Genomic DNA, 72,089 nt, shown 5'->3' on the forward strand with positions numbered 1-72,089 from the left:
AGTACTATTTGTTGGTTTAAACAGTGGTATAATCAACAAAAGGAAGTTGATCGAGTGACAGAGTGTCGGAAAAACTCAAAGGCTCAAGTTCACAAAGTTGCACAGTGCCCGAAATAAAAAAGAAATCACATATCAAAGTCTCCATGAAAAGGCGAGTCGTAGCCCACCGTCTGAGTGTCATATGAAGGCTTATTAGGGTACAGACAAAAAAAATAGGCACACAGTGGGAAAAAAGCACGAACTGTCAACTTTAATCTCGAAATTTCCACTTTAATCACGTAGTTTATTTTGCCATTAAAGTAGAACATCATAAACTTCATCTTAAAATCGTTTACTAGTTTCTCAAATCCCATTGTAACTAAAGTGGCACATTAAATGCTTTGATCTTCTATGTGCTCTACATGTGTGAATCACTACCTGCTTCTTAAACGTGCTTTCTCTTTCTCCGACAGGACACATAATCCATTACATTCGTGATATTACAGCTCTCAGAATAATTAAAATACTGAGATGTATACGTGATATCTTTTTCATGATGATAGGAATGACAGCATGTTATTAAACATGGGAACACGATGGCGCAGTGCTTGTTCATGTCTCCCACAAGAGGCTTGCAGTGCCATGCGCGACCTTCGATGAAATAATTTATTATAGAAGTACTGTCTCTTTCAAACGTACTAACCTCCAATTCCTGTCCTTACTTTTCTTTCTCCAAAAACCCAATCGCCACACAATCAGCTATATAGACATGAAACAATCTGTAAGCTTAAAACGCCGATTCTTCAAAACTTTTAAGGAACATTGAAATATCTTCGTAGTACATGTTTAATTATTATATCTGTCTATCCTTCCAGCGTCGTGTCAGCACCAGCAAGAATACAACGCAATGCAGGAACAATCCCTGAACTAGCTAGCGCTGCGGCACCGTGTCCTCACAGGTTTAATTATTAACAATAAAGATTATTTAAATGAACTTAAGGTTTTATCTGTATAATATAATCAACATATTTTGCTGCATTTCATCTTAAAAATGATATCGTCATCATATGTAAATACGCGCTTCATAAAGTGGCTCAGGTTGTGCAATATTATAACTGTAGTGCAAGTTTACAGTGAGGTAATTGTACTTATAAGTACAAACAGTTCTACAAGGAGCACTTGATGGACTGATTTAGTGCGTTTATAGTTCTTGGGATGAAACTTTTTCTAAACCTCGAAGTCCGTACAGGGAAGTCTCTGAAGCGTTTTGCCTTGGCTCAGGCAGCGTCTGCTTCATGCTGTGTACCGATAATTCTCTTTCCGATCAGCTGCTGCTGTGAGTCCCCACTCAGATACAGTGATATAAATACTCCGAGTGGTGCAGTGAGAGTAATATGAAAAAAGATGATCTGCTGTGGCAACACCTAAAGGGAGCAGCTGAAAGAAGAAGAAGATACAGTGAGAGTTACAACGCTAAAGCAGTTATGGTATTTGGAATACTATGGCTATTTCCTGGACCATTATATTGCTGCAGGTTAATTACAATCAGATGCATTACACTAATAAACAATATGCAGTTAGTTTCAGTGTATTTATAAAGCCGCGTCAGGAATGTGGAGCAAAGAAAGAAAGGGTAACCACACAGGAACAGTAGCACAGCTTTGACGCTGGGTGCCGCCAGTCTGCAAAACCGAGCAGAGAAATTGCGTACACCAAGGTATGAGTTACCGTGGAAATGTGCGTGGCTTTACGCCAAGTTTAGGTTTTATACATCGCGATTTGAGCGTGGAAACGTTCGTACGCAACATTTCTGTGCGTACGCACCATTTATACATGAGGCCCCTGGATACCAGATCATCAGGCCTTGACCTGTGGCACCCTTTAGCTGACCAAAGAAATGTTTACTCTGGTGATAGCAAACTGTAATTATGGTACAGTTTGTATTCTCTTACCCTTTTTTCTGTCATTGGCAGCAGCAATTACTGTCAACATTACAGGTTTACAACACACATTTTGAATAATGTTTAAGCCAGAATGTCTTGTCAATGCATATACTGTATATACTATTTATAGGTCAAGTTCCATTAGAACACTTTCATTTTAACTATTTTCTTTTTATAGAAATAGTCAAATTCTAATACAATTAAGGTTAAAAAAAAACTCTTTATAGCAAAGTCCATTTTATCTGCAAAATTTAATTACAGTGAAGTTTTTTCATATAAAAGCAGTAAAACACATGCATTTCTTCTGGAGTTCCCTGTGTTTATATAGACACCAGGACAGATACAACATTGGAAAACTATATATTGTTCTTCTCTCTTGCTTAATGAATCTTAGCCTGAAGAGGTCTATTAATTTTTCACATTTAAGATGTCTCACTTAAAGGTTTTCCATGTTGTATCTGTCCTAGTGTGTATATAAACACAGGGAACTCCATTTTCTGTATTACATCTTGCCTGAAGAAGGGGCCTGAGTTGCCTCGAAAGCTTGCATATTGTAATGTTTTTAGTTAGCCAATAAAAGGTGTCATTTTGCTTGACTTCTCACCACATTCATAATGGCTAACATGGTACAACACCCTAGTACTACAACATGTTTTATAAATTCACAGAGATTTTAACCTATGTACAAGCACACCATAATCTTTTATTAAAAAAAAAAAAAAAAATCTATTTTTTTTTATTTAGTGCTTCTAGTTCATTTGAAGTTAGTGCTTACAAATTTATATATGCAATGATTCCTAATTGCAAATCTGAACTTCATCTTCTCAACTTTTCATCGTGATATTTTTTGTAAAACTTTTCAAGGTTAAAAAAAGAGTGACTCACAAAATAACAGATGTCTTGGCAACATCGCACAAGAGGTGCCATTTTTGAAAGTTAAGGGGTGCATTATGGACTTTGGAACTTCTCACTGCTATTGATACTAGCAATAAGAAAATAGACATTGCCATTGAGTTTAACATTCCATGGTCAGTTTTGTCAACTGTATGTGCAGAAAGACAACACAATGTTCCAATTCAATTATAATAATATCCTTATTATAACTAATTATGCTTTCAGTTTGAGCACTTTGTTCTTACTGAATTTGACCTGTATATAGTTGGTCTATCTTTATGAGATTCCACCAGATGTATGAAGTATAAAAACTTGGTTTAGTACATTGAGGGAGTGGAAATCTCACTAATTTTAAATTTTATTAGTTAATTGTTGGGTTGTTAAGATTTATAGTTTTCATAATAATTATTTATGAATGTTTTGAAATCACTTCAGGTTTTTTTTGTAAGGTACCTCCTTACTCACTGGTATGCGAAACCCCTCACATATGATCTAACATTTGACTCGTTTTGATATGAAGTTATTCAGGATGTCAAGCATTTTGGGGCCCAAACCTATTTTAGGCCCTCTAGACCCAAAACACACCAATTTTAGGCAATTTGTGGACCATTTTTTTGTGCAAGAAATTACACCCTTATGATAAAGAGCAAACCATAGATGTCTTCAGCAAAAATGCTAAGAAAGACCTGAATTTGCACGTTACATATCAACTGACCCTTGTGGTTCACACCCTGATGGGATACAAGAGGTCAAAGTTACTCCTTTTCACAAAACATAATAAAAAGTGAGATCAGTAATACAGGAGTAGTAGTTTAATATACAAGAGTGTTGTTTTATGCTATTTTGAGGTTGCTGATCTCAAATATGATATTTGATTCTTTACTGGTTGTCCTTGCTCTTTAGGAGCCACACCCAGAGGTTTAAAATGACAAATTTCAAACATAAGCATGGGGGTATCATTTTAAACTGTTTCAAGATCAGTGATTATGAATATGATGTTATTTTTGATTATTTACTAGGGATCTAGGCCACTATGGACTCTCTAGGGTGAAAAATGACAAATTTCAGTTGCATTTGAAAATATTCAATACAATATAATATAATTTAATATTAAAGCACACATTTTCATATTTCAAACATCTGGTGCAACTATTCTTGTTTATTATGTATTTCTATCTCATGAAGTAAATCATTACATTTCTTATGAAAACCTAATTTGGGCAGCTTTTGCTAATTCAGATTTTTTTTTTCATGTTAAATTTTTATCACTGTTAATTATTTCAAAAGTGCCTTTTTCCACATGAATGGTAGCTCATCTAAAATCAAAGTTAATCAGTGAGAGTCACTGTCCATTAATGTTGCAACTACATGTACCCATACAATTTTCCTGGTTTAATAAGTGGGATTGCTAAATACAAAACAGATATAAAAGTGTTTTATCTAATGTTTGAACAGGGGATTTGTATCAATTTTGCATGTTTTAATAATGAAAAATGATAACCAGATTTTAGGAAACAGGAAAACTGCAGTAATAAAATAATTTACAGTTTATGCACTGCAAAAAATGAAATATAAGCAAGTGAAAAGTATTTATATCATAATATTAAATCTTGCTTTCCTTATTGTAAGAATTTTTGACTTATCAAAATCTTGTATATATGATATTTTAGCTTACTTTAAGAAATCTTGTCAAGTAAATTTTGCTTACCCCATTGGCAGATACTTTTCTATATAAAAGTAAAACAACTCAGGATTTAAAGTTTGTTTTTATTTTTGTCTAATTTTTGTATCAGTATTTTCTGCACTGTGTTATGTGAATGGGGTTCTGACACCGTTACCTTGTAGTCACAGTTGCAGAATCCTCTTTTCTCCAGTGCCCTACCAAACCTTCTCCAAGGAAATGGCCTGGATAGTCAAAGGATATTTGTGTCACTATCCTAAATGTTACAATTCATTACTCTACCATCAGAAAAAAGTTGAAGAAGTATGGTTTTCATGGCAAATGCCCCTCTCTGCAAAAAGGTGAAGTTAAACATTTTACATGTTGCTTGACGACTAATTTAGAAGTGTCTAACTTGAGGACTTGGTGAGGACAGGATAATTGTTCTGATATTTAAAACCATAGAACTGAAAGAGCTCAAAGAATTTTTTTTTCTGGAAATTGTTTGGGCATCTCTTAATAAGCTAAATTTGAAGCTGTAACTCAGCTGCATTAAAACATTAGACTAGACAAGAACAGCCCATTCAGCCCAACAAAGCTCACCAGTCCTATCCACATAGTTGTTTTAAAATAACATCTATGTCTATGTGTAAATGTCCCTACTGTCTACCACAGTACTTGGTAGCTTATTTCATGTGTCTGTGGTTCTCTGTGTAAAGAAAAAATTCCTAACATTTGTGTGAAATTTACCCTTAACAAGTTTCCAACTGTGTCCCCATGTTTCTTGATGAACTCATTTTAAAATTACCTTCACAATCCACTGTACTAATTCCCTTCATAATTTTTAATCATGTTTCCTTTTAATGTTCTTTTGCTTAAACTGAAAAGGCTCCGCTCTTTTAATCTCTCCTCATAATTCATCCCCTGTATCCCTGAAATCAGACTAGTCTCTCTTCTTTGGATTTTATCCAGCGCTGTTTTGTCCTTTTTTTGTAGCCTGGACACCAAAACTGTACACAGTACTCTAGATGAGGCTTCACCAGTGCAATATAAAGTTTGAGCATAGCCTCCTTGGAGTTGTACTCTACATATTTTGCTATATAACCTAACATTCTGTTTTCTTAATGGCTTCTGAACACTGTCTGGATGTTGATAGTGTCAAGTCCACTACAACTCCTAAATCCTTCTCATAAGGGGTCCTTTCAATTTTCAGATTGCCGATTGTGTATTCAAACCCCACATTTTTACTTCTGACATGTAATACTTTACATTTACTGTCATTAAATTTCCTCAGCCAAGCCTATATGCTGCCCAGGTCTCTTTGTAATGATTCAACAGATTCAACATTATCTGCCAATCTACCTAGCTTAATATCATCTGCAAACTTAACTATCTTGTTACTTATATTCCTATCCAAATCATTTATATACTGTAAATTAAAAATAGAAGTTGCCCAAGCACAGATGCCTGTGGAACACAACGCTTAATGTCAGCCAATTGAGACAGGGATCCTCACACTATAACCCTCTGCTTGATGAGTATGAGCCAATTGTACATCCATCTACTAGCAACACCCTGAACTCCCACATCTTTTAGTTTGATATCCAACCTCTCATGTGGCACCTTATCAAATGCTTTCTGAAAGATAAGTAATATCATATGCTCCACTTTAATAATATCCTTTTGTTGCTTCCTAATAGAATTCTAGCATGTTGGTAAAATCCATGCTGACTGTTCAGTAAAACTCCTATTCTTGCCATGTGTTGCTCAATCTTATCCCCAATAATTCCTTCCATTAATTTTCCAATGATGCATATTAAGCTTATTGGCCTAAAGTTACGTGGATCTTCCCAGTCACCCTTTTTATAAAATGGAATAATATTTGCCATTTTCCTGTCTTTCAGAATTTCCCCAGTGCACAGTGACTTCCTAAAAATATGCATCAAAGTTTTATATATGTACTGTCTAACCTCCTTAAGAATTTGGGGTTATCTGGTCCTAGATTTGTTTCATTCTAGCCTATTTAATCTAAGCAGTATTTCTCCCTCAACAATTTCTATATCACTTAGTACCTCCTTAGTTGCCCCTGTTACTGCTGGGTGGTTATATGCTTCCTCACTTGTGAAGACCTCAGCAAAATATTAGTTTAGAGCATTTGCTATTTCACTGTCTGTACTTTTTTATTCCACCTTACTATTCCTGATGCACTTCACCTCCTCCTTGTCTGTTCTTTTACTACTAAAATGCTGAAAGAATTTCATTGATGCCCCTCCAGTTCAGATGTAACTTATCACGATAGAACAGGTCCCATCTGTTCCAAAATGAGTCCCAGTGCCCTATAAACCTTTACCCTTCTACCCTACACCAAAATTTGAGCCACATGTTAAGCCTTCTGATCTCCTCAATCTTACCTGGACTGGCGTGTGGCCTAAGCAGAACTTCGGAGAAGACTACCTTATCAGTTCTGCTTCTCAGCCTTGCACCTAACTCTTCAAATTTGGATTGCAGAACTGACAGACTACCCTTACGTATATTATTTATTCCACCATGGACAATGATCACTTGATCCACCCCCGCTCTGGCCAAAAGCCAATCAGCCCGTCCAGGTCCCATCTGTGCCCAGGAAGGCAACACACTGTGCAAGACTCTCTGTCCCTGAAGCAAACCTGTACTTCAATCCCTAAGATGACTGAGTCTCAAACTACCACTATCTCTCTCTTTCTGGTAGTTGATTTTGAGGTGGCATATTGGGGCTGCTTATGCCTGCCTCTCACCTCAGAATCTTCAGAGACACCGTCCAGCTCTGGAAGGACCTGAAAATGGTTTGAGACTTCCAGTTGTGGGGATGATGGACAGTGTGCACCCTTTACCTTGCTCCTTGAGACCGTGACCCACCTCTCTTTGCCTGTCTGATCTGAAATCTCCTCCCACAACACCTTAGAGGTGCGAACTATCTCTCTAACAGACACCTGGGCCAAGTCCGCCAATTCTCTAATACAATGCAGGCCAGCCAAAAACTCCTCCTCCAGTTCAGTGCTGGATCAGATATAGCCCTCATAGGCTCCTCCAAGCCATCCTCTAAAATGTCCAACATTCAACAGGATTTGCATTGCAGTGGCCTCATTATTAAAATTTGACTTTGGATTACTAAAACTGCTTGTTTTGTTTTATTAAAATTAAATAGTTTAACTTAAATGGTAAAAGTGTAAAAAAGTTTAAGCCAAAAAATTAAATGAAAGAACTGGTACAGTAAGTTTACACATTCTGACCCCTTAAACTATTGTAATATTATCCCCTTCAACTGCCTGCTCTTTGTCCTTATATGAGGTTAACTTTACTTTTCTTTGTCCGGTCTCCTAACTTTGCACTCTTCTCATTCCTTACTTAAAAGCTCTACACTCTCACTGTATATAATCCTTCATATTAATGAACACTTACACTGTCGCCCTATTAACACCTCTTCTTTCCTTCCCTATAAGAACTGTTCAGTCTAGAAAAATTTGTTTACTGAATATTTGCTGCTAGGTAATTTCTTACTATCTTGTCTGCTCCTAGAGCTGCTTGTGCCTAATTGGCACCTTAACGCTGTCCACCTGCCTTTGTACTGCGGAGAACTCCTCTTTACCACTTTGAAGTCTTCCGCTGCCCTTTTTTGCCCCCTAAGGAATTGTTGTTTCTCTTGCTTATAACTATTCATCGCTACGATGCCAGTTATTTACTTACGGAGAAGACAGTGTCTTCTACTGCTGCTTACTGCCCTGCTTCATCGATGCTAGTTTGAATACAAATAACAAGTACAATTAGCAAATAACTTTTGCAAACGCTTCCCTAAACACCCAACTGCTTTTGCTGTTATTCGAGTTAAAAAAAAAAATAAGCAAAAAACCTTTCTAAACAGGAAAAAATACTTTAACAATTCCCACACGGTTCCTTAGTGGTAACCAAAACACAAAGTTTTTAAGGGCAAAATGTATTTTTTATTTAACTTTCACACCACAGAACACAAAAACTCTTGGCTACTTCTCCTTGGATTGCAAAGATGATGTCAGCACATCAGTACTTCTCAATCTCCAATGAGCACCTCATCCAATTAGCAAGCATGACAATGATCTGAAATGCATAAGCAAGTTCACAACCAAATAGTTTAATACAACCAAAGTCCAGACCTAAACCCAGTTGAGAAGCTGTTTTTGGACCCATAAGGACAGGTTTATGTCTAGAACCTACAAATTTTACTTAGACCAAAAATACATTTTAAAAGAATGAAACATAGAGAAGCTTTGGGTCTCTGTACGAAATGGTGATTCCTTTGAGAGTTTATAAAAATATCTCAGATTGCTCAGTTGCTAAATATATCAAGCTGATCCAGATCTGTACCACCTCATTTGGTCCAAATCAAATACTATTAGTAATATTTAATGTGGATCCTATTTGGTACTGTAAACAGGTTTATTATCAGAGACAGAAAAAACAAGTAGTAGAGCATCATCAACAAGACTGGCTACTGTTTGCATGATTACTCCAGCCACTGCAAAAACCTCACACTGTTCAGTATTGTGCTGAGGTGTCACCCATTGCACAGCTGCACTCGGATCTCAATCTGTGTGGTGGGTGCGGCAACGCACTGCAATCGGCACATCCTCCCAACAAGGTATAGTTTAAGTATAAAACTGTCCAGTTTTATATCAAACATATGGTATTTGGTGAGTTTTGTTGGGCTGAATGGCTATTTTTCCTGAAAATTGTTGAAATGTTCAACACAGGGCACACATGTGTTTGGGTATGTGGAAGAACATAAAGAAAACCCATGCAGATATGGAGAGAACATGCATACAGATAAAAAGCAGGTGAGGGATTTGAATCCAGAATACTGGATTGCAGTAGAAGTTAGTACCCACTGCCTGACATTTTCCAATCTGCTTAACCCAATTTATGCTCACAGTGTCCTCAGCCTATCCTGGCAGCATCAGGAACCAACCCTGGACAGGGCAGAGTGGTCCTTCAGAGTGATGCCATGGATTAACAATTTTTTGTTCTCGAAAGACCATTCCACATGAAGATTCCACAGAGAACATTTATTAATTTGGATCAATAACAGATTCCATACAGTAAATAACCATGAACAGATGACAGCAGATTTGTGAAATACCAATGGGTCATGATTTTAAAAGGTCTGTTGTTGCATACAATAGTCAAGTTTTCCATAATCTGTTAGTGCCTAGCTACATATCCTACCATACATTAAACATTTAATTTTTTTCTACATATTAGAAAGTTTTTCAGAGTAGAAAGAACCAACTTCATATACAATGAGCTTTTACATAAATGAAATGGTGCTTTGCCAAGCAATGGTTGTACAAAGAACAATAAAGTACCATTAAAGAATCATTATTTTGTGTGATATGGGAGAAAACGTGGTATACCTGGAGAAAAACTAATGTAGACATGGAGAGAGCATGTAGTCTTTACATAGATGGTAACCTGTAGTGAAATGTGAACCTGGAATTCTGGTAGTCCTAATCATTGTGCTACCATACCAACCTATCAAAAAAAAAAAAGACTATAAAACAAAATCGAAATATTCAGAAGTCTTATTGATGTAGCACAACAGTATTATTAATTACTCCATCAAAAAAATTTACCACTAACATTTTCTTCTACAGTATAATAAGAAATGAGGAGAAATCAGCAGATACAAAGCAGTTTTAGCTGTTTGTTGGTTAGCCACATTTAATGTTTGTTGAAATGTCTTTATGAAAATGTCAGTGTACCTGTGGGATTTGTGAAAACTGGTACAATTTTAAAGCTTTCTGCAATTTAGGTCTTGTTACATTTTATAAAAATTTGAAATATTTTTTACAACACATGCTTTTTAGTTGTCACCAAGTGTAGAACAGCAGATTCTAGTGAGTGTGTGTCTAATTCTTACTCGAGTTAATACAGTTGTTATTGGAATGTTCTTTCCTTTTCCATTTGAAAATGACACGTTATTCCTATTAATGGCATCACATCTGGCAATGAGGGGGTTACATTCCCTGAAATTATGTATCTTTGTATTTTGGTCACTCATCATTTTAATATCTTGCCAAATTCTTCAGAGCTGGCTTCCACATGTTATCTGCCGCAGTTTTGCCCTGGTTAAAAGTTGATGTTTTCTTAATACTTGGCTTACTTTGTTTTTAAATGCTTTTCAAGTGTTGTTTAGTTTCTGATGTCATGCAGGACTCATTATTTTCACATATTTTTCAGGCTTTGCAGTGTAAAAATCTCATCACAGAAATTAACATTGCTGGAAATACATCAACATAATCTTTAGTGCCTTTGAATTTTTTAAGTCATCAACCTTAATAGACCCAAGTTCTGGTAAAAGTCCTGACACAGTCTCTACTGTCAGATTCATCCTACTGGAGATACTATATTCAGAATGCTGTTTAAAAAAATAAATATAATTTTCTGCAAATGTCTATGCTTTTTTATTTAGGTTTCACCTTAAGGTGGGTGACACAGAGCACAGTCTTCAGGCCTCACACAGTTTAATGGCCTCTTACAAACTTACAGTATCACATATGCATTTAACATAATAAATACATCTTTTAGGGGTGTTAAACACTAGTTTTTATTTTAGAACTGCAGTTAAACTGTATGAAAATGGAGTATTATTTCTAACCAAGGAAGACGACATTTGCAAAAAACATTTTTAAAATTCCAAAACACATTTCCTCTTGTTGTTATTTCTAGTCTCTTTATCCCAGCTTCTCTGTAAAATAAAAAAAAAAATCACTTGGCATGAAATGGATCCTTAAAGCACTGAAGTATGTTTTCCATAACGAGTCAGTTTTTTAGCCCTAAGCCTCTTTTCCTGTTACGAGACCAAGTTTCCAAAACTGCAAAGCTGTTAGTTGCCGCCTCTGAGCAACAGATTGGTAAAATCCTGTTAGCTGGCTTTTGACCTAGATTGTCATTATTTTTTGGTTTGTTTAATGTTTTATTAAGATATTTAAGTATTTATGTCTGTCCCTGAAAACTGAGCTTTGTTGGATCTGATTTACAAAATAGAGTTGAGGTATACAAATATTAAGCAAGCAGCCAAAAGAAATATATCTTTCTTTCTCTGCTGAGTCTTTTTTTTCTTTCTCACTGAATGATGCATTTCAAATTGATGGGCTGTTCTGAGATCATGTTACATGATTGAATCTGTAGTATTAGAGACCACGGGGCAGTTAAAATGATGGGATTTAAAAGTGTGTGTAGAAATCTTTTTGATTTATTTATGCAATTATTTAATGAAAAGAAAATATAAAATTAATAAATAATATTTTTCAGCTGTAAATACTCAATGGAATATTGACAAAGAAGTGATGAAATGTCAGCTTATTTCCGGCAAGAGGATAAAATAATTAAATGTTCCCAATGAAGGAACATAAATATAAAGTGGTCTGAAAAATAAATGCAGTAATTCATCAGTTGACCAGCTTACCTCATTTGTTCTTAAGAGTTTGTGTTGAAGGTTTAACCCCTTTGGATTTTCCAGTTTAGCTGCTGGTTTCCTGTTTAAGTTAGTGCTATATCACTTCACTATCTTTAATGGGTATTGACCAGGAAGTCTTTTAACTTTCCCAGTCTGAAATGTCTTTATTCCTCATTTCATGCAGGAGACTACACATTATCCCAATTGTTTTTCCATTTGAAACAGTACATGTGGTTCAGCATCTTTGGTTCTTTTTTATTAATATACCGTTTGCACAACTTTAACCTAATGAACAGTCAGCCTGGGTTCAGAAGAGGGAGGTCATGTTTTACTATCTTGCTGGAATTCTATGAGGAAGTAATAAAAGGATACAATTAAAGTGGTGCATATAATATTATTTATCTTGACTTTCAGAAAGCATTTGATAAGGTTATAAGATTTTGTACTTTACACTATTGTATTATAGTACTTCATATAACATATGTCTGTGTTCCAAACCTGCATTCAGCAGACAGAGTGCTATACAAGAATACGGTGTAAAAGAATTGAATATCAACTTGCAGTTCCCCTACTGTCATTACTAATATTAGGTGCTCCTCTGCCTCTGTGGCACTCATTTTGCTTAATCACTTGATCTTAAGTTGTGTTTTAGATTGCTGTTTTGTTACAAGAAAAATAAACATTTTTATTTTTTAGGTCACAGAGTTAGGGATGTAGAAATGGCACCACAGTCTTTTATATACATGGCCAGAAGTCTGTATGACCATCAGCATCAAGTGACTCTGTGAGAACCCTAACTACAAAGAGGACTATTTCATTTATGTTAGGTAGAATGCCCAGAGGGGACTGGGCAGTCTCGTGGCCTGGAACCCCTACAGATTTTATTTTTTTTCTCCAGCCTTCTGGAGTTTTTTTTTTTTTTTCTGTCCACCCTGGCCATCGGACCTTACTCCTTTTCTATGTTAACTAATGTTGTCTTATTTTAATTTTGTATTTTGTCTGTTATTTTTCTTTTCTTCATTATGTAAAGCACTTTGAGCTACTTTTTGTATGAAAATGTGCTATATAAATAAATGTTGTTGTTGTTGTTGGTCTTCAAGTTGGACACTAGAATCAGTTAATGGTATTTCCTCTGAACACACACTCATGTACCAACTGTGATGTCATTACCATGTAGCTGTATGATGCAAAAAAAAATCAGTGAAATTGAAAACAAGTTAAAAAAGCCATAAATCAGTGCTGTGGCAGAGTATAAAGTAAATGCATAGTGCTCATGGCACACCAGGCTCAGAGTTTATCAAAATTAATTTGTTAAAAATGCATACTACATGGCTTTTGAAATTTGACGAATAACAAGCATCAGCATCATTCAAGAATGAAGGATGCATATTAAACCCTGAATGAACTGTGTAAATTGTAAATATAAATAAAAAAATAGCATTACCCTTTTTTTTCTTTTAGCTAGAAGTACTTTTGCACTGCCATTACATATGTCACTAGACCAGAATCTCCTTTCATGACTTCAGACAATGTAAAGTTTTAAGATTCTTTTTCCTCAGCACAATTTAGGAGATTCTTTTTCCATAGCAGAATTTAAGAAAATTATATTTTTCCATGGACAGTAGTGACACACTTTTAGAAACCCTAACTACAACTTTGAGTGTTTCAGGACTTCCATCCTAATGCTGTATGTCAGATAGCGTAGTGTTTTTTTTAAAATATCTAGCAAGTTTTGTCTTGTTCTATTAAGTCAGTGACTCCTGTATTCAATATTAACATGTGGTTTTTTTATGTTTGTAGAAAGAAGTTGCTGTAATATTTCCCATAAAGCAATGCCCCATTCCGCAGAGCAAAGAAATGTGTAGAATTCCCTGTAATAGCATAGCAATTCAGTTTCAGTCTTAATGTTTCTATATTTTTCTTTTTTTACAGGTGACTATGTCATTATCATCCAGGAAGTAACACATCCCCCATTTCTTGGTTGTACCCTTGCACCAGCTTTTGCTTTACTTAGAGTGATCCCTTCAAAAAACAAAAGCAACAGGACCAGCAAGAAAGAGTCCAACATTGTGAAAAGCAAATAGACATTTCAATTTGATGCCTGCACAGCTCTGGGACCTGAGATGAGTTGTTTTTCATTTTTTCCCTATGCATTAGTGCATAGCTGATGCTGAGACTTGGGGTGCCTCATCTTTGGCACCCAGCTGACCTTGCTTGTACAAATATGAGAGACCATTTCTGTAGTCAGGATTATAATAACAAACATGTTTTTGACTCATCCAATGCATACCCAGGTTTGTGAGCAAAACCTCTGCCCTTAAAGTTATTAAAAAAGATATTATAGCAAAACAATAAATTCCTATGAATACACTGTTAGTTATATGTGTCTGATCTCATTATCTTTTATATTTTTAATCATCTCTAGTACTTTTATTTCAATATCATGTTTAATGGCTACTGTGCAAAAACTGTAAAGAAAGTTATGTTATTTTCACTTCAGTCTACATACTGTATATTTAAGAACTAACTATAAACATGAGATCCTAACTGGTGACCCAGAATCAACCTCGCAATGCCTAAAGACTTGTCTAAAGCTGGTTAAGTTTGCAGATGATACCAAGATAGGTGGATTGGCAGATAGTCTAGAATCCATTGAATCATTACAGAAGAACTTGTACAACATACAATCTTGGGCAGATTTGTGGCAGATGAAATTGGATGTTAGTAAATGTAAAGTATTATAAGTAGGAAGTAAAAATGTTAGGTTTGAATACACAATGGAAGGTCTGAAAATCGAAAGTATACCGTACGAGAAAGATTTGGTATAGTACAAATCCAAGGAGGTTAGGCTTAAGCATTATAATGCACTGGTGAGGCCTCATCTGGATTACTGTATACAGACTACAAAAACGACGCAGCAGCACTGGAAAAGGTCCAGAGAAGAGCAACTAGGCTGATTCCAGGGCTATAGGTGATGAATTATGAGGAAAAATTAAACGAGCTCAGCCTTTTCGGTTTAAGCAAAAGAAGATTAACAGGTCACATGATTGGAACTGTTTAAAATTATGAAGGGAATTAGTACAGTGGATCAATACTGTTATTTTAAAATGAGTCCAACAAGAACATGGGGACATAATTGGAAACTTGTTAAAGGTAAATTTAGTACAAACTTTAGGAAGTTTTTCTTTACATAAAAAACCATAGACACTTGGAACAAAGTACCAAGTAGTGTGGTAGATAGTAGGATTTTAGGGACTTTCAAAACTAGACTTGATGTTATTTTAGAAGAAATAAGTGGATAGGACTGGTGAGTGTTATTGGGACTAATGGCCTCTTCTCGTCTAGATTGTACTAATGTTCTAATGTGTTCTAGTCTCTCATTAGGTAATTCATGAAAACCTTTGTGAACATTGATATAGATAGAATCAGACTTCCGTTCCTTGTGTATTATAATGTAACAGTTGAACTAATCAAGGAACAGCACTTGCTGGAAAAGAGGAAATTATATTATTGCATGGATAAACAGCATAGGTGTCATACTTAAAATTTTCAGTTGTATTAATTAAACTGAATTCAATTAGATTTACTTGTTTATAGCACTCTTCACTAAGCATATGCTTTAAATGCTATAACAACAACATTCATTTATATAGCAAATATTCATATAAAGAATGTAGCTCAAACTGCTTTACAAGATGCAAAAGAGACTGTTACAAGAAAAGAAAAAAACGAATAAAATTAGGTAAGAACATTAATGAATAAGTGACAAAGAAAGAATAAACAAATAAATCCATGCGATATTATAAAACATAGATATGTAATTAATACAAGGGTAGCATCCTTATATAATATTTCAGAATGTAAGTCTATAGCAAAGAATGGTGAAAAAAGTCTGATGGCCAGGTGGACAGAACAAACAAAAAGAAAAGCTCCAGTTAAGCTGGAGAAAAAAACATCTGCAGGGGCTACAACAGTCAAAAGTCGTCCTAGGTCCCACTGGGCATTCTACAAGTTTGCAGGTTTAATGCAAATTATATCTATTTGCACATAAAAGTAGAAATTAGAACAACTAGCCACCCATACTACACTCTAATATTACATAAGGTTACGCTGAAATGTGTAATAAGAAGATTAAATTCATTCATCCTTGAAATCCAAGGCTCACTGCATCTCTGGTAATTATAAACTACTATCTCCAGTCAACATCCTTGCTGACATTTAGTAACACTACATTGCTGCTTCTATTCAGGCTTGTCTTTGGTCATTTCCGTTATCCTGAATGATCGCCACTAGCTAGAATTTAGCTTTACAAGTTATTTCAAGCAGTCTAGGATACACTAGTGTGGACCTAGGTAGAGTTTCTTGCCACAACAATGTTTCTAGTATCACAATATTTGCCATCGAGTGTAACCCAACAGCGATGAAAGTATGGCCAGATAAGGCAACGTAAAATGCAACGCATGAAAGTATGTGGTACTGGTGGCATGAGAGTTGGGAACTCATTCCATAGAGGGAATAACATTTCAAATAAACTTACAGGAAATATTGAAAAAGCAAAAAAAATAAAAACTATCCATGTCATTTTACACATTTTTGTTCCTTAAAACTTGCATTTGGCTTGTTATGGTGTGACCCTGCAGCATTGTGTTGTGAAGGATAAAGTTTTGTTTCTTGTAATTTTTTTGGTTATGAATTCTCTGGCATATTTGCTATGAATTGAAAATACTTTGGGCTTTATTTGTATCGGAATCCTGCATTGGCCCTGGTGAGAAATCCAATGCCCACCTGCTAAATCTGTCCTTGCGCCAATCTTACTTTGCAGTCAATTACATTTTGTAATTTCCCCAGCCACCAGTAGATAGAGCATGGATGTTAAAACAGTCTTGTTTGCAGTATTTTTTTATTTTATTAATGAACTTAATACTATTAATACAATTCAAATTCTAATACGTTTCTGCACAGTTTAAGATGTTCATGTTTTAAGATAACATACTATATGAAATTCTGAGTGTAAGTAGGCCAACTCAGCATTGAAATTACACCCCTTAGAGTTTTGGTATATGGAAGATGCTGTCTAATGCATCATTTTTTTGCCTTTGAACCTTTATATCAAACTACTACCTTAAATATGCAAAATTAACCTATATAATATGAATCTTTAAAATAGCTGCTGGCTTGCTAAAGTGGTCTTTATTAGTCTAAACTTAAGAAAAATAAGAACTAAAAATATTTGCTACTTCTTTACAGTATGTTATTTTCCCACATGGTGTTAATACATTTCATCACCTCAGTGGATGATCAATTCCCCTATTATACCCAAGTTACATCTTAAGGTTCACTTTTAGATTATTGGCTATTTTCTTCTCCATCTAACCTTTCGTAATTCTAATTTCATTGTTCACTATCGGCTTGTGTTTACTGTAAATGCCTTATGGGTAAATTTGCTACCAGTATGCACTTTTCTGCTGTAGTTATCTATTACTTATCTGTTTGGTAAGTTTTGTTAAATTTTTCGTTTATTGTTTCTCAGCCACACAGTTCTAATTATATTATTATTTTTATTGTTGTTATTGTTATCGTTATAATTTTGGGCATCTAGTTAAGATTTACATTTTTAAAATAAGCTTAACAGTTCTAAATTGTGTCATTTTACACTGCCTGGAGACTGTGAAATTTATTACATACATGCTGGTTTCTGGAAATTCAAAGGCTTTTGTATTTGAATTGTGTCTTTATTATTACGGAATATAACATTAAAGCAGGCTTCCCATCCTTTTTGGAACTTTAATAATTAATTTCCTCTTTACATTCCATTTCATTGTTCCTAATTCCTTTTTAAATTTGTTACATGTAAGACCATACTGCAGACTTTATGGTTACTAATTTGTAAGATGCATAGAAAAAGGATTCTGAGGTTGCACAATGGTTGGTTCACTTCTTTCTTATTTTCCTCTCGATAACCCAAAGAGGACCACTGAACCCGTTCCCAACCTATGCCTGTCACTGTCCCTTCTGATAGTCAGGCCGTATAAACCACTAAAAACAGCATTTCCTTCTGAACCAGTTGTTCTTCAATGTAGTTGCATTATTTACAATATGTTTTATGAAACAATGGCATTGCTATATTTGAAACTCACACTTGCTGTCAGTAAAGCATACTATATAATAGCTTATACAATTCTCTACAACAGTCTCTGTAACTCAATAACATGATGAATTAAATGTATATTATTAAGCAGTTCTTCAGTTTTGTCTTCAATGTTACTGTTCATTTTTGGGATTATGAATGCAGCACAGACTCACATTTGACAGTGGCAGCTCATTTGATCGAGTTTGTCTAACTAGCATTTCCAAACTCTGTCAGCCACCCATGGGACATTACATGCCAGTTTTAAGCCAGTTGCCACTGTAATGTTATTGGTGGTGCATCAGAAAATGGCACATGTTGAAACAGGGCGATTTCACAAGAAGAGCAGTACACGTCCAGAGCTAGTGTAGTATATTGAGCCCTCTTCTCCAGGTTAAGTCAGAAACTGACACAAGCTGAGCATTCAGAGTGAGTCTAACTTAATCAAGCCGTAAGTTTCCATTGAAGCTGGAGCACAGCTTTTTAGGAATACAAACCAGCCCCTTAATAATATTTTGTTCACCTGTAATATGAAGCAGCCTTCTGTCTAAAATTTCTTCAGTCTATCTGCACTATCACAAGTTTTGCAGAACATTCAATACAGTACAACAGCTCAAATCACTTTGATTCAGTACCATTAAAAAGGTTACTGACCCTAGAAGGAAGAACATCCAGTCTTCCCAGATAGGAAGGCAATTTAGCTCCAAAACTTGAATATTTGAGCAGATGGAGCCATTAATCTGATCTGCACTCTGTGTTAGGTTTGTGGTCCGGTCTCAGCATTATTCAGACACTGAAGTTATTTATATAAGAAGTTATAATACTAATAAGTTATTCCTTAACCTTCTAACAAGACAACCTTTCCCTTTAAGGTAAAGTGATTTTACCCCCAACCCCCCCACTTGCTTACTAAATCCCTCACCCCATCAAATGAACAGGTGTTTTATTTATGCACGTCACTGTCCTCCACATAGACAGCACCTTCACTTGAAAACCACATTGAGTGAGTAGCTGTTCATATTTTCAGATGTCTCTTTTCAGTTAAGCTATTTTGCTGTCTTTTCGCCCTCCCTTGAACACCACTGTAAAATGCTGGTATTTCAATGTTCATTTCCAGAGTCTGCCAAATTTGCCTTTACAGCCTCCCTAGATGGGTGGACTGTATGTTAGTACCAAGGTCTCTTATCTGTGAAAACCAACATCCCTTACAGAATTAACACGTATGCATTATTCAGGAGCAGCACCCGCATCTCTCTTTTTTCTACCATGTATGTAATTTTGCCTCAAGCAGCATCTTTTCCCTCTTGTCTTCAAAGCCAGACGCCCTCTTTTAAACAACACTTGTGTGTCTCATGTCTGTCAGTTCCCACTTCAGGAAATGCCAGGAAGGTTCCCAGTGAAACAACACCTGGAGGCGTTTTGCAGGCTTTTAACTGGGAGAACAGAAAAAGGAGAGCAAGGAAACATGACTCCAGAGAGACACGTGTCACCATAAAAATGTATCTCCTTTATTAAGAGAGCAAAGAAATAAAATGGCTTGGGGGCAGCAAAGGAAAAAAAAAGCATGTGTTTCAGCAGGACCCTGTAGTCTACAAACCAGTCATGGTCTCTATTATTGATGACAATCCCAGTTTTTGACATGTTGCTCCTGAAGGCTTCTGACCACTGAGGACACATTTCTTTGTGCTTTGATATTTTGTCAATGATCTCTTGTCTAGACTACTCAACTTCTTTGACTGAAACAAAAATATGCTCCTTGAGAGAAAGCAGCAGATGTGTTCTTTCCCTATGCTGTATGTAGGTGAATAATAGGAGAAGTACTTTTCAAATTTAGTAGATATATTCACTGAAAAGCTTCCTAACCATATCTCTGTTGATATGAAAATGATCCTGCTTGGCAGAAAATATTTTCTAATTTTCAGATAGTAGCTTGTATGGGCACAATATATTAGAACTGAGCTCACTGAAGAGTTGACGCCATGCCTCCGGCAGTCCATGATTTCTTTTCTTTTTTATATACACAAAGGAACCAATGCCACAAGAACAGTGACAAACTCTTTCTTTACTTGCATAACCACTCAAGAATCACCAGTACATAGGCATTTGTACACCAAAACAAAGGGAAGGTAGACATCACTAACAGATTGCAACTCATATATTTATCATATATATCATATATATAACATATATATCATATATGACAATTCATATACAGTATTTAACAATTTTGCGTAAATATTCAGTTCATTTCAATTCAGTTTATTTTTATATGGCACTCTTCATTCAGTGTAGCACAGAGAGCTGTGACAAATTCTCAGGTAAAATGGAAGCATAGGTTATAATAATTACCAAATACAAAATTAGTACACATAAAGTTACAGATTTGTTAAAACACAGAAAACAAATTAGAACCTGATTAATGTAAGTAAAAAGTAACAATATGTGTCCATTAATTAAGTGCTGAACTATGGCCAGTTGGCAATGAAGGAGAGATAAACTGTAAGGGAGAAAGTCAAAGAAATAGACGCATTTACAGTTCTGGAGACCTTGGCCAACTAGCCACCTACCCCCTCCTGAGCATTCCGTAGTAAAATCTGTGCTGGGCCATCCAGACTGATGAGAGAATGTTTTCATCTGATGATTCCAATGCTTCTGAGATTACTTTTCCATGGGCAGTAGAGCAGTGGCACCAAGTGTCACATCAAGATACAGAGAAGAGAACCAGAACAGAGGAGGGTTAGTAGCGGTTTATAATCATTGCATTATTTACATTTTTGTACAGTATGCACAGTTAATCACCAGGTGTAGCTAGTATATGCTAAAGTTATGAGGCTTACCTGGATTTAAAAGCTGAGTTGGCCTTCCTCCAGTAGGGATTTTCTCTTCTTTCATAACAGAGATGTCATCATAAGAAGAGCATATCAGATGTGGATCTGACTCAGGTATTCTATCTGGTGAAGAAGGATTTTGTGGAACTACAGAACCAAAAGTTGGTAGAACAGCTTTTCACTTATGGCTACGCTAGATCTTCTCATCTGATCATCATGTCAAAATGCCAGATAATACAAGGAATAACCTTGACTTTATTTGATAAAGGCACATTCTGTTCAGTAACCTTAGGGGAAATACATTTTTGATCTTTCCTGTAATTCCTTCCCAATATAGTTTGCACAATTTTAAAGTGATGTGCCTTGCTGTCCCAGACTCTCCAGGTTTGTCTCAGCTGTTTATCTGATGTTTGGTTTGTTTTTCAATTTATAGTATTTCACAAACCCGAAGAAAGATATCATTTGTGAAATGTCCTTTGGTTTATGAGCATTCAGCATGACCAGTGTTTTTTGCTTGTATTTGTGCAATCCCTGGGTATGTACTGTATGTCCAAAATAAGTAATACTGGGCTTCCAGAAATTAATTTTTGTTTTGCTCTCAGACCATTTTATTTTTCTAGGTTTTCCTCATCTATTACTCTGGTGACAATGATGTCATCTAGACCCCACTATGCTCTTAGTATGCTCTGCAAAACCAGGTCAATGGTGCATTGCCATATTGCAGAGAAGAAGCAACTCCAAATGTTCACCTATTATATGGTATATAAGACAGTGGGCCTCAGGGCTGTTGTTTACTTGAATTTAACTATGTAACTACCTACTTTTCTGTTTACATTATTTGAATTTTTTTTTTTTTTTTTTTTTTTTTTTTTTTTTACCAGACGCTGATATTATTAGTTCACTGTAACAATTTATTCTTGAGCATACAATTGGCCATAAGGAATACATTCCTGCCATAAATACATTTCTGCTTTTCCTAGTGACTGACATTGAGTTTTGTGGATGGTCACCACAAATGACAATGTTACAGGAAACTGTAATGATTTGAAGAGAAAATAGGTAATTAGTCGGAATTATGGGAATTTTGAGTTTAAATATAATTTCTACTGTAGGACATCCTGTAAAACTGGTAGCTTCAAACAGATTTGAATGCAATGCTTTGATTGGTATGGTAAAGTTTTGGAGGATTTAGATCAAATGTAATACACAAATTCAAACAAGCACAGTGTATGGAAATAACAATTTGCTTTAAAGAAAGTGGGAAACTAAAAACTCCAACCAATAAGAACTGAAATAAACCCCAAATAAACTCACTAAATTGAACGTGATGAAAAGGCAAATAAAAATAACAGCAAACCACAAATCCTAACCTTGTAATACACACTGTATACTGTGAACAGCCACAGAATTGGGCAAAAGCTGGGAGATTCTGTTTAATAAACAAAGAAAAAGGCTTCAAAAATCAAAGCGTGCATAGCCAAAATAAATGTTGCTCTTCTCAAGCCAAGGCTCTCCTACAGAGCTATGTCTCACAGGGCACATGGTCCCAAATGATAACCTTCTTCCAGCTGTCTTCCTGAAAATATATGACGTTCAAAAAGTTTCCGCAATTTTTTAATTCTATTTATTAAGAATTTCAAAAACAAATCACATTACTTTTCTACATAGTCACCTTCGTTTGCGATGCAATTTTCCCAGCGTCGTACCAACTTTTTAATGCCCAATTGCTCCTCCTCCTGAAAATATAAAAGTGCAGAAACTTTGTGAACGTCCCTCATACATATAACTCCTGGAAGTGGCAGGACTCAAGGTGGAAGTCAGGGTGGGCTAGGTGTCTTCTGCTGCATACACACTGGGGTCGTGAGCAAAAAGGCATAAAGCGTTACTGCCATTTCTCATCTTTGATGTGGCAATGCTTACTTCAGTTGAGCCCTGAAGGTATCCCCTATGTGCACATGCATGGCCAACTGAACTAAACTTGGCTTAAGATGTAGGTTTTGACTTTTTTTTATAGAAGAATTTGTTTTCACCTTTATCAGCAGTCGTATGATTACCGTGGGGTTGGGGGATGCAGTACTATGGTATTAATATTATTATAATTAGATGTTTACAATTTTCATTTTTATGTCATTCACACAAGCATTTGTCTTCATGTTTTGCATCAGTTGCATGTTAAAGCTTCTTTTTTTATTTTTTTGTAATTTTTATATTTTTTCTACAATAGATTTACCCCAAAAGCCATAAACAGACAATAAAGTTCCAACACTGAATTGTGTTTCACTTTAAATTATTACAAACAGCAGTGACGTTTACAGACTGTGCATTTATGTGACCCATGCAGTGAATTAAACATTTTTCATTTTGAGGTTGTTTTCTCCCTTTGAATGTACTGTAGTGACCTTTTTAAGGGTAGAGAAAAGAAGACAGGTTAGTTGCTAATGTAGACATCCAGCAGAGGAACTTTTTATGAAGGAGTAATGCTCAAAACAGACAAGAAGTAAGTACTGTACAGAAAATAACATAAGTATTCACTCTGTCTGTGTTCTGGCCATGGAGGACCCCTTGACAAAGCTGCACTAGCATTTAAACTGACCAAGGGACACAGTCACTCCTGGCTTGTCTTGGATCCAAGAGCCCACTTCCTCCACAAGTTCGGTCTCCCTCACTTTTTGCTTCTAGCAAAGCAACGCATACGCTCTCAAGCACAGTGCCTGGCACCCAAACTCAAGGTTTATAGAGCACCTGTTAACCACGTCTTACTTGAGCTTCACCAAACTTTCCTCCTTCCACTTCACTGCTCACTCTCCATATCACATATTGTACCATCTCTTTATCTTGCCCAGCACACCCCCCTCCCCTTCTTTACTCAGCCATCTGCCCTATTGGTCATTGCCAGTCTTCATGTACTCCTCTCCTGGCAGTCTTCATTTGCATAAACCAGAAAGCCCCAAACAGCCGACTGGCACTGTTTCTCACTCATTCTCACTTCTGCACCATCAATGTATGTGGCGTGTTAGTATAGCCTACTTGCCACAGTATTATTATTGACAAATATTGGCTAATAACAAAAACACAGAGCATCTAATTATCATGTTTTATAATGTCACCAAATTTCAATCAAATTGGTCAAAGCACTTTTCAGATTTTGAGATATTTCATTTTTCTTTTATGGGGTTGCATTTACCCCAAAATATTGAAATCACCATCATGGACCCTTGTAGGCTCATTTTCAAAATAAGACAAAACTAAGTGACTGTATGGAATACTGCAGTTTTCTTTTACCCACAGACCTTTCTCGAGGTAAGCAAGCAGGGAAATTTGAAACTTTGGATGAATCATTCAATTAACACAAGCTTTCTGCCTTTTGTTAACCATTACATTGTAATCATCTGCAATTTTCAAAGGATCTAATCACTTCATATTTTAAATGTCAAAGAGATGACAACCTGTATTGTTCCTGAAAAATAGGCTACTCAATGCCAGTCCAAGACTACTAAATAATATCTTCTGGTTTTGATTACTGTTGTGTGACCTTTATCTGCTGATAACTCCATATACCACCCTTTGAAGTAAAGTCTAGTAGCGTCTACCCAGTATACTTTGGTCTGTTTAAAGCATATTGCAGTCTAAGCCAGTGGTTCTCAAGTTCAGTCCTGCCTATGGGTCTTTATTCCAACCAGTTCCACAGTCAATAAGTAATTTTTACCCCTAATTGATGTCATTAGTTGTCATTTTTATTTCTTCACCTATTTTGCATTCAGAAATGTGAATTACTATTAGATTTACATAAGTATTTAGATAATGTTTATATTTTTTCCATATCTTTAGATGCTTAACTCTGTCACTCATTTTTTCTGTGTAGTTTGCTGTCTTAATTGTGTCGAAATACTGACAATTAATGCCAAGCATAGCAGAGGCCAGGACAAGGTACACTGACTGATAAAGGGCAGCTATTTTAATGTTACCTACTTGCATGCTTATTAGTAAACAACAACATAAACAATTATAAAATTTAAAAAAAGAAATACCTCATTCAGTAACGATTTAGCATAGCTAGTTTGGAATTTTTGGATTGATAAAAAAAAAAACTGGTAATTAGTTGGGAAAAAAACCTGAATTGATGGGGAGCCTCCAGGACTGAAGGTAAAAGCCACCAGACTAAGCAGTACTATGATTTAGTCACCAAACAGACTTGTTATGTCTTTGACCTCTGAACACTCTCAACAGCCCTCTTCCTCCTTCAGCTGTGCATGAGTAAGTCTTGCAGGTGGACAGCCATTTAGTCAGAGGTTGACAGCAAGCAGAGGCTCAGTGGTGAATACCAGCCAGCCCACACTTATGAGACAGCTTTCACACCAACATGTCATGAAGCTATAAAAGATTACAGCAGCGGATGAGTCTAAAATGCTACATTCACCTTAAATGTAACTTTTTAATCACTAGAAGTAAAATCAGTCAACTGGAAATGGAATTTTTTTATTCTGTGAGCTACTCTCTTGTGTCCTGCAGCTTCAGCAGATGGAATTACAATAGGAGTGCAGCTGAGCTGAAAAGTTGCTTCACAGTCGCATCACAGCCATAGTTTGCCACAGGCAGTGTTCTACATACTGGTTTATTTATTAATAGTTCTCCCGATTTTCAGTGTCCCACATTGGCATACAAAATAAAAAGGAATGATGCTCAAATAGCAAGCTGCTTATCACATTGCATTCCTGTAACATGAAGATGAGAGAAAAATCCATGCAATTACTGTGCCTGTGTAAATGAGCTAAAGTGCCTTTTAGGGCTGATTCCTACCTAGTGTACAATAAAGCACTTACTTGAGTACACTTCAAGTCAAATATATATAAGAATGTAGACTTTTAAAAATAAAAGGCACTTTGGTATAAAAGCCACAAAATTATCATCAACATCACTACACGTAGAACACCCAGTGTTTCATATTAGAGGTTCCTTAAAAATATTAACTAGCATTACATGTAAATGGCCATTTAGCAAAATATAAAAAACTTTATACGGTGTATATTTCATATGATGTATTTAGGTAAAACAGCTTAAATACAGTCACAATTTTTAGTAAAGACAGGATCTCTCCTTCCAAATTTGGCGTGGGGTACCCAAGTTTAACGCCCTTTCCTTTTTTCAGGAGTTTTTCCCTGATATGTAAGAATAATGGGCAGTGGTGATCCCACATTTTTGAGGCCCTGAAGCTTGAACTGTTATGGGGGCCCCTTCACACCCAGGAATGAGTTGTGGGTAACCTTTGCTATCTTCTTCAAAGGGTTTGTTCTATGAAATATCACAACAATTTTTTTTTTTAATGGACTGCTATGTGTACTGCAGGGTTTCAAAAAAAAACAAAAACCTTCTCATGCAGTAGATTGCCAAAATGTTTAAGGCAATGTGAACTAAAGCTGCTTCTGGGGCCCTCTGGGATTAGGGGTCCTGATGCTTAATCTTCATTAGTTTCATAATAGATCCGCCCCTGACCATGGGATTCGCAAGAGGACAGGGGTACACGCAGGGGGTGTCACTAGCTTCAGCACTTTCCTTCTGGCAAAGTCTGCCTTGGATTTTTTTTTGACAGTGCAGCCATTATGAGAACGATAAACTCAAAAATAACTGTGCATAGTTGATATGTGCATTGAATGGAGGGGATCTTGAAGAACAACGGCTGCATGCCTGTGATCAGGGGCTGAAGCTCTAGAAGTTTACCCAAAATTACACCACTGGTTACTCAGTGATTCATGCAGGTTTCAGTGGAAATATATGAAACATTTTGCCACATGTTAGTTAACTATTAGGTTATCAATGATGAAAGTGCAAAAATACAAAAGCAGCCCAGTCTCCCAAGGTAGTATCTTATGCGTACTGCTACTGTACATCCTGGACTGCTCAAATAAATGACACCAAAGAAACATCACCAGCTTTCGTCTCTTGTGGGGAGTTTGTTTTATTTATGTCACATAGTGTAAGTGTAAGTAAATGCTGAATTTGGATCTGAACACATTTGAAATAATAAATGTTCATATGCTGAACTGCTCTGAATTTTGCCTCATTTTTTTTTTACTTAAAACTGCATTACTATGCCTTAATAACATAACAAGCTTAATCTTTAGTTGTGCTCATTTCTTGATATGGGGTTTGTTTCTATTTTACAGCTGTTTAATAGCCATCTTCCTGTTTTTGGGTTATGTATGTTCTTTGATTTGCTGTTTTGAAAGCCTGCCAAGACTTTAGTAATGGAACGCGTCAGTTTAAGAGAATGTGGGAGTCCCTGTCACCAAGGAGACGCCCGAGAGCAGGAAGCAGGGGATGCAGAGGAGGTTACTATGTAATTACATTAATGACTGTGTAACATGTCCTAATGAAAGCTGTTCTGTACTACACAGTTCCTTCCAAGTCCCTGTTTTTTTTTTCCTCTGCAAAGCAGGATAAGAACAATGGTAAGAACTGCATCATCATAGCTTTCATTTGCATCATCCTTATGTTGTTTCTGATTACACTACAGTAGAGGGTGATGAAATAAGGCTGGTGAAGCAGTCAGGGAGGAGCCATCCCTGCAGACGCTGATCAACAAAATGAACATGAGGTGCGTCAGACTCAGCAGGCAGGACCTCCAGTGAATAACCGAGGATCTGACTGTTCTTTTTAAATCTGGCAAACAATCATTATTTTGTATAGAGTAGCTACTTGGTAAACAACATTCTTTAGACATACAGTGATCATCAAAAGGGAACAATGTTAATAGTCACAAAAATTCACTTCAGTCGATTACTGCACAGCTCCATTTAGAATGCACATACTCAAATTGCTGCACTGATTCACGCGTAACATGCCTCAGTTCTTCCATTTTATTCATCTTCTCCTTCAAAAAGCGCAGTTGAGGAGCCTGAGCCTGGCAAATATTACGTATTAGAGGATACTAAGATCATGTAACATTTGATTTCAATGCTGTTGCAATTTTCCTTACATCCTCTCTGAGGTCCCATTCTAAAACCAGAATGGCAATTGCTGGCACCAGGATGAGAATGTGAATGACAATGGATTAGTAACAGCTGGCCTTAATGATTGCCACAATTGGAGTCAAGCAAATAAGATAAACTGAGAGATAAAATGAACATGTCTACCACCTGTAATATTTCCTAGAGTCAATTATGTTAAATTAATGTCTTTTCAACCTTGATTCCAATCATGAGACCAACTGAAGCATCTGTAATACTGTTAAGTAAATTATTACATAGTACGGGCCCTTTAAATAAAGACTTTGCCTCTTAAACAAACGTTTTATGCAATAAAATTTGAACAGGCCTAGGTATATGTGATCACTATATTCACCTTGGAGACACTACATTAATAAACTTCATTAAGGGGCAAGAGTGCAAGAAGCCATTCACTACATTGCTACTAAAGTTAGCGTGAAACCACTATAGAGTCTTAAGAACTGAAGTGTTATGACAATATGTCATTATACTTACTGTATTATTTGAAATAACTGTAGGGATGAGATCATGTGAAAGGCCCTAAAGTTAAAGGAATACTTCACCCAGTAATTGCATTTTCTTCTGTTACTTACTCCATGTTGTTTGAAGTGGTTTTTAATCTTAGATTTTCATGGAGAACAGTCGGCTTCAATAGGGGCTGGTTTTTAAACTAAAAACTGGATTCTTGACCAGTGATCAAGGGGGAAAAGTGGATCTTCAGTTCAAAAGCTCGATATCGATTAAGCATGCTCCCTGCTTGTGCAGGCCCTTCAGCTAGGGCACTTTTCCTACCATTTTCAAACACGCTCTGAGAGCTCCACTTCTCAAAAACCAAGATTCGATCCATCCCAACTTAACAAGTATAGGCCTGTCTCTCTCTGTTCATTTCTTTCCAAAACACTTGAATATGCTCTTTCTAACCAGGTCTCTTCCTTCCTTTTACACAATGGACTCCATGATTCCAACCAGTCCGGCTTCAAGAGGAACTACACAACTGAGACTGCTCTATTTTACTGCGGTCAACCAACTATGACTTGCTTGGTCCTTTGACACGGACAACATAACATCCTTCTTGCCACCTTCTCTGACCTTGGCATCATTGGGACTACTCTCAGATGGTTTGATTACTACATCTCAGGCAGATCCTACTGTGTGTGTGTCCAGGCAAGGAGAGTTGTTAAAGGCACATCAGACATGCACAGGGGTACCTCAAGGATTGGTGCTGGGTCCTCTAGTTTTCTCTCTTTGTACACCACTTCACTGTGCTCCCTCATCCAATCCCATTGTTTCTCTTATCAGTGCTATGCAGATGATACACATCTGTACCAGTCGTTCCCTCCAGAGGACAATACAGTATCAGCTAGAGTCTTTGCATGTGTTACTGATATCTCAACCTGAATGAAGGACCTCCATCTATAACTCAACCTGGCAATAACTGAGCTTTTTGTGATCCCAGCCTACCAGTCTGTTCAACTCCTATCTCTGTGCAGCTTGGCTCACTGTCGCTAACACCTGCCAAGTCAGTATGCAATCTTGGGGTTGTGATTGATGAGCAGCTATCTTTTTCTGACCACTTTTCTACTATTTCTTGTTTGTGCAGGTTCACGCTGAACAACATCTGGAAAATCAGACCATATCTGGCAGAATATGCAGCACAACTTGTGGTCCAGGCTTTGTCTCGTCACGTCTGGACTTCTGCAACTCATTTCTGGCAGGAGTACCCACAGGCTTCATCAATCTACTGCAGATGGTCCAGAATGCAGTGGCCCATCTTGTATTTAACCAGCTGAGATGGGGACATGTCACTGTTCTCTTCAGGTTGCTACATTGGCTTCCTGTAACAGCAAGGATTAAGTTCAAATCCCTGCTTGCCTACAAAGTAATTAGTGGGTTATCCCCTGTGTATATGGAAACACTGATGAGGTGCTATGCTCCTTCTCACCCACTCAGGTCTGTCAAGGAACAGCATCTGGTGAATCCACCTCTGCGTGGTACCAAGTCTCACTCCAAACTCTTTTCTTGTGTAATTTCTGGTTGGTGGAATGGGCTACCCACCTCCATCTGTATTGTTGACTCCCTCAATGTATTTAAGAAACAATTGAAAACCCATCTGTTCTGTGAATATATGTCTAATTGATCGAAGAGAAAAAAAAAACTTTGTTCTGTGATATTTTATATTGTTGGTTAAGATTGGTTTAAGCTTAATTGATTGTGATCCATGATTGTATATTTATTAGTTATTACCTCTTTTCACTTGTGGTAATCAACTTTTGTTACCTGTCCTACTACACTTGGTGAACAAACAGACCATAGCCTAATGTTACTCTATTGTTTACCTCTTTTGTAAGTCACTTTGGATAAAAGTGTCTGCCAAGCAAATAAATGTAAATTCACTTTTCTGCTTTTCCAGAAGTATTTATTTAACAATATTTTTGCAAAAAATGTATGTATTTCATTAATTGTGTGTAATAACTAAATAATTAACATGGACATTTTTATATTGTTTGCTGATGCTCAGTATTGGCCAACCCTGGCCATCCCCATTGAGGCCAGTTGTATTATACACCTTGTAATCTAAACCCCTGGGCTACACCTATGCAGATAACTGAGAGGCAGTACACCCTTGTAGGAAAAGACATCAGAAGCAGTGCATGTACTTTTGCCATTTTTCTTTCAAGTTCCAGAAGATTTGATTTGGTTAGTCCAAATAAAGCATAGAATGTAAGTAGTAGTTGACTTCAACCCCATAAAAAAGATGAAAGTGAAAGAGAAAACATAAAAATTGTAATGGTAAATACATTGGGAATTTAAAAAAAAACACATTACAGCTCCCACTCATGGAGATATAAAGTATTTTCAGCCATTTACTAATTCTTAATTCTTCTTTTTAGGTTCTTTTTATGTTAGCTTTAATTTGCAGTGGTTTCTTTACATTATTGGTTTATTGTATTATGCCTTTGGCATGATTACCTGGAGAAATAGGTTCCTTTGATATAGTTATCCATTGGAAAATAGTCTAAGAATAGGGTTAGACAAAGAAGAAGTGGTGCCTGGTGGCTGGGTGTTCCACATACCCCAGTTGGGTTTAGCACAAAAATGGCATGTGAAGATGTCATATGGGCTCACCACCAACAAGTCGAATGAGATGGTCAGATGCATTACCATTCAGGTGAAAGATGAGAATGGAATGGACCCAAGGTTATTAGACTTTTATAATTAAAGTGGCTCTTAGGACAAGAAACATTGCTTCTTTGGCGAGGATTGAGGCAGGAATTTATGTTTCCCAATATAGCCAAACACGAATCTGTGCACAGGACTGGCTGTGGAACTCAATTCCAAGGTGGTCTTTCCTACTCTGGAGTTGCCCTATGGCAGTGTTCTAACTGGGTATGGAGATATTAACAAGTTCTAGGCCAAGTGCCCATCAGTTGAAGTTTGTTTCTATTGTAGCATTGTGTGAGTGCTTGCTGGCACTTTGTGCCAATGGATCCTTGCTGTTTACACTTTTAGGTAGCTTGCTTTTACTACTTATTGCATGATGGTTGGCAGTTCACACTGTTGGTGACTCATCCCCAGGATGATGTAGCTTGTAAGTGATATTACACTATGGATGAGAGATTTTCCAGACTGTGACTTCAAATTAAAGAGAACAAAATTTTGATTGTTATTTGCATATATACACTGAACAGCTGTTCAGAGTATTCACACTTTTTAGAGTTTAGATGTTAGGTTGATTGGTCAAAAGGCTGCCATCTACTGATTCTGTAATCTTATTGGGAGGCTTCAGTGTTCCCACAGAGAATGAAGGGCTTACCTGGTAAGGCTTTAATGAGAGGAATGCCCTCCCTGCTCTTTATCCAAGTGTTGACTTTTTAACTGGATTTCTTGACTAGTTATGTATTGCTCATAAAAACACATGGTTGCTCATAAGTGTACCTGGTACCAGAGTGTCTTGGCTAAAGGTCAGTGATTCACAGTAGTCGTATAGTCTGATCTGGGGCCATGTGTTCTGCACATGTAAAAAGAGAGGCTGAGCTATGAAATGATCACCCCTTAGTGGTGAGCTCACTCAGATAGACGGAGTGCCCATTAGAAAGACCTGGAAGACCAACATGGGTAGCAAGTATGTATTAGGAATGACTAATGAATACTTTTGGGATCCCATGGGACAAGACCAAGGAGCCCAGGTCATACCCTTACTGTCACCATGAAGATCAGGAGAATGCTACTAGGGATGTAGAGGACTGAATGGGCCAGCTCAGTATGTTGCTTCCTGGATCTTCACTAGGAAAAGCAGAGAGGAAATGATGAGGATACTTTCTTTACAAAGAGTAAACATTAAAAAATGAAATTGTTTATGATAATGGAAAAAGCAGAAATGACTTGATATTATCTTCATGTTTCTGCAAAGAGAAATAACAGTATTTTTGAAGTGGAAAGATTTTCTACAGTTTGTGAACCTGATTTTCATTTTTATGGAAAATGTATGAGTTTCCATATAGCTGTGCCCAATCCCTTTTTTGAAGTAAATAAAAAAGTACTGAACTGTGTTACCTAAAGTTAAATAGTTTACCCAGAGCAATGCTAAACTCATTCACAGTTGTTTTTATAATTTCTCATGTGGTAACAAAGGAGTAGTGGTGTCTGAATGCCTTGTTGGAATGCTAGAAAGTGCATTATAATGTCTGCACTTTACATTGACCAAAATATAGTAACCATTATGTGGCTACCAAGAGTTTTTTATTGATGGACAAATAAAGTGGTCCTTTTATATTATGATCAGTGTGTGGTCCCATTGATTACACATGTTCAACTCTTACCCAGTGCACAAGCTAGACGTACCGAAAGGATTATCCTGTGCCTGAAGACTTAACCCACTCCTCTAATCCAATGTCGCACTTTCCACTTTGAAACCCCATTCACTCATGTCTTTGTTTCCCTAAGACTCAGAGTCTTCCTCCTCCTCCTCACCCTTCCTTTGGCTTCCACTGGTTTGCACTTACTACATTTCCCTGAATGTTACCAAATTTTATCATAATAGAAGTCCACAAGATAATCTTCTTGTGTATATTTAGTGTCACTCTTTCAGCCTTCCAGCATGGAACCATCCAAATCCTTGCAAACTTTCTCAACTTACAGCACTGCTGCTATTTTTAATGAGCACATTTCCCCCCAACACTCCTCTTTTCCCTTTTCCCTTGAACAGCATAGTCAGGGCTGCCTTACTCTGCAGCACCAGAGACCTTCTAATGAGCATAACCTGATGCCGCCTGTCTGTTATCTCTCCTCCTCAGGAATACGCTTCACTAATCATTCTGACACATTTGCACTGTAATTTGGCTTGGCAAGAAGCACTGTGGATCAGAGCCTCAATTAACAGGAAAGTGCAAACCCAGGGATCATCCCATCTCCGCCATTGTACACAAATCCTCACTAATGGTATCAGCGAGGCAGCAGAGCAAAGATATGCTATTTCACCCAACTGGAGATGCACTTTTCTAATCTTTTCTTCCCTTGCAGCTGTCATCAGTGTTTCCAGATGTGCAATAATTCTACCTTTTTCACAACAGCTTTAACTTCTGATGCGGCCTGTAAAACAAGTTGTTTATTCTGTCATCTTAGGTTGAAGTTATAAAGCCAGAGGTGTTTCCCCGCTGTGAGGATTCCTGCTTACCCTCCAATCTCTGCTATTAACATTCCTACTTTAGAGTCCCCATTCCTCCTCCATCGCTTTCTCCTTCCAAATTCTGTCTGATTACACTCTGCGACTTATTCTGGGCCCAGACGCACAAAATGAGGACCACACCAAGAGCAGCTAGTAGGGTGCACCCAAATGTTTTGTTGTGAAGCTGAAAAGCACATTGTTCAGTAAAGTAATTCACTTCATTTGAGGTCCAAAGCCTGTAGCTTATTTTCTCCAGAAGTGCCAGATAATCATGTGATTTGAATTGATACTATCCAGACACTAGCACCCATTATCCCAGGCCTCCATGGAGTCTTACATTTAGGACTGGATTAGGCTGTTGGACTCCTTAAATCAGTTCTTGCATTATTTCATCCACAACAGATGAAGTCGCCTTTCAATTCTTCCAGGTGCAAAAAACAAGGAGTGGCTTTGTTGCTTTTTTTCCAATTAGCTCCTCACCGAATCAGACAAAAATGACCACTGGAAACTTGTAAATTTCAAGTGCAAAGCCAGGACACATGTGAATGATTTAAAAAAGAAGAGATGAAAATTCCATTAAAAAGAAAATATCAATGAGAAAGCCCAGGTTATGGCTGGAAACATCCTAAAACCATTTTGTGATTTACCGATTTTGGAAATGGAGCCTTGGAAGAAAAAAAAGGAAAGAAAGGCAGTCGAAACTTGCAGTTTTTTTTTTCTCAGTGGGGGTTTTAATTACACGTTCACTTCAATTGTATTGCTTGCGTTCCGAACCAAAATGTTTCCTTTTGTTCAAAAATCTTGCCAAATTCAACACTGCGTCAAATATCTGCCCCACAAAGAATATATCCATCCTGAATCAGTTTTGCCTTTGGCAACATCCCATTATGACTCACCACTTAAAGAAGCCTTTATTTCTAAGTTGTGCAGTTGCTATGGGCCACAGTAAAGGCACATGTGTGTTTTGTTGAGCCTAAATGGAGCACATTTGTCTTGTGATTAAGCACCTCTTAAAGCAGGCTGAGCTTTACAGAGAGCGGCTTCTGTAGTCATGCTGGATTACAGTGACAGGCAGCAATGCACACACTGAAAGCATTTCACCTTTTCAGTTTGCTTTTCTGCAAGTTCCAGGCTAGGAGAAATGACTGCCATAAAGCATAGATATGGCTAGCACTTATTATCAGAACAAAGGTCAGCCAGTGACCCTGGTTGATAGTGAAAGAAGCTCAACAACCAGAGAGAAAGCAGACAGCACATCATCTCAGCGAAAAAGCCAAAATGTGCATGTGCTGAATGGCACCAGTCTAGCCACAAGGCCTGCCGCCTTAATGTAAATCTGGAAGAGAGCGAGGGAGAGAAAAGAATGAGGCCACATCTTAAAAGTAGCCATCTGTTGAGAGGTGACATGATTGGAATTCAAAAGAATAAAGCCCAAGAAGGAAAACTGCATTTGTCTCCAGCAAGGTAAAGCTTCAGGTCTTAAACCTACACTGAGCCATGCATAAACCACTTTTGAGGTGATTTGCATTCAACAATTGCTTCGAGCTCTTTCTGTCTGTGCTATTGAGATGCACAATATGATCTGTCTATATCTGTCGATAAATTAATTTAAGCGCTTTAATTATTACTACAGCATTTAAAGTTCATTATCATGTATCCAATAGACTAGTTTCTAACATAACAAAAAACAATGGTGACCATGTCTAAGACACCATTTTTACTATATTTTATATTAATGACACACATCCACTAACGTATTTCTTAATTTATAATTAAACTGCAATTAAAGTGTCATTTTTCACTGTAGATTACTCACAAAAAATACATCTGGACAATCAGTTCATATTGTTATAAAATGAGTTGCTATAGAGACCAAAATTGCTAGAAGATAAAGAATGAAAAGTTTTTTCACTCACATTTTCTTAGACTCCTACTTTTTTATTATTCTTTTTTTCAAAACAAGGCCTTGGAAGAACATCTCAGCAGGAATAAAAGCTTATCAATTGTGAGTGCTGATCCTAATTATGGCTATAGCAGCCGAGGGGCTACATTTGAGGTTTTGCAATGCTCATGGCTCTTTTCTCCCCCTGGAGCATTTATACTACCTGCCACGATGACAATTACTGGCTTTTAATTCTCTTTAATTACAGGTTGGAGATGTTCAAGCTTGTTGAGGCGGCACAGCAGATGCTTGCAGGCTTTAAGGGATAAGCTTCAGCCCACAATGCCCAGGTGCTACTATGAGCACCTCCCAAGATTCAGGCTATATAACACAAACAAGGAAACGAGAGAGTATGAAAAAAGCAGTTAAGATCTGTAGCAACCTGCTATTTCATTAAATTAGCTCCACTTATTTGAATAGCTGTTTATTAAATGCAAGTCCTCTTCAGTTGGACGATGAGCCCCATCTTAGTGAGGACATGTGACTATGTCTAGAAATCATTAGATAGAGAGGCATTATGTTAGTAGTGTGTTATAGACCACCCAATGTAGACAGTAATTTCAATGCACATATTTTAAGTAATAATATTAAAGAGGCAAATATAAAGGGGGATATTATAGTCATGGGGGGTTTTAACTACCTGAATATTAACTGGGCTGCACAAGGAAAAGCACAAGAGTAGGAGTTTTTAGAAGTAATCAGTGACTGCTTTTTAACACAGTATGTTAAAGCACCAACATGGGCACGTAGCCTGTCTTGATTTCATATTTTGTAATAATAATGATATAATTGAGGGTATAGAGGTGACTGAACTGCTAGGCTCAAGTGGCCATCCATAATATAACGTAGATCTTAGTGTTTTGGAAGAGTGCGGATGCTAAGACTAAAACTGTTAAGTTTAACTTTGGTGGGGCAAATTTTGAGCAGATGATAGACTTGGATAAGCTTTTAAGTGTGGAGACAGTCAAGGAGCCATAGAACAGGTTTAAAAAATATAATGCAGGACAGGTACATACTGTAATTTGGAATTAGTAGGAAGTTTTTAAAAACTCCACAGTGGGTACTAATGAGTTGAAAAAGAAGCTGCAAAGGAAACAAATAGTTGCATTGGGCATGTAAGACTAACAACTCCAACGTGAATCATGGGGTGTATTGGAACATGAAGGCAACCATTAAGAAGGATATCAAGGAGGTTAAAAGGTAGTTAGAGAAAAATATAGGAGATAAGGAAAAAAGTCAACCCAAAGAGATTCTTTCAGTATTGTAGTAGTAAAAGAACACACAAGGAGGAGGTGAAGTGCATCAGAAATAGTAAACAGGACTTAAAAAATGCAGACACTGAAACAGCAGAGACTTGCATTTTTCCCAGGTCTTAGGAAGTGCATTAGGAAGTACAGTCAGGTCCATAAGTATTTGGACAGTGATACGATTTATATAATTTCGGCTCTGTACACCAATACAATGGATTTCAAATTAAGCAATCATTATGTGATTTATGTGTAAACTTTCAGCTTTCATTTAAAGGGTTTACGAAAAATATTGTATTAGCCATTTAGGAATGACAGCCATTTTTCTGCATAGCAGCCCCATTTCTAGAGGCTCAAAAGTATGTGGACATTTTACTGATAAGGTGTTCCATAGTCAGGTGTGAGCGATACCCTCATTAGTTCTTTAACTATTAAGCAGGTAAAAGGTCTTGAATTGATTCCAAATGTGGAATTTGCTTTTGAAAGCTGTCACTGTGAACTCTCAATATGAGGTACAAAGAGCTGATCGAGTTAAAACACTCCATCATTAAGATCAGAAAACCAAACAAACCCTTTAGAGAGAAAGTATGATCACCAGGAGTGGTCAAATCAACCATTTGGTACATTCTTAAAAAGAAGGAACACACTGGTGAACTTAACAACACCAGAAGGTCTGGAAAACCACAGAAGGCAACTGTGCTGGATGATTGCAGAATTCTGTCTTTGGAGAAGATGAACCCCTTCACAACATTTAGCCAAGCCAATAACACGCTCTGGTAGGTAGACCTATCATTGCCAAAGTCTACAAGCAAGAGAAGACTTCATGAAAGCAAATATAGAGGGTTTACCACAAGGTGCAAACCACTTTTAAAGCTCAAGAATAAGAAGGACAGATTAGACTTTTCCTGAAAACACTGTTTAAAAGCCTGTCCCGGTCTGGAACAATTTTCTTTGGACAAATGAAGCTAAGATCAATATATACAAGAATGATGGATAGACTCATGATGCAATGAACACCTCATCATCTGTGAAAATGGTAGAGGCAGTTTTATGGCATGATCATGCATGGCTGTGAATGAAAGTTGGTCACTAGTGTTTATTAATGATATGATTGCTGGCAGAAGTAGCAGGATGATTTCGGAAATGTACAGGGCTACACTGTCTGTTCAGATTTTGCCAAATGCTGCAAAAATGACAGGACTAAGTTTTACAGTACAGTTGAACAATGAGCCGAAATGCAATGTGAAAGCAAACCAAGGCAAAGAAGAGTAATATTCTTCAAAGGTCAAGTCAATCAACTGACCTCAACCCATTTGGATATGCATTTCACTTGTTGAAGACAAAACTGAAGGCAGAAAGTCCAACGAACAAACAGCAACTGAAGACAGCTGCAGTAAAGGCCTGGCAAAGTATTTCTAGGGTGGAAACCCAGCACTTGGAGAAAGTGATTAATTCCAGACTTCAGGCAGTCATTGACTGTAAAGGATTTTCAACAAATTATTGAAAATGATCATTATACGGATTTATAATTATGTTAGTCGGTCCAAATACTTTTGAACCCCTGAAAATAAGGGGACCATGTATGAAAATGTCTGTCTTCTTTATACAGCTCACACAATATTGTTGTTAAACCCCTTGAATTAAAGTTGAAAATCTACACTTCAATCACATCTTGATTGCTTTGTTTCAAATCCATTGTGGCTGGTGTACAGAGCCAAAATTGTGAAAATTGTGTCACTGTCCAAATACTTACTGTATGGCCCTGACTGTAGACAACCTCCCGGCGGTAAAAGGGACTACTAAGGAGGTACTGAGTGATTTGGAAATTGCTAAGGGAGAAGTGCTGCTCAGATTAAATAGGCTGAAATCAAACAAATCAGCAGGACCAGATAATATTTACCCTTGAGTTCTTAAGGAGGTTAGCGAGTACGATATGTAAACCTTTAACGCATATTTTTAGGGAGTCACTGCGCACTGGGGAAATTCAAAAAGACTAGAAAATGTCTTTTTTATTCTGTTTTATAAAAAGGGTGACCGGGCAGTTCCAAGCAACTATAGGCCAGTAATCTTAACGTACATCACAGGAAGATTAAAGGAAGGAATTATTAAGGATACGAATGAGCCACACATAGCAAGAACAGGAGTTTGTTATTTGTTATGTTATTTATCTTGACTTTCAGAAAGCATTTGATAAGGTGCCACATGAGAGGTTGGGAGTCAAACTAAAATAAGTGGGAGTTTAGGGTGATGTTTATAGATGGGATAGCAGAGGGTTATGGTGGGAGGAACCTTATCAGATTTGGCTGATGTTAAGAGTTGTGTTCCACAGGGGTCAGTGCTAGATCCACTGCTATTTTTTCCTATATATAAATGATACGGATAGAAATATAAGTAACAAGCTGGTTGGGACTGCAAATAATACCAAGCTCTATAGATTGTCAGATAATCTAGAATCCTTTGAATCATTACAGAGGGATTTGGATAGCATACAGGCTTGGATAGACTTGTAGCAAATGCAATTTAATATAAGTAAATGTTGAGTATTACATGTAGAAAGTAAAATGTAAGGATTGAATGCACAATGGGAGGTCTAAAAATTGAAAGTACACCTCATGACAAGGATTTAGGACTTGTAGTTGGCTTCATACTATCAACTGCAAGACAGTGTTCAAAAGCCATTAAGAAGGTTGACAGAGTGTTAGGTTATGTAGCACAACGTGTAGAGTACAAGTCCAAAGAGGTTTTGCTCAAGCTTTACAACACACTGGTGAGGCCTCATCTGGAGTACTGCATACAGTTTTGGTCTTCAGGCTACAAAATGGACATAGTAGCACAGAACAAAATCCAGAGAAGAGCAACTAGTGCTACAGGGATTGAATTATGAAAAAAGATTAAAAGAGCTGAGTCTTTTCAGTTTAAGCAAAAGAAGATTAAGATGAGACATGATTGAAGTGTTTATAATTCTGACAGGGATTATTAGTGTTATTTTAAAGTGAGATCATCAAGAATATGGGTACACAATTGGAAACATTAAGGGTAAAGTTAAGGGTCCATTTCGCACAAACATTAGGAAGCATCTCCTTACACTGAGAACCCTAAACACATGGAATAAGCTACTAAATTGTGTGGTAGACAGTAGGACTTTAGGGACTTTAAAAGTAGACTTGATGTTTTCTTAAAATAAGATAGGACTGGCAAGCTTTTTGGGCTGAACTCGTCTAGATTGTTCTAATTTCTAATAATTTCTAGACCCACACTGATCTGAAAGGAATAGAATTCATGTCATTGAGAAGCACCAAAGTAAACTAATTTCCAGTCAGAAATACCACTTGTTGAATGCTGATGTTGTGGTGGTGGTTTGCATCACAAACTAAAATATTGTAAATGTAAAATCCAGTAAACAAATACACAGACCCTGCACATTCACCACTAAGCATATGTTTTGTGTGACACATCTTGTCAACATCCTGACTTCTGTGAGCACAACTAATTTAATGTTTACTCTTCATTTTCTAATACCTGAAAACCAACCTGCTGCCATTCAGTTTTGGTCAGATAGAATGTAATGCAGACTCATAAAACAAAAGGCAAGTATCTAATAACAAGATCTTACAAAATATACACTAAACAATAGCATTAGCTGTGCTTAGGCCAGACGTGCTTATGTCTGTCCGCTGACTCAAAGAGTGGAGTCGGACTTCTGCAGGACTGGCAACTTAAAATCTCCGCTACCATCATAAAGTGAGCAAGTACTCCATAACAGTTCAACAGTTCAGAGACTACTGAGAATCTACTAAGAATCAGGTGAATACAGTACATTTTCTGAAGTCATTCTTAATAGATAGTAAATTACAAAGTTCTTTGTCATTATTTAAATAACAAAAATAAGCTCTATCATTCACTCATCCATGTTGCTGCCATCATTTCTTTAGCATTCTATGGTTTTCATCCTGATCCACCAGATGCCTCCAGAAATGAAGCAGAAACAAAAAGAGCAAGTAGCTCCATTAAAATTCATGGATGTCACACTGTTTATCAGTATTGGTTTGTCTAAACTCATCAAGTCCTAATAAACCTATGTAAGATGAATTTTCATAATGCAAACATCTAATTGCCATTAATTTACATGTAAATCATTTTTAAGCCTTCTCTTGTCTCCAAAATGACACCCATGATTGATCAAATTACACCAATTTGACAGAATTAATTTTATTTAGTCATCAAAGAGACATCACCCTTCATTAAATAATGTTTAATATAGTAAAGTTGCTTTATTACTTCAGCTATTTCACATTCTCTTTTGAAACCACAATTCTCAGGGTAATGTGAGAAAGCATGTGACAAGCTGAGTGAACCATACCATATGAACACACAAGTACGCCTCGCTGCAGCCTGTAGATCCAGCTCCACCCACTACGACAGATCAGAATCTAGCCCTGTCCCAAACATCCAGCTTCTCTCTGTTTCACAGGCTTCAATGTGGTGCACTTAAAATAACTGCAGAGATAATTGGTTGTTACTGCTAGCATTGCAGATTTGAAAATCACCTCTGTTTTGATCTTTATAACAATAAACATTCACCTTCACTGTGGTTCATAACACAAAAAAATATTAAAAACACCTTCTTCATATAAATATCGTAAATCTTCATAGACTGGTTGTTGGGGAAGCCTGTATTGTGTGTAAATTAATATATATTCAATTCAATTCAAGTCAGCTTCATTTTGAATTGCACTCTTCACTGGGTGAAGTGACAAGCTCAAATGTAAAATACAAGTATAAATATTACAAATTACTAAATACAGAATTAGTAGGCATAAAGGCAAAGCTTTGTTTAAACACACAGGAACACAAGGTAGTTTGAAACTGAATAACATAAATGTTAACCAACAACATCTATCTATGAATTAATTGTTGAAACTATGTTCAGTTGACAATGGAGAAGAGGAAAATAAAAACCTCTGTCAGCAGCATCCCTGAAGAAACTAATTGTTTTTGGGGGGGTGTTTGTGTCCACAATCAATTATATCTCAGAATCAGATAGAGTGGTAGCCCTAGAGCCATAGGGCAAATGGCTTTGCACACCCCTCTGAGCGTTATAAAGTAGAATCTGTGCTGGGGCTATGTAATCTTATTACAGAATCTTTCCACCTGATGACTTCAAGGCTCCCAGTACATAAGATGACTTTTCTATGGGCAGTAAAACAGCTTGAAAGAATAGCCGTAGAACCCAGTGAGAAGAAATCCAGAATAGATGACAGCAACAGTTTTTAATTGCTGTGATACTTAGATTTTGTACAGATGTACAAACAAAGGTGTGGTATGCACAGCTAATCTGCAGTTCTAGTCAGGGTATGCTAGAGTAAAGGGGTGAGTTTTCAGCCTGGATTTAAAAATTAAACTGAAGGGACATCCACTATATAACCAGTACTTGTACTTGTACTTTTGTCAAGTTCCACCATAATTTAATTATTCAATGGCATTACAGGATAACCAGACAGATCATTCCACAGCTTTGGGCCCTGTAACTAAAGGTTTGATCTCCCTCTGTTAATTTATTAATCCTTGGAATGTTTAGCATTTTAAGATCTTAATGTGTGCTCTAATTAGTAAGTAATGAGAAGTTCAGGTAAATGGGGTCTTGACATTTTAAGGCTTTATATGCTAAAAAGAGGATTCTAAAATCAGCCCTACATTTAACTGGAAGCCATTGTAAAGACTTGAGAACTGGAGTTATGTGTTCAGGCTACATATGATAACAATGTTCTTATTTTACATCATATCCAAATATCTTTTAGCATGCATATATTTTGCCTCAGATCATACTAGACCAACCAATACATAAACACATAATAAGTCCCTTTCATAACTCAATATCAAAGGAAAATTATGCCCAATAAGAAATTCTAACATTTACCAGGGTAAATGTAACAAGTTCAGTTCTGACCTGTTTTGTTGGGCTGTGTAGAATTGAATGAGCCGTTGTGAAGAGATAAAAGGGCATGTAGTGCATTTTCTGTTTTTTAGCTTGAAAAATGTCTGATTTAAAAATTTAATTGAAGATTTTTGAAAGCAATTAAAAGAAAAAAAAAACCTTAGGATTGAATATATTTTTGATCTGAATTGTGTCTAAATATTTCTTGTAAGAAGTGAACTGGTATCTGTGACATTTTTATTATATTTTAGATGTATACATTGTCCAAAATAAATGACTGAATTGTAATTAAAAATACATTTTCAGTCAGAATAAAATGACTTACAACATCTCACACTAATATGTCAGATGAGTGTACAAACAACACAAGTTGTGCACATCCATGGTGACTGAATATTCTTTAATGATTTTCTATGAAAAAATGAATATGTATTACTGTACAGCAGCATAAACAAAAGCTAGCATGTCAATGCTGCCTCAGCACCTGATTCCCTATGGCTGTTGTGCCATTGTTTTCCACTCCTGGACTGATCCTTACTCTCAGAGTTGTCAGAAGGACAAGAGAGCGACAGGCTGCCATGCAGGGCCAGTCACATGAAAGTGATAAATAATAATCTACCCACATGGAAAATACTCTAATTTTCCTTGTAAAAATAGCTGGCAGACCTTCTGCCCATTATTTCTAACCTGTAATCACACTTGGATGGTAAGAGGGGCAGCACTCTCACACTTTTTTTGTCTGGAACACATTTTAATTGTTTTTTATGTTTTTGTTTTGATATGCTATTCATTGTTATTTCTGAAAATTTTGATTTTTTTAACATCTTCTAGGTGACTTTTCGTGTCTGAGTATTTCTCTAAGCTTCAGCATTCTTCACTGGTAAAATCATGTGTGCCACCATTTTATAGCCTTGCAAGAGGTATGCTGCTGAGTAATGTGATGGATACAGATGAGCTACATGTGTAATTATGTGAATTTCCCCTTGGGATTAATAAAGTATCTATCTATCTATCTATCTATCTATCTATCTATCTATCTATCTATCTATCTATCTATCTATCTATCTATCTATCTATCTATCTATCTATCTATCTATCTATCTATCTATCTATCTATCTACATGATGGCGGCACATCCATGGTATAAAAGATGATGGTCAGAGCATCTGCATTTTGACCAAATACAGGGGAGAATTCTCTTAGAGGAGCAGGATGCAAAAGACACACACACAAAAAAAAACAAAACAAAAAAAAAAAATAGTAAAGGTAATGCTCTGTTTTATACTGTATCTAAGTGTTTAATAGTGCCCTTTAACATGTAAAAGATTATGGAAGAATCCTCAGGGTAACAACCCTAATAACAACTCTGACAACTCTTCTCCTAATCTGATTAAAAGGACTAACGTTTCACCGTTTGCTGAATCTTTACTCACTAGGACACTCTGTGTGTCGCCCTGTACATGTCATGTTCTGCCTTTGGAGTGTTGTGGCATTCTCAGTACTTCCGCTTCTGTGCCAGGTGTGCTAATGGCTGTCTTTCACACTTCTCTAACAGTGGCTTAATAAGGCTGCCTGAGAATGAGCTGCAGTTTACCAACCATTACAGAGGTACTCAAGGGAGTTGCTTCAGCTTACCACAACACACTTCACTCTCATATTTTCTGCATTTGTTGTTCTCTTTGAACTGTTTCTTTGATTTTACATTAACAATTTGATTTTGCCACTCCATCATTTTTGTTGCCTGCTTACCTGGCACTAAAACTATCACTTTCCATTCATCTCTAGTGAATGACTTCCTACTTGTGTTGGTCATCTTTGAGCTCTTCACGCCTTTGGACTCATATTATCCATTTCTCTGTTTTTATTCTCCACTAAGTACTGGAAGGAATCCTATTGCTAGAAGCTTAACAAACACTGTAGGTTATGATTTTAGGAAGAAAATGATGGTCATGATGGCAGGAAGTGATTTACATGACTGTACAGATTAGTTTTCTTTATAACACTCTTTGTCTAGGTATTTTTAGTAAACTTTGATTAAAAAGCAAGTGTTCTAACGTTTCTTTATAGGTGCTTTCCCACTGCAAGATCTTTGTTTTTCAGGAACCAATGAGTTCCTGTACAATGTAGGCCCTGGGCCAGTTGTTGTCCCTGGTCACATTCCCTCTGCACAGCAAGAACTGTAACCTTTTTGCAAAATATGTGATGTGCAGAGGTTGTAGGTTAAACTGTTGATATCATTGCAATACACAGCAGTACTAGCAAAACAAAGTGGAACAAAGTATTGTTAGTTCTTGTGCTGTATGTTATTTCAAAAGTATTTGTTGGTATTTCAGAGTTTCGATTTAAGGAATTATTTGACAGGGTTTAAAAACAAAAGAAAAAGTAGCAAGTTAAAGCGAACATGACTTTTATGTGGGATTGTAGAGATTGAAAATTCTAAGGCAAATAAGACGTAAGCAAAAAAAGGTAACATTAATATTATTCAAAATGCCAAGTCTGTGATCCAGGGTCAGAAGAACACTGCATGAAATACAGTAGCATAGGCTTTGCAGGGATGAACCTAATGGGCACATTTGGATGAATGATTTGGACAACAAAACATTTTGAATATGTTATCATCCTCAAAGCATGGACGAAAAAAGGACTTTCTTTTAAATGCAAGCCATGAGAGAGTTTAGAAGCAGGCAAAAGGTCAAAAATCATAGCAGTTCACAAAATGTCCACTTGAGAGTGAACGATTATAAATACAAAATTCCCAAAGCCATTTATGTAAAACAAAGGTTTTACAATGACATAAAGCACAATGTGCTCCTTTTCATCATTTCATCCTACCCATAATGTGATACAAAATATAATTATGTGTGTGACGTGAGATGTAACCAATCAACATGAGGGAGACACTGGGGCAGGTTTACAGAATAACATCTAACAGTACGAGACAAGACAAAGTGCAATGTCTTTCTTTGATAACCTTTAGCTTTAGCAAAATTGCTGTTCAACTTTTGCATGTCTGACAGTGGGGGCTTCTTATGGTAGCTCTTTTTTCATGACCTCAGTGTCTACACAAATATTTATAAGATTAGTTAATCCAGGATTAACATACAATATATCTTAAAATAAAATAGTTTGTATAAAACTGATAGTAAGTTTTATTTTTGTTAACTTTTACCTAAAAATGTTATTGTCAGCAATTGATTGCACAAAACTGGCACATGTACCGTTTTATTTTGATTTGGAGCCATCGCTCTATTTGTTTTTCTTTGGGTTTGTTTGCATTTTTCACATTTGTGATTTTTGCTGTGATGACATCATTTGGATGTGCCCTGATACACGGGTCACTTTGTCGATGCTCAGGTGAGGGCATGCACATAGACTAGAAGTGATGTCATTAACTGATGTTTGTGACCATCTTGTTCACGGTGTGGGTTTCCCTCACTTTAATGTTAAACTGAGTTCAAAACAAAGGACTTTTCCGGAAATTGTTTAGATGTTCTGGTTATGACTTCAGCTATCAATGTGTTTCTGCTGTTGAAAGATCTGAACTCAACTGAGCCCTTTTACTGAGTGTTTAATGTTGTCTGTTTTTTACGTCTTTCATCCAAATGTAAAGCTCACCAATAACACTGCTGTTCTTTATTTCACCTTCTTGTAAATTCAATTTTGGTATTGCATCTAGGATAATATGCATTATGGGTCACACTTTAGTTTTGGTACTGCAAAAATGCATCTGTTACTCATTTACTCTTATGTAAGAAGACCTTCACAAAGGGTTCCTTTTCATTTTCTTAACACTTACAAAGCATCAGGAAAGTGGTTATTCATCTGTGCAATGTGGCCTACCAAAATTACTTTAGAAGATAAGGTGGCTTAAGTGAGACATATTTCTGTTGATATTGCATACTTTAGTAAATCCTTTATAGTCACAATTAATTCTTTCAGGTTTATCAAAAGCTGTTAATATTCAAGACTGCACAGAGTATTGATATTTTATAAGTATATTCAGATCAAAAGAAGCCTGGTTTAAAGTTGTTACATACCAGAAAATGAGTAATCAATGTGTTTTTACAATACCTAATCTAAAGGGTTGCTGAATCGTGAGTAATGAATCTGACACTCAAAGAGCAAACCTATTTATTTGATAGACAGTAACTAACATCAATTCTTATATATGAACAGTTGGAAACTTAAATCCCAAGTATTCTATATTCAACGAAGTTTGATGGCCAACAGGATTTCCTAGGTCTGCTCCCAGTCAGCCATCAATGCTTTGGTTTCTAATTCTGTTCATTACAGAGCAAGTCCCAGGAATACTAAGACACTAGGAAAACTGGTAGAAGCTCAGCAATATGGAGGACCTAAGATCAGAGGTGCCTTTTGAATTGACAGGACCAAGACGAAACTGTCTTGGTATGTAGTTACGATGTCCACTGGATGCCTCCCACAAGAGTTTTATTAGACATGGCTCACTGATGTGCTAGTTTCAGTAGCTCTCTTTGGTATGGGGTAAGTACTATTAGCTGCTTGCACCTTGCCTGATGGTATTTAGATGCATAGTAAACTTTCTGGTATATGATACAGGAATGCATGCTTATTGTGTTCTTTACCTCATGGAGACATTAGAGTTTTGTGATACTGGTGTTCTTTAAAATTCAGAAGGCAAGGACAGCACTACATTCTGGGTTTGAATTTGATGTGAAAAGTTTTTCAGGGTGAGCAAACTATTAATGGCTATTTTTTTATTTCACTCTTTTCCCATGCTCACACAATGTTCTAAATCTCATTTTTTTAAAATGGCATTGTTTCCTGCCTATTCTAATGGCAGGAAAAGAAATTATAATGAAACAGAGAAAAATAAAACTCTCCAAACCTGTTCTCCTGTATCAGAACGGTATTTTTAGCCACAATGCATGCACAGTTCTTGATGCATATTGTCTTAATCAAGATGTTGCAAATTGAACAAATTCAAATTAATTAAATTAGAGTTCCTTACTGAGGATAGGCTCTGAGCACTTCGCACAGATTTACAAAGAAAAAATAGTAACAGAATAGTATAAAACCATGCAACATTTACATACACTAAATTGAACTAAATTTAATAGGCATCAGGTCCCTGTAACTCCAGATTGGTTTAAGCAGGTTTAGAAAATGGACAGATGAATGGATAAACTGAATAAATAGGCACTCTTATCTTTTTAAATACAGATTAGCAGAAAGATCTGTAAATTTTGCCTCACCTTTTTTAGTTGGAGAATTTAAAAAAAGAAACTTTTAAATGAAAGAGAAATCATGCAAATTGGTTTGATGTGCAGTTATTCTAAATTTGTAAGTTCAGGTCTGCTGTTTTTGAATGTATTTGCCTGTTATTCATGTTTTTTTTATCCTTATCCTGGTGACACCATTTTGTTTCTTCTTGTTAAATGGTTGCAACCACTTCTTTAGTTTTGTTTTATTTTTAATTGGCTAACCTTACTGTCGAAATTAATTGCAAAGCCACGCATCCAAACTGATTTTTGGGATTATCTCTTCTGGTGCGCTAGTTGGCAGCCCATCTAAATTACAGCAGTGCCTCGGATTACCACAGGGTGGCATGGGACATGGAGTTCTTCGACTCAGCCATGTTGGGTTCCGTGGGTGCTGCAGGAACTGGAGAGCCCTTGTCGCTACCCGATCTGCAGTGCCTACCCGATTTGCGCGCGCATGCGCACGCATGCGCAGAGCTTAACTAGTACGACCCTGCACGATCTGCGTTTTTTTTACTTTGTGACACGAGTCCCCATCCGATTTGTCTCGCGCACGCGCTCTCTGCTTAATTAAAATTCATTTCACGACGCTGCCCGATTTGTTCTGCGCATGTCGAATGTTTTACGACACACGAGAAAAAAAGTTACCACAGGATTTTAATTTCTCGGTCTGCATTAACAAATAGAACTTCCGCCATTCGAGTGAGAAGGAGAAAGAAGTACGCTGTAGAGAATAGGAGCATATTGAATTTTTCTCCTGGCAGAAGAATATTTTTCACTTCTTCAAAAAATGAAGACTTTTCAATTTTACAACGACTTGAAAGAATATCTTTTACGGGAAGAATTTAGCAACAATTTAACGGTCAGAGAGCGAAGTGAAATACGACGTGTGTCCGTGAATTTTATGATTAAAGGTACTGTATGTAATGTTTATTGAATGCTTTTCAATTTTTGAGAATACAGTATATACTGTAATATAATCTAGATATATTTAAGATTATCTGACATTTTGTTTAATAATTGGAAAATTACAAAATTTACCGTTTTAAATAGGCTGGTGATTTCAATGAACGCGCATGAATGTTTTGAAATATGCAAAACTTTTAATAAATTGTGTTATTAAAAAAACTGCTTAGGTGGACTTTCCTGTTATTTACTGATTTATACTTGATTAATGGATTAGTAGGTTTTCTCTTTTTGGGAATATGAAAATCTGAACTGCGTAGATGTATCTCAGATCAGGTGTCTAAATTTTACAATTCTTTTAAAGAGAGAAGTAAATTGGTATCCACTAACGAATGTTAAAATGTGTTTTTTCTTATGCAACTCCCCAACATTAGACCACAATATTTTAGTCTGTGTGTGAATCCTCGCAATCCCAGTAACTGTTGTGTTTTTCTCATTGTATGAGTTTCAATAGAAACAAAACCAGGCTGTTTCATTTGCAAAATAAAGCACACATTCTTCGGGGTATTATGCTTTGTTACTGGGTAATTAGTGTATGCCTTCACTTATAATGTGATGTGGTCATATTTCAGTTACATGCAAGCAACTTTTGTATTCTATTCTTTCTTAATTTTGGATAGTCCATCATCCATGCCCTGGCTGCTGTACAGGGTGTATCAGGACAGGAGGCAGAAGACTTATTTCTTGGTGGCCCAGAATACAGTATCAGGTATAAGTCAAGTCTAGGAATGTTTGAAGTAAGTGTTTAAATATTTCTTGTTTATTATTTTTATATTTTACTTGCCTTAGTGAAGTGGAAGAATTTAACTGAAAGATAGGGCAGCAATTAAAGAAGGAGGGAATGCTGCGATATCTGTTAGAATAGAAGATGATGCTACTGCCCAGTGCTTCCAGAATCCTTCATTTGAGTCTTGGGTCTGAATCTACTGCGTCATTGCCAAGTATTCTGGGGTAATGGATCTTGTTTTGTTTACATTTTGTTTTTCTCAATATTCCAAGCTCATTTACTTGACCTTAGCTTTAATAAACTGGATGGCTGTCTCCTTCACGATTTGATTTTAAAGTACTATACTATTCATTACATAAAAAGCTCTGAACAATTTAGTCCCTTCCTGTATTTGGTACTGTCTCTCCCCCAACACTCCTCAGTGTAATCTTTAATCCACAACCACTAATTTGCTTATGAAAGAACTGGTGAAGCAGCTTGCACATGTACACCAAAAATATAGAATGCCGGCTATAAATGAAAAACCTTTCAAATACTTTTAAAACTCCATTTTTAAACTTCACCTCTGCTTAATTCCCATTTCTATCAGTTTATGATTTACTTCTGGTTTATGAATGGAACTGCATACACTTTGAAAGATTTACACCAGATAATAACAATTGTTTTTTTTTTGCTGTTTTTCTTTTTTTTGTCCAGTGATGCCCTTTGTCATGCACCCTGGTCAAGTCTTGTGCAACTGACTGTGGTGCTGAAGAGAGAAGATTTCTGAAGACCCTCTTGAAATGGAGCTGTAATTGGATTAACACCACAACAGTATGCTTGCTGAGAATGTCCACAGGGCCTGGGGAGGCTGTGACCTTGTGACCCTGAGACGACGTTTTGTCAATCATCCTGACCAACTTGACCTTTTTGTGTTCTTCAACAGGGCCATCTGACCATCAGATATATTTAAGGAGAAGGACCTTTCAATTTTCCTCTTGTGTACTTTTTAATTGTATATATATTTTTTCGTTTTCATAAAGTTATATATATTTGTTAAGCAGTTTAGCAGTTTGGGCTTTATTAGTATTAAAATATGTTAGAAGTTATCTGTGGAATAATTTTAATAATCAAAATAGCAAAACAATGTAACTTTAAATTTTCTGTGCTCTGGGTAAAATATGTTAAAGCTATGTGGTGATTTTTTTTACTTCTTTGGGCTTTTTTGTACATTTGACAAATGGTTTTTTTAGGTGCATTGTTCTCACATTGTTCACTTTTGTTGTTCTCATAACATTTATTCAATAAAATTTGCATGAAAAGTGTTTCCTTTTCATTATTCAGTTATTAACTCACATTTAAGACACTATATGGGTGAATAAAAGCCATTTAAATTTGAGTGCAAGACGAGCAATAGTATCACAGAAGATGGTGCTGGGGTTGTGCTTTATGTGGGTTAGACATGAAATGAAGATTTCTTTTTCTTTAAAAAGACTGTTTATGCAATCCACTAGTATCACCGCAACAAAATTTTGTAAACCATGATGCCCTATGACATGTGTATTTCATTAATAATAATATGTAAAGTTATTTTTAAAGAGTTTTTCCAGGGATGAAAAGTGCATCAACAGTTCATTTTTACATATATACACACTTATTTTGACTAACTGCATGAAAGCCTGGTACAACAGCTGCACCAAACCTGCCAAAAAAGCCCTGTAGTGGATCATAAAAACATCACAAGACGTTCAATGGGACTGAACTGCCATCACTTGATCATCGATACAAGATTCCCTGTGTAAGAAGAGCTAAAAACATCATCAAGGAGAACACTCATCTTGGACAGAACTTGTCTGAGCTTCTCTCATCAGGCAGGCATTTCAGATATATAAATGCAAAGAATTATTATTATTATCAATCTGTATGCTACAAATGGACAAAAAAAAAAAAAACTTTTTTCCAACTGCTATAAACTTATTGAACTCGTATATCTCCTCAATCTGAAATCGTTTTCATTGATCATGTACAATTAATGTAGGTAGTGTAGGTAATCTATACTGCTGTGCATTTATGCAATAATAATCCATCCTGGTTACTTTAACATTATATATGGCATCTTGCCAATATTTTGAACATATTTTGTATGATTACTCAGTTTTTAGTTCATTATTTATTTATTGTATTATTATATATCTGAACTATTTGACAGTGGAATTTAAATGCAACGTGAAGCTGACACGAGTAATTTCGTTGCGTTACTCAATGTCAATAAAGTACTTGAATACATCTATTTTTAAAACTGTCATTTATTTTTTATATGTAGACTATAATAACATATACAATGGTTAAATACTTCTTTGTACAATGGGAACTGAAAAAAGAAGTGCTATGTAAACTAAACGAAGCGATCTCAGTGATAAACAATTAACGTGTATAACGAGGAGTATGACAAGCTTAATTCAGCCGTGAAAACAGAACATACAATGAATATTTAATAATATTATCATTATGGTCAACTACTACGGCATTTCAACGAAAATACTGTACAGTACTGCCCGTTGTGTATCGACATGCGCAGTTGAGAGCGATCCGTGCCGTAAAGCGAAATGTTTAGTATATATTTTTTTTTATTATTAAGCGCATGCCGAGTGTGTTATTGCATACGCATTGAACGAAAACGTCATCGCTCACTTTACGGTGCTGCCCAATCTGTTTAACGCATGCGTGAACACTTTACGGCATGCTAGGCTTTCAATACGCCTGCGCACGCAAATCTGTTAGGCACGCAGATCGGGTAGCGACAGCCCTGTTTCATGGAATTTCCGTCTTACCTGGAAGTGCTTTCAGACAACATGTATGGAAGACCGGAAGTACTCCCAGGTGGAAGATAAAAGGAGCTGCCTGCCTCAGATGAACAAGCCAGAGCTGGGAGGAAGGTGGACAATGCTTGCAAAGAGTAGTAGAGGAGGTAGTGACCAGTGAGAGAAGGAAGAAAAGAGCTGTACTATACAGTGCTTCATTGTACTTGTGGCTGTAATGGTGGGAAACGCTTGTGAGAAGAATTTTCCCATAATAAAACACTCTTTGTGCTTTTAACTTGTGTCAAGAGCCTGCTTGTGTTGGGTGTTTGGGGAGCTGGAGCGCCCCCTGGTGCCCACACTTTGTAGGATCACATAATCATGTTTTATATTCTCACGACAAGTAAAAAGAGAGGTGTTTTTTTTCCTGTAAAATAAGAACACACACACCTAAAAGAGATGGGGTCCTAGCTGGGTAAAAATCATTCAGTTGCTGTCAGGGCAACAAAAAACAAATGATGAATTGAAACAGAAAGAAATTGCAGTTTGCTCAGAAGGACTGCTTGTCTCTCTTTTTTTAACAATATTTTATTTTTGCTTTTTGAAAACCAGAACATTGCAATGGTATTCTACTCAAATCAGATGTATGGTACTAACATAACAGTTACAAACAAAAGAAAAATAAAAATATAAAGAAGAATAAAATAAAAAAAATTAAAACAAAATTCAACTCCCACCCAGAAGAAAGAAAAAGATAAGTAACAGAGGCAAAAAGAAAAAAAGTATCTTTCTTTTTGTAAATGCTAAAACAATTAATAAAATAAGAGAATCAAACACAGGCTTAACATGTTTATTCTAAAATAATATGAGTTCATTTTTGCCATGTTTTAAAAAAGTTGTGCACTTATCGTTTATGAGAGAATTTGACTTTTTTTCTGATTTGAGATAATACAAAACATCACTTACCCACTGAGTTATAGAAGGTGGACTGAAATTCTTCCAGCTGAACAAGATAAGTCTACGTGCCAGTACTGTGGTACAGGCTATTACAATTGATGTATCCCAATGCACTTTAATGTCAACCAGAAATACAGAAGCAATTGCCGTTAATAAATTAGAGGTGATTGTAACACCAAGGCTGTTTGAGAGGTATTTAAAGATTTTTGCCCAAAATTATGTTAATTTAGCTAAGGAAACATCCGCATAAACCACCACTTCCCAGCATGTTACTTACCAACTCCAGATCCATCGCAAACAAAATGGACGAATTATATCTACAGATCTCCGAGAACAAACTTGTAAGTGAAAGTTGCATTTTACTTATTCACATAGACATGGCTAAATTCGCTTATATCAGATGCAGCCATTGAGTTAGCAGGATGTATCGCATTATGTTGGGACAGAAGCAGAAACTCTGGCAAAAGTAAAGGGGGGGATTTTGCATTTATGTACATAATAGCTGGTGTACCGATACGAAGATCATAGGCAATCACTAATCTCCTGGTTTGGAGTATCTGACAATGAAATGCGGGCTCTTTTACTTACCTTGGGAGTTTACCATTGTCATTGTTACAGCTGTTTACATTCCACTGGATGCTAATTTCCCATTGGGATTAATAAAGTATCTATCTATCTATCTATCTATCTATCTATCTATCTATCTATCTATCTATCTATCTATCTATCTATCTATCTATCTATCTATCTATCTATCTATCTATCTATCTATCTATCTATCTATCTAAAACTGACAGAGCTAGTTTAATTGCTCGATACTATTAATTTGCAGGAAAACACTTATCCCGAAGCCATTCATATTATAGCTGGTGATTTCAACCATATGGACTTAAAAGTAGTTCTCCCTAAATTTCATCAACACATTAATTGTGAAGCCTGAGGAAAAACACACTTGACAAGGCTTACTCAAATATCAATAATTTTTACAGGACCAAAAAGTTCCCCCATTTAGGCCAGTTAGATCATTTATCTATACTTTTGAAACCAGCATATGCTTCCCTCAGAAGGAAAGCCCAAATCACCATAAAGACTGTTAAAACATGGCCTGAAGGAGAAACTTTGTGCTCTCTGGATTGCTTTGAAAGGACTAACTGGGAAATTTTCAAGGATCAGGACTTAGAAGTGTACTCATCAACTGTACTCTGCTACATTAAAAACTGTGTTGACATTTTGACTGTCAGCAAGCATATTCTTGTGTACCCCAACCAGAAACCCTGGATGACGAAGCAGGTCAGATCTCTCCTCAAGCACCGCAATGCAACCTTCATGTTTGGCAACAAAGCTCTTTACAGCACATCCAGAGCCAACTTAAAGAAAGCTATTAGAAAGGCTAAAACAGCCTACAAAAGGAAGATTGAGGACCACTTTGCCAACAGTGACTCATGGCAACTTTGGTAAAGTATCTAGCACATCACCAACCACAAAACCATTAACCACATCGGACATCTTGATGACAGAGGAACTGAACTATTTCTTTGCTCGTTTTGGGGTGGCAACATCAGAGACAGTAACATCCAAGCTTCAACAGATAGGCCTCAGCAGCCTAACCTCACGCACACCAATTTTTTTTTATTTTTTGTGGGAAAAATAATTTTAGGGTAACAGAGCATTCATCTTAAAGAAATAGCATAAAGAGTTAATAAATGTCAGAAATCAGATAAAGATCAAGTGAACAACAAAATGTACTAAAAGATAACTAGGAGATGACTAAGAAGTCAGCAGATGTCCTGTAAATATCCAGAATGGACAGTTGTTATATACACAGAAATTTCAAGGGTGGTGGCTCAACTCAAGGGTATAAAGAAGAACTAGAATATAATATAATAGACTTTTTATATATAAGTCATTTGGGTGTAAACCAACAAACCAACCAGAGTACAATTGATTGACACTGTATTCATCAGTTTATAAAATGAACCTCTATTCTTTTTTTCTATGATCATTCTGACCATGCTGTAACAGACTGCTTTTGAAGAATGTTCCCTGTAATGCATTTTGCCCGATACCTGATTTATCATGTTAGGGGATGTTTCTTTCTTTAATAAGATGCTAAATTTCTACCACAGTTTTTGGTGACCAACGTGGGGTGTTCCATACCCCAGAGGGATCTCCCAGCAGAATATCGAAAGACATGAAGCCGACGATGTGAAATTGCAATGGACTTGTTCCTGTCTGTGTGGGATTCCCCGGATCTGAAACAGTTGAAGGAGGTATGTTCATTTGTTCTTTTGGGGATAAGGCACTGGGTTATATCCCAAACAGTTAGAATAGGAGTGTTTTCTGTCTAGAGTTAGGATAGTTTTAGTGTAGTTAGGCCAAGAGCCTTTTGCCCACTAGAGAGAGCATAAGTCCTATTAAGAAAAAGAATTGGTCATTAAAACAGGGTTAGGATTAACTCTTGGAGACTTCTAGTCTTCAGTTCGAGTGGAGACTTCTTGTCTTTGGTTCAATTAACTTTTGGAGACTTAATTGTGTTCAAGTGACTCTTGGAGTCGGTTCAAGCACTTTAAGTGGAGGACACTTCACTTGTATATATATAATGTCTTAAGACCAAAAAGGCCTCTTATCAAGTTATGGATATATGTGAAAATAACTGGAGGATAAATGCAATTTGAGGTAAAGGAATAGGGTTAAAAGTTGAATAAGGCAATTGTATAATAGAATCAGTAAGAAAAAGAATAGGGCTAAGAATAAAAGGTAAGATTTTTTGTCATTGGTATAGTTTGTAAGGTTTATGTTTTTTATGTAGTGATTGTGTGTTTTCTTTTTTGGTGAGTAGACACTGTGGCTTGTGCTTCTTGTTAGAAGTCGCAGCAGGAATCGGAGATTACATCATCAGAGGCTGTAAGGTGTTTCTTTGTTTATGCTAATCAACCAAGTGAGTGAGAAAGGAATATAAAGGTTTTCTGATAGTTTACACAGATAGGAAAAATGAAGAGAAGTTTACCAGTAGCAGCACCTGAGAAATCGGTACATACGGAAGTTGATGGAACCAGAGGGGAATTGGTTAAAATACAAATGCACAGCAAAGTTGCACAAGTGACAAAAGAGCGCAAGCGAGAGACTGAAAGTTGTCAAGAGAGATCGAGAGAATGTATGAAAGGTGAAAAATGATATTTTAGTTATGAAATGTTGGGAAAAATGTTACATGTGATTAGAACGTCTTGAAGGAATGCTTGGTGTGTTTGAAAATGCGGTTCTGTGACTAAGAAGTGGTGTGTGAGTGGGACTTCTTTGTCTGAAATGTATTGGTATTAAATTGAATCTTCAGAGTGTTTACTAAAAATATATTGTGCACACAAATTTAGAAATATCTAATAAATTTCCAGAGCTCTGAGTTAATTTGGGGTAAAATGTGAGTTTTGAAAATGTGTAATATTTGATAAAATCAAAACATCTCCACTTTGCTTATAAAAATTTTATATGTATTTAATTTAAAATAAGAAAAAAAGGAGACACTCTCTAGGATAGGAAGAAAGCTGGCGATGAGCACTGGCTTCCAGTCTAGGTGGTGTTCTATACTAAGATATGCTGTTCAAAAGGGGGGTTAGCTAACAAAAAGGGTAGACTGTGCTTTTTCTACAGATTATCACTCTGGAGAAGCTGCAAGAAGCATCTCGAGATGACATCAATGAAAAAAGCATGTATGAACTATAGCTTTAATAAGAGGATATGGTTGTAAAAGAAATTAATATTATCAAGTATAGCTAAATTTTATATATCAGAATATTTTCTTTTGAGAACTGTATGTAATGGTGTGAGGCACTATCACAAGAGTATTTTTAAATAAAAAAAATAGATTTTAAATTATAGGGCATTTGATACAGTGAAATGTTGATTTCTTTTCCCATCACTCCTTGTTCACAAGTAATATGAATATCTTAAATGTGAAGTAGAATATAGGGTTTAATTTTATTTTCTATAATTTAATGCTCAAATGAAACATTCCAGACACTTGTTAAACTCTGAAGCCATAGGTAGAAATGTATGTGTCAATTTAACTGATAAAATATTAGCTTAAAGGAAAATAGCGGGGATATGAATATAGAAACTGTTTAGCTTTAAGATTATACATGTTCAGGTAATAATAGATGTATTTTTGGAAGATAATTGTAACTTTTGAAAATAACCTGTTAGCCCTACATGAAGTGAAATATGAATTTCTTTTCTAAATTTCAATTCCAATTTTGCACCAATCTGAACAATATTCTGTAATTACAGCAATTGGTAAGAAGAATGTGGAGCTTTAACTGTTTACTTTATTTTGATCTCATTTCTAACGATAATTAGGAATTTATGAGTCCAGAGTGTGGAATCTGCTTACTATGCTGACTGAGACATGTTCTCTGGAGGACACTGGGTATTATATTACATTCATTATGAAAAGGGGATTTGGAATAAGAAATGAAAGTAAATACTTTCTACAGGAATCTCCACATAATACGACTCCTTAACTAATAACCTCCACACCACTCTACCTCCTCTTTTCTTTTGTTTGGTTTGGCCACTCTTGGACATATTTGTGTTCTCTATAGGAGAACTATGGTATTCAGCTCTTGCCAAATTGTAATATTTAACAGGACTAGATTCAGACGTTTTCACTGACTGATACCCTCTTGCTCCACATTCCCTCTAAGCGGGGAAAGGCTGATATATTTAGTTTGCAAAGTTATTTTCATAACAAAAAAGGTTATGTGTATGGAAAGTAGCAATGCAGAGAATTCACTCGTGCTCCATATGCGCAAAGCATAGAATTATTCAACTCAAAATTATATATCGAGCTCATCTGTCTCACTTAAAACTGTCCAAAATATTTCCAGGCAAGATCCAACCTGCGAATGCTGCAACCAAGCTCCTGCCTCACTGGGTCACATGTTTTGGGCCTGCACCAAATTAACATCATTTTGGACCAAAATTTTTAAGTGCCTTTCAGACAGCCTTGGTGTCACAATCCCGCCTAACCCATTAATAGCTGTGTTTGGTGGAGAAGGACAAGCAAACTGTGATTGCATTCACTACACTTTTGGCACGCAGACTTATTTTGTTAAATTGGAAGAATCCTAATTCTCCTCTAATAAGTCAGTGGGAAACCGATGTTTTATATTATTTGAAATTGGAAAAAATCAAATTCTCAGTTAGAGGATCTGTATAGAATTTTTTCAAAACTTGGCAGGATCTAATCAATAATATTTTAGAATAAGAAGAAATAATTATTTCCGCATTTCTTTTCCTTCTCCATTTATCTTTTTTGCCCTATTAAACTCAACAATTTAGGTATGTTTACAAGCCTTAAGTATTACTGCTTTGGCCATGCTCTCCTTCTCAGGGGTGGGGTTTGATTTGTTTTCAATCCTATTTTTTGCAAAAATTGATCTATTTGTACGGAATGATTACAATAAAATTAATTAAAAAATTTAAAAAAAAAAGAAAAGGTTATGTGCAAATAGTTTGAATATTCTGAGACAACTGAATGATTAAGATTGACTTTATTTTATGTTGTGGTGATTTATTTGTTATGATGAATATGCTTTTTATTGAGTGGAGTCCACACAACAATGGCCAAACTAGATATAACTATAGAAAAAATCTTTTATTGAGGTATCAATTTTTTAACATAATGAATACAATGAATGAAAACTTGTGCATTGCACTTGCCACCTGCAGAATTTATTTTTGATCTCTAAAAACAAATTGACCAACAGACAAGCAGAGACTAGATAAAATGACCATCTATTTTACCGATAGCGTAATTTCACCTCATTAGACACTATTTTTGGGATTCATGAGTAACTTTGAAAAATTTAGAGATGAAGTATTGCAATACTAATATGAAACATAACTTTTAAGTCTTTGCACCTGCAGGTAAAAGATGTTTTTCCTAGCACGTGACAGCAGTTGAATTTGAACCTGGAGACTGAGCTGTGCCAAAGGTCTGCAGAAAAATCAATCATCCAACTCCCAAAGGGAAAACAAGCCATACCAGAGAGCGGAACAAGCCGTGGACCAGGCCATCAACCAATTGACTACTGGACAATGTACTCAGATTCCAGTCCAAGGGACCATGGGTTTCTGCTGCTAACAACTCAACTGTCCAGGTGACCATTGATGCCGAAAGACCATTGTGGGTCCAGAATCGTAGAGAACAGCCTGCATGGCATCCAGACCTGAGCCTCATTCATTAAATCAAGAGTTCCAGGATATTGATATCCTTTGCTTTGGAGTATTGGACTCCAAGACCCAATTCACACTTTTACTCTATGTTCTTTGCCAGAGCCCACTTTAACTGTCCTTGATTTGCGTTGCAATTCGTCCACTCATTTGCAATTTTATGGCAGTTGCTGACCAAGTACTTGAATTCTTCTTGCACTAGGAGTCGGAACCACAACCTAATTTGTATTTTTCTGCAGTAACGTCTTTCAAGGAAGATTTGAACTATGGAGTTATAGAAAGTATAGGAGGAAAAGTTCATTATCTACAAACACGGCAAGGCAAATTAACTCTTTTTCATAGGTAACATATATTTATTGAATATTTGGGACTATTTTTTTAAATAGAATTTCTGCACTATTACTATGAATTTGAGCAATTGGGAGAATATAATTGAACAAGTTTAGAAAATGTGATTAGCATAACTTGGTCCGCACTTAGAGCAAAGGCAATGTGTAAGAGTAAATAGTTTTGGTTAGCTGTTTTTAATAATTCTGCTGATACTTGGTGGAAAAAAATATTTTTAATGTTTGTATGCAATTTAGATTATTAATCGGAATTTAACTCATGATTGTTAGCCCTTGCAGCATTACCAGTTGAAAGTCAATCCAATTTTAAACTTTCTTGGTTATTTATTTTAATAACAGAATGGAAACTACAGAGTTAACATGAAGGGACCAGTGAAGACATAGTTTAAACAAGAAGATCTGAAACAAACAAAATGCACCATTTGTTTGATAACTATTGTTTTTCATGAAGAATGTGAATTTTATTGTGTAATAGTAATTGATGCAGAAGGATGGAACAAATGTGAACATTGTTTGCATTAGAATTAGATACAACATTAGGACACAAATTGCATGATATTGGGCTTTAAGGTTTAAATGTGCTAAATTAGATACAGGGTATAGTACAAACCTTTAAAGTTTGTAGAACATGGTATAAGGGAAATGAAGTTTGTGGGATAGTGCTAACAGTGTTTTAGGAACTGGGGTAATTTAGGACCATGTAGACAGAAATAGTTGGTGGCAATACAGGACAAATAATGTATTATGACTTCTTGGGCCTAAGTAATATAGAAGATAGCAAAACAAAGTAATAATTCTGCATAACAGAGATGAAGTGTCTTATGCATGGAGTAGTACAGTAAGTGTGCAGTTTGTGAAATTGGAAAGCCCAGATACAAACCAAGGATCCCAGCAGGTGGCAGAAGACTTCAACATCGAGAAGAAGCTTGGGTACAACCCTTTCAATTTAAATGTGTCCTTGACATGAGCCAGTGGCTTGCATTAATGAGAGTAGTGCTGACATCTTCTGAAGGGAGGATTGACACCTACTTTCAACAAGATAGCTGCTTTTGAAGGTGATTATCTGATTTAATACCACAGTTGGATTTAATTAGGGTCAACTTTGTGGAAGAGAGCATGAGGATGTGAGCATGGTTGTTTGCATGAGGATTGTATCTCTGGTTACTGATGTATACATCATTGGCAACATAAACTAGACACATTTTGAAGTTTTCAGGTTAATACTTGTGCTGTCAGTGTTACCACCAACAATAATAAATGATCTGACCATTGATGAAACTATAGGACTAATTACATTTCTGTGAACTAAGATAGCTAACGTTTGTTGGAGGATGTTAAGCAGACATTCACGGCTCGAATTGAAACAGCCGAACATTTAGCATCCACCACTGATGGGAAAGCAACAGCCACAAATTGCTAATGCAAAAAACACAGAGACAGACTTGCTGCTCTGGAAGATGGATGCAGAAGGAATAATATTAGAATTGAAGGTCTACATGAGAGTTGTGAAAGTCCAAACCCAGTGAAATTCGTAGCTGACTTTAAATCAGACATCAAGATAGCTGCAGCTTATCGCATACGGGGATCAAACAACTCTAAGAATAGGACTTTTATTGTGCGTTTCGAAAAGTTACAATCTAAGTTAAATGTAATGTCACTTCTCAGACAGAAACAAGAGATTATGTTTGAAAATAACCTAATTCATATTTTCCCTGACTTCTCACCTTCAACAGCTGCCAAGTGCGCATCATTTTATAATATTAAACAGCGCTTACGAAAAGCCAATATCAGATACAGCCTCTTTTATCCAGCCAAACTGAAAGTGGAGATTCAAGGCAAACATTACATATTTACCAGTAGAGTGGAAGCAGATAAAGAGTTAAGAAAGCTGATCCCGACACTTTCCTGAAATAAGACCGTGAGTCGCACCCTGTCCTGGCATCGTAAAGAAGATATCACCGGCTGTCTGATCCGCTTGCAATGACACTGGAGACTGTTTAACACCATTCCATGGGTTTACTAAATAACATTTCAAGAACGTTGAAGATTTTCTTTCTTTTTTTTTTGTTATGCTTATAGTATTTAGACTATATTGGCAATAGATATCTTTATTTTAATTCACATACACCACTGCAGGGGGCTTGTTTTTGTTTTGGACGTGCTCTGTCTCTAGGTATGTCAGAGGACTGGGACTTTGTGAAGTGGGGTCTAACCTCACGTGTGGAGGCAAAGCGGGGTGGGGGGACCAGAGAGGGGTTAGAAAGAGAGCAAGCTATCTCTAATCTATTCTTTCAATCCTTATAGTTATAATTACCAATGTTAGAACAGACTGCATGGCAATAATTCGTGGGAAAATTTGAAATTAAGGTCAAAGCAGTCTCACTTTTGGTTAAGACTACAAAATGACATCAAAAATTTAGAATCAATGTCTCCAAGACAGGACAGTTAATTTTGTGAGCTGGAATGTTAAAGGCCTGAATCACAAATTAAAAAGAAAGAAAGCATTCTCTCACCTAACAGGTCTAAATGCTAAAATAGTATTTTTACAGGAGACCCATTTATTAAGCAAGGATCAGTTCCGGCTGCAAAAAGACTGGACAGGCCAAATGTTCCATTCCAGCTTTACAAAAAAAACTAGAGGTGTGGGAATTCTCATACATAGAAAAGTCTCATTTGTAGTATTAGATGTTATATCTGATCCTGAAGGGAGATACATCATTGTTATGGGTAATTTATTTAATTGTAAAGTGATTTTGATAAATGTTTATGCACCCAATGTGGACGATAGGGAATTCAAAATGTATTTGCATCCATTCCCAATGTGAACACTCATAAAATTATAAGGGCTGGGGATTTTAATTGTGTCTTAAATCCAGACCTAGATAGGTCTCCTGTCACAGGGGCGATGACATCTAACATTGCAAAGACAGTTTTTGAAGTCCCAAAGGGGGGAGTGTGGAAGAATAATTTTAGGGTTACAGAGCAATCATCTTTAAGAAATAGCATAAGGGGTTAATAAATGTCAGAAATCAGATTAAGGTCAAGTGAATAACAAAATGTACTGAAAGTTGACTAAGAAATGGCTAAGAAGTCAGCAGATGTCCTATAAACAACCAGAATGGGCAGTTGTTATATGCACAGAAATTTCAAGGGTGGCGGTTCAACTCAATAGTAGAAGAACCAGAATATAATATAATGGACTTTTATTTTATATAAGTCATTTGGGTGTTAAACAAGGAACCAACCAGAGTAAAATGCATTGATAGACACTAAATGTAGATTCAAAAGTTTATAAAATGAACCTCTGTTCTTTGTTTTTATGATAATTCTGTTCATGCTGTAACAGACTGCTTTTGAAGAATGCTCCTTCCAAGGCATTTTGCCAAGGAGTAAAGATACAGTGAATAGCTTTTCTCCTGCCTGATAACTGATTTGTCATGTTAGGCGATGTTTCTTTCTTTAATAAGATGTTACATTTCTACTACACTCTATAACCAGACTTTCACAGTGCAAGAGCATTGTGAGCATGTGAGGCAGGTGCTCGGAGAGGTCAATTCAAGAAAGGCTTCCAGTCCTGATAGAGTGACAGGACGGGTACTGAAAGAATGTGAGGATCAAGTCTGTGGGGTCTTCACAAAGATCTTCAATCTCTTACTGTCTAAGTCCATCATTCCATCTTGGTTGAGGTCTACCAAGGTCATTCCGCTGCCAAAAACCATGTCATTGGCAATCTCAATGACTGCCATCCAGTGGCACTCACTCCAGTTATTATAAAGTATCAGTATTCCTATAGAGCAAACAGGTCCACAGAAGATGCCATCTCCACAGCCTTGCATACTGTACTTTCCCATCTTAAGCAGCAGGGGAGCACAGTTATCCCTGATTGACTGATCACAAAACTCTCTAGCTTAGGACTTTCACAGTCTGTCTGCCAATGGATCAAAGATTTTTTGACTACCCACACTCAGATGGTTAGATTAGGCCCCTAATTCTCCTCCGCCCTCACACTCAACACCGGTGTTCCACAAGGCTGTGTGTTGAGCCCTCTTTTATATGCGTTCTGCACCTATGTCTGTGTATCCTCTCATTCCACCAACACTATCATTAAGTTCATGGATGACACGGCTGTAATTGGACTCATTTCAGGAGGAGATGAGACAGCCTATAGAGATGAGGTCCAAAGACTTACTGCACATGTACTGAGAACAACCTTGCCCTGAATTCTGCCAAAATAAATGAACTTATAATAGACTTCCAGAGGCACAACACAAATCACAACCCAATATACATCAATGGAGATTGTGTGGAAAGAGTTCCTGCCTCCTAGTTTCTGGGTATACAAGTTACAGAAGATCTCTCCTGGTCCATTAACACCACAGGACAGTCAAGAAGGCACAGCAGAGACTATACTTTCTGAGGATCCTCAGAAAAAACAAGGAGAAGCTGCTGGTGACCTTTTACTGCTGCTCCATTGAGAGTGTGCTGTCATACTGCATTTCTACGTGGTATGCCAGCAGCTTATCGGCAGACAGGAGAGCCCTTCAGAGGATCATAAACTCTGCCCAGAAAATTATTGGCTGTACATTGCCCTCTTTGGAGGAACTCTTCAGCTCTCACTGCCTCAACAGAGCAGTTAACATCATGAAAGACCCTCACCACCCTGGACATCACATGTTTCAATTGTTGCTCTCTGGTAGGCAGTTCAGGTCCAACCAATTGCGGACAAACAGATTTAAAAACAGTTTCTACCCCAGAGCCATATGAGAACTGAATACTATTAAACACTTAAATGATTAAATGATTGACAATGACCAATATAACAGTCACTCCTACACTACATGTGCATGTTTACATTCTTTTCAAGTTATATTATTTATCAATTTCTATTATTGCACTCAATTCATATTTAGTTATTTTATTGTATTCTATTATATTGTTTTGTATTATAATTTAATTATGTCCATTATATGTGAGTGTACCTTAAGAATTTGTTGGTACTAAATGCAATGACAATAAAAGGAATCTGAATCTGAATATGTGGCCTAGTGATGCTGGAGCTAGATGCCAACACTTGCTGACTGGGCTGTATAATGGGAATATGCTGACAATTTTTTATGAGATAAATGTAATTGAGTAAGATTTTTTGTTGGTACATATAGAATTAGAGTGTTCCCCATGGCTGAGTTCCACTCCCTTTCTGAGATGTCAATTGAAAGGTCCCTTTCCCATCATTCCCTAAGATCTATGTAGGGTAGATTCTTTCAAATATTTTTATATATTATTAAACTGCTGTCTGAGTCATAACCACTAACCATATGGCTACTGGGATTGATATGAGTGCAGGACATGGAAAAGTTTTTTAACTAAATTTGTAATTTGCACATAGAAAAAAAGATAGCAGCGTAATTCTCCAAAAGATGCAAATATGTGGTCTCAATAAATCTCCATGTGTCTTAAATCAATAGAGTTTTCCATGAGTAGGTCTGAAAAGGTGGAAAAAAAGGCGATTAGCATGTATAGGAGCAATAAATAAGACCTTGTCTACCTTGATATGTGTCCTGAATTGGTTCCATAGTTTAAGTAATTGGTGGATGACTGAATTTCAGGTAAACTTATGATAATTTGCATTGAATGGAGCACAAAGCAAGACATACCAGAAAGATTTAGAACAGGACTTGTTTTCTATTCCAATCCGGGCTAGTGTGAATTCATGAATTTTAACTTATTTTCTAGTTTTTTTATTGTGTGTAACTTTGTTCCTCTGTAGTAAAACTGAAAGTTAGGTATTGCCATGCCTCCTCCTGCTTTAGATCTTTGTATAGTCACCTGTTGAGTGCATGGTTGTTTTGAATTCTAGATTAACAATCTTATAATCGAGCCTAATTTCTTACAAAAATATTTGTTTATGTATAGAAGACAACTCTAAAAAAATAGCAGCTTAAGAAGGATGTTCAGTTTGATAGTCTCCCTGCTATTATGAGATGGAGGATCAACCATCTATTATTGTCTTGTTTGATTTTATCCATGGTACTTTCCCTGTTATCTTAATATCGTCATTCAGGGGTGAATTTTGTCTATATTATGCACATTGTAGTAAGTCTTTATTTTAATTTGGAAAAGTAACATTAGCATGCTGGGCCTTTCCCTGGATACATGTTGGACAATTTTAAATAAGATAAATCTGACAGATGTAAGACCTTTAGTTGAATTATGGAAGTCCCAGTCTCAGTCCTCTGACTGGCTAAGAGTCAAGGCATACCCAAAGCACAAAGAATCCTACTAATGTATGCTCTCACTTGCTCTAACTTACTGGTTATAGGAAAACTTAATAAAATGTGCTGTATAGGGTGGCGGACAGCCGGGTCCCATGCCCGGCAGGGACGCCCCTGCTGCTTATGTTCCGGGGAGCAGCCATGGACAGCTCAGTACCTCCCCCGGGTCGCTTGGTGGCAGCCTCCCTGGCCAATGGTTATTCCCCAACCTCCCGCAGTGCTCCATGGGAGATGGAGTCCTCCACAGCCTGGTTGGGGCCTGGGGTGACCGCTACGGGGGGCTGTCTGGTTTCAACAGCCTGGCTGGACGACTCTTCGGCCCCACCCAGAAGTGCAATTAGGACCAGGTGGTCAAGCACCTGGAACGCTTCCGGGTGGGCTATAAAAAGGGCCAGCCACCACCACTCGAGAGCCAGGGTTGGGAGGAGGAGGACTAAGCTTGAGGAGGAGTGGTGGGAGAGGAGAAAGGATTGTTGTTGTGTGAGACTTGTGCTTTGTGGGACTGTGTATTGCCTGTGGGTCACGGGGAAGACGTGCGCCCACGGGTGAAGAAAAATAAAACGTGTCTTTAGTTTACAAGTGCCTCTGTGTCCATCTGTGCCGGGTCGGGCGCCTATATAGTGCCTTTGTTACAGTAGCATATGTAATATATATACTATAAGTAGTGTATAATTTTAAACCTTTGTAATAAAGGACAAAACATTAAAATATTACTAACACATTCAGACAGAAAAATAATAGTTTCAAAAAAAAGAGGTAGAATAGCAGCTTGTCTCTTGACACAATATGGTTCAGTTTAAAAGGATCTTTTCTCTGTGAGTTCCTGGTTGAAATTAACAGTAAGTTCCAGTAATTGAGCTTCTTTTACAGAGGGCTTGGATTGGAGCAGAAAATGATGTGAGCTCTTGTCTAAGGTGTCCACCTCTATTCTAAAGGCAGAAACAGAAGGCATTTTAGTGACTGTCCAATAACCTCTGCCTTCACTGTGTGCCTGTAAGGCATTCATTTTACATATGTAGGACAAAGTGGGCAGGATTTTAGTAGCACACAAGGCCTGTTAAAACAGCAGATTTAAAAGGGATGTGGAAATCTGTCTTCACCTTTCCTCAACTTGCTTTCCTTAGTAAATGGATGAACTGCAGTTATACCAACACTTTGGCCAACCCTATACTTCTTCTGATAATAAAGGTATAAGTCAGAATTGAGCTGACACGTCTGTAGACGTATAGGCTTGTAACTGAATTCTGGCTGAATATGATGGACCAAATAATGCGCCTACTGCATAAGCATGCACTGGTTCTGTAACTGGAAATAACTTGACCTAATCACTAGAGCTTACAGCTTCCTTAAAAACCAGCTGCATTCATCTCTTCTTTCTCTTTGGAATAGCTGAAAACTTAGGTTCTGTTCTGTTTTGGGGAGCTGAATGCCAATGATCTGTGTGATCCTCTATGTGAACTATAGCCTGACAAGCCACCCACTACTCGTGAAAGACACTCTAATCTAGCTCTTAAAATCCACTCTACCAAACCAAGCTCTATGCCAGTGACTGTACCCTGTCAGAGATTGCAGCATTACATCAAGAAGGGAACTTCAATACCTACACTGTTGTGTCAGAAAGAGTAATGTTTTTTTCCTATGAAGTTACAGAGGACACCACAAAGAGCCTAATAGCAAGCCGAGTAAGGCAGCATCACAACAAGGAGAAAGAACGTTGTAGCAAAGATAAAGACGGCACTCCAACACAAGAAGAGTCCTCCACCTGAACCTTGAACAACAACTCAAAATCCACACAACATCAGATACCATCCTTGAAGACTTGGTATTGTAAAACTGTGTATCTGTGCCAAGAAACTATAAATAGCCAGTAAAAAGACAGACTCTTCTGTGTTACATGTTTGTCAGTCTTGCACCCTGTCTTCTGTGTCAATATATATATATTTCTGTAATTTCTGTAATCTTTGTGTTTATCAAAAAGTTGTACTATCCTCTATCTTAAAACAAGTATGCTTCAGTTAACCGGATAAAAGTCTAAGGGCCAGAAACCCCATCCTAGAAAGAAAGGGAAGTAAAATGAAGTGGAAGCCTTAGCAAATTATTTAATTAATTCCTGGCTGTTATGTACAGATCAGTATTTTTGTGTTTTTTTATACTTTATTCACATTTTTTAATTATTATTTTTCATGTTTTAATGTATTTTAGATTATTTCTATTTATGAACTGCTTATTTAAACGTGAGGTCATTCAATTTATTTTGTGGGTGGCGCCCCAAGAGGCGGGCTATCCTGATTTCACTGCTGCTGGCTCCTCCCTCTGCCTTTATCTAGAGGTCAGAGTGAGAGAAGCAGTCAGTGGATCTTTTGCAAGTTGTTGTTTGGAGAATTTGTAAGTATTGTTTTCTGGATATTTCAGCCTGCTATTGGCTTCGTATTGGGATTTGTCTACCTTGGAGTGCCTTTGTAGGCAAATCTTTTTTGCCTCTTTTTGCTCTTTTGAGTATTTTGTAATGTTTTGTTCTATTTTTTGCAATAAATTATTTTCTTTATAAAGATTCCTTGTTGAACTTTTCTCTTCAAGTCAGTTTTTACGGTTTCTCTCTCTAGTGAGGCATTTTTGTATTTTCTGTGACTTTTACAGTGTTTTTGAACTTTTTAAGCCAGCTGCCCATTGTGGGGCCTGCTAGGCGAAAAGCCAGCAGGAAGTTTTCTGGGCCAAACTGGTATGAAGTAAGCCTCCGCTGGGCTGGACAGGAAAGGTGCCTGGCTTGCTTTATTGCAATTTTGGAGGCCTCAAACCCCTATTTGCCATGTTTGTGTTTCACAACACTGGCATAGCCAAAGGCAAAACTGATAATTAATTAACTTATTGATTAACGCCAATCAATCAATTTGTTTCCTCACATTCATTCACCATTTCCTACACTTATTTGGTGTGCCTGTGTGAGCAGAAACAGAAATCCCTCACTTTACACCTATTCTCTTGACACAGAATTCTAAGCATATATGGTATTCATTTCATGCAAGCATGGAAGTAATACATTTGCAAAAATAATGCACTACTTTAAAAAAAAAGTATATTTCTACACAATTGTCTTACTGAGTATTTATAGCATCCTCTATGCCATTTTTCTCTGTGATGTTAAATTAAAGGTTATCTATTTCTTTACTGACTGCTATTCACAATTCATACAGTATATAGGGGTGGTGAGCTGCAGGTCATTCAGCTACAAAAAGTAGCCAAGTCTTCAAGACCATGAGTAATCCTAGCATTGAAGCTAGATTATTCACCAGGAGTGCCTATTTACTGCTTATAAAAAGGATAAAACCAGCCTTTGTATGTCATAGCAGTTCAAAATCCATCCATCCATCCATTTTCTAACCCGCTGAATCCGAACACAGGGTCACGGGGGTCTGCTGGAGCCAATCCCAGCCAACACAGGGCACAAGGCAGGAACCAATCCCGGGTAGGGTGCCAACCCACCGCAGGACACACACAAACACACCAAGCACACACTAGGGCCAATTTAGAATCACCAATCCACCTAACCTGCATGTCTGTGGACTGTGGGAGGAAACCGGAGCGCCTGGAGGAAACCCACGCAGACACGGGGAGAACATGCAAACTCCACGCAGGGAGGACCCGGGAAGCGAACCCGGGTCACCTAACTGCGAGGCAGCAGCGCTACCACTGCGCCACCGTGCCGCCCGCAGTTCAAAATATTATTTGCTAAATATTCGCTCATCATGAAATAAGTAGTTTCGGTTAAGGCCATGAAAGTAAATACGAGTACATCATCTGATCACTCTTTTGAGTGACTGTTCTGTTTGTAAAACTGTCAACATCTTTGTTGAAATCATGTTATCTGTACAAGTCACAAAATATTAGTCGAGGAGACAGACAATGAATGCTTTTTAATGAATAATTAAGTTACTTTGAAAATATAAGTTATTTTACATTTAAATTGTCAATGCTAGAAATTTAATGCTAGAGAGAAAAGCAATCAAACATAATTGATTAATTTGAACAAGTTAAAATAATGGGTCTTTTAATAGGGAGCATAAAGAGATCCACTGGGTTTGCAATGCAAGTTAAAATAATGGTTGTTACAATGGGAAGCATAGTTATCACTACAGAGGCCACTGATTTTGCAATGCTATAACTGCTAGTGTAAGAAATGGCCAATCCAGCTCAGCACTACAATCTTCCTTCTACACAACATCTGTTAGTTAAGTGTCTAAAATAGAATTGCAGGAAATTGGACATCAGCTTTTACTAATGTTTTTCTATTCGCTATTTTTTCTTCTTAATATCTTGCTGTGTAATTTCTTGGCACATCTATTTTGGCCAAGCTTCTGGTTCTGAAACAAGACATCTGAGTTTTCAGTATCTTTTGATATCAAATATAGTGAATACAGCAAAAAACCTTAATACAGTTATCCTATGCTCATGAACAATGGTGTGTGCCGTGTCATACTGTTGGGTGATTGGGAGAGTAGGGTAGCCATTTGACCAAGATCAACCAGATTTTCAATTTAATTTTTCTCTACATTATCCAGTTACATTTTCATATTGGAACTCTTGCTTACCTTTTATTTGCTACAAGATTGTTATATTTTTATCAAGATTTGTCTGATTTCCATAGTGTGATGTAGTTAAACAGGGATTGGACTCAAAACCACAAGACTGCCAATTCAGTTCCTAGCTCTGAATCACTGAGTAATAGTGTTACTTTTGATAATCATAACAAGACCCAAGGCCGACAGCAAAATGTTTTTTCTCATATTAAACTGTATAAAAAGTACTTTAAATTGATAAAAGCAGTCCCTCATTTTGAAATTGAAAAAAGTGTGCATTTCAAAACAAATTCCACTTGGCGTGGTTAAACATTTTCAAAAATGATCTAATTTAATCAACCCAGCTTCTCCTAATTCAGGCAAAAATAGACAAAATACAGATAACTGGCTTTTCACAAATGTTATTTGATTAATATAAATTTGTTATTAATGATCTAGTACAAAATTTCCCTTCTTTGGAGGAGCAATTGTCAAACAAGGCAATTAATTTTGGAAAACGAGATACAAAGACAAACTTTTTTCTCCTCCTTATTTATGCTCAAATCCTTAATTTCTACAGGTTCAGTTGGAAAGATACATCTTCAGATTCCAGCGTGCTCTTCCAACCTTCCTTTGTTTCTTGTGTGTTCATGTGATTTACTTTTCAGGGAACATAGTCGTTGAGCTAATACGTAACAGAAAAAGGTATTGCACCTTTCTAATCTTAAAAAAACAATGGGTGTAACTTCTTTCTCCTTTTCTAAATAATAATCACCTTCTTCTGTTTTTACTCCATTATTTTCCAAATTTTTGTCTTCCTCTATTTCTGTCTCTTTTCATTCTATTCTAATCCTCTTTTAAACACCTCTCTTTCAATACATTTTCTTTGGATATACAGTATTTCCTCCTATATAGTATTTTTCTTTTTCTGATAAATCATCATCCATTAATATTCCTTACACTGTCTCCTCACTCATTCAGCATTCATCTGCCATTTCTCTTTCCGCCAGGCTTTTTACTACTTTGTCTTCACCTTTGATTTCACCTTCCATTATTTTATTTTCAAGTGAGCCTTCTTCTGAGGAACAATTTAGTCCTCTGAAGAAGGCCAAGTACTAGCCATAATGTCTGGTGAAAAGGGTTTTAGTTAAAGCTTTTTTGTTTATTGCTCTTTTTAATAAATTTTTCTGCCCTGTTGTCAATCAGGGTGCAGGTATGGCTTTATATGTTTTATGTTTGACATGTTATGTTTTTCAAGGAGTACTCTATCTCATCCTTACAGAACACATTTTTATAGATTGTTCTTTATTTTTCTTGATTAATTTGACACATTTTTGTGATTTTATTCTTC

This window comes from Erpetoichthys calabaricus, chromosome 8 (genome assembly GCF_900747795.2).
Source record: "Erpetoichthys calabaricus chromosome 8, fErpCal1.3, whole genome shotgun sequence".
Classification (NCBI taxonomy): Eukaryota; Metazoa; Chordata; class Cladistia; order Polypteriformes; family Polypteridae; genus Erpetoichthys; species Erpetoichthys calabaricus.